General features: G+C 38.2%; 3 protein-coding genes across 3 annotated transcripts; 1 reads left to right on the plus strand and 2 right to left on the minus strand.

Annotated features, from left to right (window-relative positions):
* Positions 1 to 1414: 1414 nt before the first annotated feature.
* Positions 1415 to 6932, minus strand: LOC137172018 (probable phosphatase phospho1). The gene is made up of 2 exons (XM_067576270.1): positions 6801 to 6932; positions 1415 to 5043 (listed from the first exon to the last, which is right to left on the minus strand). The coding sequence occupies exons 1-2, from the start codon at positions 6918 to 6920 to the stop codon at positions 4228 to 4230; spliced, it is 936 nt and encodes a 311-aa protein (XP_067432371.1). The 5' UTR covers positions 6921 to 6932; the 3' UTR covers positions 1415 to 4227.
* Positions 6933 to 11828: 4896 nt separating this feature from the next.
* Positions 11829 to 30140, minus strand: LOC137171607 (synaptic vesicle membrane protein VAT-1 homolog). The gene is made up of 6 exons (XM_067575626.1): positions 29529 to 30140; positions 22674 to 22881; positions 18481 to 18651; positions 18196 to 18285; positions 16906 to 17144; positions 11829 to 14580 (listed from the first exon to the last, which is right to left on the minus strand). The coding sequence occupies exons 1-6, from the start codon at positions 29904 to 29906 to the stop codon at positions 14389 to 14391; spliced, it is 1278 nt and encodes a 425-aa protein (XP_067431727.1). The 5' UTR covers positions 29907 to 30140; the 3' UTR covers positions 11829 to 14388.
* Positions 30141 to 34376: 4236 nt separating this feature from the next.
* Positions 34377 to 63375, plus strand: LOC137171608 (rho-related GTP-binding protein RhoN-like). Its single transcript, XM_067575627.1, has 5 exons — positions 34377 to 34727; positions 36068 to 36155; positions 54714 to 54823; positions 59438 to 59572; positions 62313 to 63375. Exons 1-5 carry the CDS (start codon positions 34623 to 34625, stop codon positions 62565 to 62567), a joined length of 693 nt encoding a protein of 230 aa, XP_067431728.1. The 5' UTR covers positions 34377 to 34622; the 3' UTR covers positions 62568 to 63375.
* Positions 63376 to 72089: the final 8714 nt, after the last annotated feature.

Genomic DNA, 72089 nt, shown 5'->3' on the forward strand with positions numbered 1-72089 from the left:
TTATCTATAAATTTGCACAGCACTTGTTGGCTTTTAGTTATATATTTGTTAAAACTGATAAGATTTTGTGTACATATAGGGTATGCAAGTTATATCAGGGGTTGAGTGGAGACATTAAAACATAACATATCAGCTTGGCCAAAACTTGCCTCAGATTTGTGAGAAATATAGCTTTTCTATGTTATCTTTCATAGATCTCTTCTGAAATATCAACTGACATATCCATCACTATTTTAAAGATGACATTGACCCTCTTTCATGACACAGTTTTAATATTAAAACAAAAGTGTTTTCTTCTTGTTCCTTCAGTTGGATGTTTGAGCTTCACTGTGCACAGTGATGTATGTGCAGAGTTTTACTGTTTCCGCATTCATCTGCTGAAGGAGGAAAGTTTCTCCATGTTCACCGAAAATCTGAATTGAAGGTGTGTACCTACCTACAGTCATGATTTGTGACATCATAACTCGCTCTGAGGATGGACTTTTCAGTGAAGTAGGAGGCATCTTGTATCCAAGTGAACCATATTGGTATATCTTTGTGGAAAAAAACATGTCAGACACAATTTATTATTCCAAGCAGAGGATTTTTATACATCTTAAAACATGCCTGGAGGGGATCTCTAAGTTTTAAAATTCATTATTTGACTTGGAAACAGCAGCTGAAAAAACAAACAAACAAAAAAAAACAACCTCTCACCTCAAGGTCCATTTAGTGCTGTTTTGTTTTTTTCAATCATACAACATAATACTCATCAGCAGATGGAGTTTGCCAAGTTGTCATGGAGATTGTTTATTTTAATTTGGATAATTCTATATATTTTTTTTAACATTTAGGGTTGCAACTAACGATTATTTTCATTACTGATTAATTTGATGATTAATTGATTAGTTGTTTGGTCCATAAAATGCCAGACAATGGTGAAAAATGTCACTGTTTGACAAACCCCAAGATGCAAATTAAAGTGTCTTGTTTTGTCCCAACCAACAGTCCACAACCCAAAGACATTCAGTTTACTATGATAGAGGACTAAAGATACCAGAAAATATTCACATTTAAGAAGCTGGAAACAGAGAATTTTAGCACTTTTTCCTTAAAAAATGACTTAAAACAATTATCATAATACTTGTTGATTAATTTACTGTCAATCGACTAATAGATTCATTGTTGCAGCTCAATGTATTCTTATATATACCTATAAGTGCTCATAATGGAAATTGGGCCAAATCAATCACCAAACAATATGATCAAAAGTTCCAGAACAGCGATTAAATGGACCTTTTTTTTTGGTCAACAATCCCAAAATGATTCTGCAACACCATCTGATAAGTTATGATGTGTCTAATTAATTGTTAAGGAGAAATCATAAGTGGTATTAGTTTAGGATCATGGCTATGAAACACTCAAAAGAAACAGATTAATCAGATAATGGCTTTATATTCCTGTTACAGTGATGCCTTACACACATAAATGGATTTCTGATTAAAAACACATACATCCAATATACAGCAAACCACAAAAAATGAAAAAAGGTAGCATATTAGTCGAGCAAAGACCTAATACCGTTTAAAAGTTGAATTATAAAACACCACAATTTGTTGATCTGGGGTCATTTCACATCCCTGAATCAAAGCAGGAAGCGGAAAATGTCAAGTTTTTCTCCCTGTTTAACTTCATACCTCTTGTACATCATATCAAGTATACAGCGTTGAATTATTGCACAAAACTCCATGGAAGTCTTACAGGTACACGCACACAGTTAAATTAAAAACACCCCTGTTACATACATCGTAATAATTCTACCATCACATGGAGTAAAGCTAGCAGAACTTTAGTCTCCTAATCACAAAGCATTAGTGGATTAGGTTTTGATCTCAAGAGAATTTCAGGATCAAACTCCAGCTGCGTTGATTACATCTCATAAACATGTATACGTTTTTTTTTTTTAAATAACAAAGGAACATTTTGTTCTTAGAACAGCAAATCTGAAAGTGCAGATAAACATATTGTTTTTATAAACATCTTATTATTATGTTTGCTTCTTAACACTTTCTTCTCTACTCCCTGAGAAACTAAAACACTGGTTAAACGACATTTCCAGCACTTATACAGCATTTTTTTTAAAGCCAGAAGTAATTAATCAATTAACAAACATATTAACTGCTTCCTTTCATGTTATCAGCACCCAGACTTTCTTATCGTCACCAGTAATGAATTGATCAACATGTATGTACGTGGATTTATATTGTTAGAAATATTTAAAATACAAAATGAATGCTAGTAACACTCAGTAATTCATAAGTTACTATCCAGGACCAATGATTGTTTACTTATGTGCATATGTACAGTATACATGGCCCATTAGTGTGGGAATTTATACAGACTATTGTAAACAAGATGAGAACAGGATGAGAGCTGCAACTCTAAGACATAATATTCCACTATTTCCTGAATTTGAACAGAAGACTGATGTGCTGGTAAACAGACGATGAGGGTGAATATAAGTGCTCCTTCTTTATAATTTTAAATGTATTTTACAGTCCCTGTCATGAGCTTGGTGAGGCAATATGAGGTTACATGTTAAGTTAATTAATGCAAATGTAAAACGTAGACTGAAACGTTCATCACTTACAACACTGTGTTTCAACTGGGAATACATTCAAACATTAAGAAGGTGTTGCACTATTCAGATAATATAAATGCTCCCCTTCCTAAATAGAAAGCCTTTAAACAATGATAATATTCACTGGGAATTGTAGTAGGGTACAAGCAGAGCTAATAAGAGATTTTAAAATCTTAAATTGGTGTTAACACTTTTGTTTGAGTCACAGGGGATAACATTAGGCCAAAGTGCAGACGTATGGCTACAGTGTTCCCTTTGGATCTCATGCTGGTGTAGATTACCGTTGTATAATCAAGTCCTAGATTAGGTATCAGTAGTGAGTGGTGGAAAAGTGCACAGGTAGTGTGCAGGAGTCTCTGTCACTTTATCCCTGTTATATGCTGCTCTTGTCCCTGCCTGACGCGACATGTGTGGTCTTTTGTCTCAGGTAGTGCTATAACACCTGATCCTACTTATGTGTCTATCGTCGAGGCCTTAGCTTTAAGCTGTTGGTCTGGTTGTCTGACGCAAAATTTCAAATCTTGCTCAAAAATGTCAGATTCTGTGAAACGTTCAAATGTAAACTAAATTACATTTAATATGAGGGTGTATTAAATGAACTGTCTGCATTGGATTAAGTTCACTCCAGAGCACACTAGGCACAACTTTGGTTAAAAATATCTTCAGCATTTTGTGTATCATCAATACTGCATATCTCCGTTATTGATTCTGAGCATCTTGACTGTTGAGCTTATTGATTTGCATCCCAATCTGAGTCCAGGTCTAAATACTGCATTCACACTTTATGTCATTAAGGTGGCAAAAGGAATAGTTTGACATTTTGGGAAATGCCTTTACTTGGAGACCGATACCACTCTCACATTTGAATGGTAAATATACTGCCAGTTAGCTTAGCTTAGCACAAAGACTGAAAACAGGGGGGAAACAGCTAGCCTGGCTCTGCCCAAAGTTGAAAAAAATCAGCCTACCAGCACTCCTAAAATACACCAATTACAGTATATCACTTTATATTGAGTTTATTTACTTTGTACGAAAAAAGGTAAATGGTAAAAAGTGTAAAAATGACAAGATGCTGGAGTCCCTGCTGGTTGCCCGGCAACTGGTCCCAGCCAAGAACTAATCAAAACATAACCTTCCATAAAACCACAATTTGCATTTTATGTATCTTGGTTTAGACAAATGAGATATAACAACACTGTTAAATTGTGAGTTTTGGAGTGTTCATAGGTGGATTTTGTTACCTTTGGACGGAGCCAGCCTAGCTGTTTCGCCTTGTTTCCAGTTCTTGTGCTAAGCTAAGCTAACCGGCTGCTGGTTCCACCAACATATTTACCATGCAAACATCAAAGTGGCACCGATCTTCTCATTTAATTCAACAAGAAAGTGAATAAGCGTAATTCCCTAAATGTCAAACTATTCCTTTAAAATATACACTGTTTGGCTACATCTTTATAAGTTGTACCAAGTGCGGCTGGGGTAAAATCATGAATATCCTGACTGGGGTCGGTGCATCTTTGCTATATTTGCCCCTTTATCTTGTTCTCTCCTACTCTTACACAAACATACACACACACACATACACACACACACACAGACACACACAAATCTCATCTCTCCTCCATTACTTTCTTCAGGCAGTCTACTATGTCCTCGCCACTGGCCCAAGGAACTACATTTGCTTTGAACTTGGTCTCCTGGGACTGCTGCATCTCCACCAGCAGCTTATGCATGGGGAAGTCCCTCCTGGGAAAAGTTGTGTCCCGGGGCCCCAGAGCCAGAGAGGGACAGATATCATTGGCCCCATCTCCGATATAGAATACCCTCTGGAAGGGTGCACCACCACGCTCCTTTTGCCGGTCAGCCAGATACTCTCGAAGGATCACCTGCTTGCACATGTTGTCAGGACAACGGGAGCACGAGTGGGAGTGGAAGGGGAGCAGCACAAGCCGACCGGTTGCATCAAAAGTGGCTGGGTTTGTGAAAATCTTCCGGAAAAGCTGACGCACCCCAGCGCGCTCCAGCCACGTCTCGATGAAGTACATGTTTGCGTCAGAGACCACCGCCAACTCAAAGTCCTGCTGGTGGCTCTGCAGATACTGGAGGAGGTTCAGGAGGCCAGGCGTGGGCGGGATGTTCACCACCGCTGAATGGATGGAGTTCTTAGACACACCTTGCTCCGCCATATAAGCCAAGATCCGCTGCATGTGCTCATTGTAGTGCCCCTCCCTGTAGCTGTTTTTCAGCCAATCAGGGAGCTGCTGGCCCGGCAGAGCATATAACACAGCGTCATCGCTGTTTTCATTGATGATGGTCTCATCAAAGTCGAACAACACCAAAAAGCGTTGTTCCTGTGGTGCAGCATGGGTCAGGTTCGACGGAGCTGTCATCTTCGGTGAGTGGAGGTATTGACAGATGGTCCCTCTCTAGAAAAAAGAGGTTGGAGGAATAAAACAGTCAGTACATTGCTTTTTTTTTCTTTGTCAAGGACAACAAATTATAAGGAGCACAGTATTGTTTTATTGCAGCCTTCCCCTAAAAATAAAATGCTAGTGGACAGAGTCCAACATCACGCTGTGTCCAGGGTTCAATTAAACTGCAACTCTGAACCATACGGGGCTGAGGGAACATCAAAATATATAAATACTCTTAACTATAGGCAATTAGCTGTAGGGGAAACAGATGTTTACAGGAGGAAAGGAAGGGAGGAGAGTTTAAATGAAACAAAAAGACGACATAAACAGGATATTCATTACAGTCAATGAAAGAAAACAACTTTGAAGAAGCCCAAACTATTTAAAACATTGCAGTAGCTTCTGATCTCCAACACATAGTCATATCCTAATCCCAGTTCTCCATACAGACATTCTTTCATTCCGTTAGGTTCAAGGGGGCAAAAAAAAAAACCCACTCAGGTATTCATTTATACATGCCAGCTCACGGAAATATGCCAATTCAATATTTACATAGATACAGAGATATATTTGTAGCACAGTGCTTTCACTGTTGCAGGCATGTTGTAACACGAGTTACGAGAGAAAGCTGTTACAACAAACCACTACCATATGTGGAAAAACTGGGAGTGCAGATAACAGACCAGCAGTGGTGGAGAGTAGCAAATGTAAAGTACAATTTTAAGGGATTTATTGTGAGGTATTCCTATTTTATGATACTTTCAATATATCTCTTTTTACTCCACTACATTGATATGACAGCAATATTACTAGTATTACATGAATACAGTAAGCTTGATGCATAGTCATAGTTCCAAGAACTTAACAGTCTTATTGCTCCATTTCCTGTAAACCAGTCATACAGGAAAGACAGAGTTATATCTCTTTCAAATACATTACAAAATGGCGTGAATTTACAGAAATATAGATATGTTAGTAACAAAATGTAATGTAATGATAGATGAGAAGGAACATGCGCTGCATGCCCTGACAAGATTGTGATTTAAGAAGGTCATGTGTGAAAATAGCCATGCCCAGAGTTTGACAGAGACCTTACACAACCTGTGCATGCAAAGCTGTGTAAATGTGCATACCATTATAGCAGAGTTTACACCCTATTAATAGCATAACAGAAAGTATAACATAGTGACAAATAATGAAACAGACCAATCTGGCACGAAATAATATGCCATTTTTAACTCTCCTATTTAAATATATACATCTAAATGCTATTAAAGGTTTATTTTTAAAACCAACAGAGTGAATTGTTTGCAGAGGGAATATGCTTTTAAACTAATTTTCTGCCTTTGCGGGGAAGCTAAGCCTGGCTGGACATGATGAAATGTATGCATGCCCTTTTTTCTTACAATGTCAGCTCGTTGACAAGAGTGTAATAACAGAGACCAGCTGGTTCAGACTGCTTGGTGGTCTTGTAACCTGCAGCTTCGGGCTGCACCGACGAATTGTGCCCAGTCGCTTTCCCAGAGCAGCTACATTATTAATAGGGCATATTTACACACTACTAAGCTAATCTAATTTTAACCCCAGGCGCGCTATTTGTGCACCAGAGGTTACCACTCAAAGTCATTAGCGCGGCTCGGTCACCAGTCATTATTAAGCTGACTGCTTGAGACCGAAGATTAAAAGGCAGATTGAAATAATGAAATCACACACAGAGGAGGACAGAGCAGGAAAACATGTAAGGAATAAACAGAAAAAAACAGGCCTACCAGTGTTGAGCATATGAGAGGGGATGGTAGGCTAAGTGCCCGGCTCCAGCAACCGCATCCCAGTGACGCGGCAAGATTTTTTAAAGGAGACTCCCACAGCAGCACAGAGGGTATTCCCATTTAAAGCCGCTGTGTCGAGTCAGCCAGTGTAAACCCGCCACTTCCGTCAATACCTTTCAAAATAAACGCGCAATCACGGTTGTATTGTAAAAAAATAGACTTTTCATATATATAGTTATTTTTTAATAGCGCTGTTACAATTCAAAGTCAATTTCTTCGATTAGTTAATTAGTTATTAAATTAATCGCCAACTATTTTGATAATCAACTAATCAGTTTAAGTCATTTTTTTTTTTTTTAAAATGTCTTTGATTCCAGCTTTTCAAAGGTGGATATTTCCTTCTATGACAGTGAACTGAATATCTTTGAGGACTCTTTCTTTGGCTTAGGGAAACTGTAATTGACTCTTTTCGATTCAAATTTATTTGTATAGCATGATCTGATACAAAAGAAGCGCTTTACAGAAAGAAACAGCAAAATTGTGCAAATAAATAGAAACATCCACACATGAATACACATACAAACACATGCATAAACACATACAAACAAGCATGCCATCTCACCAGACTTTGAAAGTGGACATGGAGGAGATCTGCTGGGGTTATAAACTGACTGCATGTCTGAGAAGTGCTGTGGAGCCAGACCAGCAAGTGCTTTGTAAACCAATAGAAGGATTTTTAATCGTATTCTGAAAACAGCAGGTAGCCAGTTGAAGGTTCCAGATGACTGGAATTATATGGTCTGATCTTTTTGGTTACCATAACAACTAATTGATTCATTGACTACTAATGAGCTGATATCTCAAATATTTTGTATATCTCATTTTGTGTATTTTATATGTCAAACAGCTTGTTTTTATACTTCAGGAGCATGTTGAGTACTATTGTAAGGTTATGATTTGATATCCTACTGTGTCCAGGGAACAAATTTATATGAAAATGTTAGATGGAGCAGAGTGTTGAGGAAGTGGACCCAAACGCAGGCAGCAGCAGGAACTGAAGAATACTCTTGATGGAGGTTATTTGCAGGCAGAGCAAACTATACAGGACAGAACAAAACTGAGCTTCACTGAACAAAGCAGAACAAACTGAGCAGAGGATACAACAAATACTGAACTGAAAACCAAGACTTCAATACAAACTAAACTAATGAGGGAATGGAGAACAGGTGACCAAACTGAGAACAGGCAGGGAGCTGATAGGCTGAGGGAAACACTGGGAGCAGGGCAAGACTAACGAGACTGAATGAAACACAAAAAACAAAAAAGTAAAAAGGCAATAGCTGCTCTGCGCTGAGGACACATCAAAACAGAACTTCATCCATAAGCCAAAGTCCACAATATAACCACGCACAGTCCTCTTAATATCTGAACCACAATTTATTAAACTGTCTTGGAATTACATAAATATAACTCAAATAAGTGCAGGTCACACTGAGCAACACAGAAAATAACTTGAGCCAATAAACTTCAGTTAATATTGCCAACTTAGGAACCTTTACCAGAAAGACTAGAAACATAAATTGCTGCTGACAAACAAGAACCAAACAATCTGTCTGTATGTAACATAAATTGGACTGCCAGATAACTGTTGCTCTGAGTTTCAGTTCATTTTTGCACTTTGATCCAATGAGAGTCAATGTAGAAAGCAACAGTTTCTCAAGTGGTCCTTGAATATAATCTACAACCACTTATCTGTCCTTCTTCCCACTCAGTCCAGTCTTAGGCAGAAAAGCCTGAAAGCATCTGGTGGACTGGTGGACAGAACCATAACAGAAAATGTATTCAGAGTGCGTATACAACATACTTTAGGTACTTACATGTATTCCATTTTATGTACATTAAATATATTAACATTGGCTTTGAATTGAGTCTAGGAATTGATGGCAGGTCATACGTAATGTTGCTTCAAAATAACACTTTTAGTATGTAATGAGTATAGTATAAACACTATGTGACATTTGGAATAAAAAGTATAACTTAAGTACATTTCTTTATCACCTGTGATTTGTTAGCATTGAAAAGGATTTTAAGAGTAAGTCTAGTTTTGCAAACATTGTTTTCCATAGTCAACAGATTGAATATTTCTGCTACAGTATGCCCAGAATGTAATACTAGACAAATAAAGTTGGGATCACTTGCTTGAAAAAAGGTACAAATTATTATTTAGGAGGCAGCATTGGGAGACACTGAAATATGTTGCCTATATTTGCAAGTTACATTACAACCAGTTACTGTAAAGTTCAATATTTATCTTCTGCTCTGTACTGTACATGCTTTTATCAACTTGTAATAATAATAATAATAACAATACATTTTATGCATAGAGTGCTTTTCAAGGTACTCAAAGACGCTTTACACAGAAAATACACCAAAAGCAAGAAAACACTATAAAAGTACATTAAGTTGTACAACTTGTGTACCTAAAAAGCTTCAATAAACATTCGATTATTTTGCAAACCAGATGCTTCCAGCTGTCATTATGTTGTTTCTCATTATGCCTTTTTGAAGCTTGGCCTTTCCCTCCACTATATTTGGACACCATACAGTAATTCAGCACCAATCGTGTAACTACACCATAAAGTACAGTGCTGTATATTGCCAGCATTTCTTTTCATAATTAGGCCACATTCCAGACTGAGACCATAGCAGCAATATTAACAGCCTACTAATAACTCACATGATTGACCATCAAACAGCTGCCACACTGTAGAAGAGACACGTGTTGAAGTTCTGAAAAACACAAGTTGTCACTTTGCCTTGTGCTGGAAATGTCCACCTAAAAATAAACAGAGGAATATCTGCTGGCCCGAGCCAGCAGCCACAACAAGTACGAGACTGTCATCCACTGCAGACAGCTGTGGGTTAAACAAAGACAATCATCTAATTTCCCAAGTCTGTGTAAAGAATATGCTGTACAAGGGGCTTGGACTATTTCTTTGTGAGGCAAAAACAAAGTTAAACCACCAGAGTTACATTCTTGGCTGATAGAGAAAAGGGGATAATAAGCAGAATTTTATCACTAAATCAGAACATCACAGCCTCTCCTCTACACCTTCTATAAACATGCTGTAATGTAGTCGATATGACGGGTTCATCTTCCCTCCTTCACCCTTTTTCATGATTCTTTAACAGTATTCTGTGATCATTTCCACAGACAGTTATTTAAATATAAAATTTAAACGTAAAAGTGTGTTTCCAAGATTTTGATCGGACTGCAGAGAGCCTTTGTGTGAAAGTCCAGCCCTAACTTTCTTATACAGTAGCTTTTTGTGTGCATCTTAGTTTTTATGGTAGAGGGATCCCAACATGTAGCCTACGACACTTTATCAAGGGTGGAGGGTGCAATTTTTCAAGTGATATATGTCTAAAGCTACATTTGAGTCATCTGTACTTAACACCTGCACTTAGCTGTACAAACGGTGTTAAAATGTCATGACACCTGTACTTTTGACCTTTGGAGGTAACATTTTGCTTAGGAAAACTTGACACTTTCTGACACTTTCAGTAGGTGTAGATTTGTCTACCTTCATTTTTGGAAAAACATAATTTCTGCCTTAAATTCAACATCTATAACACCTTAGTTGTCTTTTTAAAAAAAGACATTTAATGTCAAATTAGACTGACATGTTTTCTAGTTTGATTTGTTCACCCAACTCATCTGGAATAAGTAAAGTCTTCCTATATTCCACATTGGCCTATACATCCATTATACTGCACTTCAAATGAGTAAATTCCTATCTTTTTTGTTAATCTTTCCAAATGAGAGAAAATCAAGTTTCGTGTATACCACAGGAGAATTTCAGTGTGATCTGATGCCCAGAGAATTATTGATTTGAACAAAAAGGTTTTTGTTCTGTTTTGAAAATACTTAGAATAAAACCTAATTAAAAAAAGAACGCTGAACAGCTGGATTTGTTAAGTGCCTTTGGCATTTAAACATTCAAACAAGATGGTTCACACTGGCATGTTCAGACTAGCAGGACTGAAAATCTAACAGTTACAGGCATGATTATATTTGGTAATTAGCACGACACAAAGTACATGGGCTAAACATGAAATTTTGACCCAATGGTGGCACTAAAGGAAGACAGGGGACTGCTGTATGGCGCAAAATATCAGGATTAGTCATCAAAATCTCTCATCTACGATCATGAGACGGTCATGGGAACTTACTCACAAGTTTTAGCTTAATGGGCAGAACAGGAAACTGTCTTCTTCTTTCTGGGACAGAAACATACTGTTTTAGAGAAGCCAAAATTACTATTACTCATTCTTCTCATGCTAAGATATAGCTCAAATAATCTGTAGTTTTGGTCTTCTAAAATAGTTCAGAAGATAATGTTGATAATTAGATGTATGTTTTAGAAAATTATATAAATATGATACATTTTGTAGTAAATTAGTCATAACTTGCAGATAAATATTGATATGATCCTTTTAGTATTAGTTTGTTGAGCAGAATCCAGCAGTTTTCAGTGCTTCAGATCCCTGCTCTCACATACATGACCAGCTGAGGACCCCTGCTGGTGTCCATGTATGTCAGGATATCAGTCAGTAAATACAAACTGTTTGCGGGTCCAATACTGATATTTCTCAGACAACTAGTGGTGAGTTTAAATTACATTTTATCAAGGCTATGATCTCACTTGTGGTTTCTTTTCTTGGCTGCAAGAAAATTTGAATTTGGTTCAAGTAGGTTGACTGTAAATAATCTATGATTACAGCTATTACTCACTAATGATTAGTAATCATTAGTGAAGCTAAAAGGAACTTGAATTAACAAACATCCGTTCTGTGTATGAAACATAGTTTTGTTAACCGTCATTCAGTGTGGTTTCAGTTACAGAAAATCTTATGATTTACCATTACCTGACAGTGTTGTTATGACTACTGGTAAAGGTCAGTAAAAATAATTAAACACTCAATGTCCCTTGAAGCATCATGGAATCAATTCAGTGACTCACAAGCTTGGAGGAAGATGTGCGATAACACTTTAATAACACAAACAGGTTAGTGCGACATAAACACAGATAATCCTAGAAGACCTATGCAGGTGCACATTAAGTGTGTATAAAAATGACCAAAAAAAAAACCACATCATTTTTCTATGACCACCAGTAACACCTCTAATCTTTTGGCAATACCACTTATGAGACATTAAAAGACTTTGGAGCATAACATCCTGCAGAACAACATACTTTTAGTGGGTACTACATTCAGCACACAAAATGGTTATACTTTTATCTGTTATATTGTAATTAAATGCAACGATTACTGTTTATTAACAGTGGATGTCTGACAAAGCCTGCCTGAATCTTCAAACAGGTCAACCATCATTACAAATATATTCAAATACCTATAATAATGTTTTAGACTTTTCTAAGTAAATGAGTATGTAGTTTGTGATAGTCTTGAATAGATATACATGGTTAAATATTTTCTTTTTATTTGCAGGATTTTTACTCTTTAAGGCTGTCATTAAACAAATGCAATGTCTGATTCTGATTAGGAGGATTGCTGGAAACCAGTTTATTTCATGATGTAATCACATTTGACAAGGCAAGCTACAGCATATTTTGTTCATAGGCAACCTTGTGGAAAGTATTTATGACTAATTAAAAGGCACAATTTTTCATTGACCACCAGATGTCCCTCCTTGCATGAGCGGACAATATACCACTTACACTGGTGTCAAATTATCATTGGAAACATGACACTTTTCCAAGTTTAGACAACTGCTTGGGTTTCTACATTCCCAGATGTTTACAGCCACTGCAATCAGACATGTTGAATCTTTAAGCGTTACAGGTATATTTGCAAAACGGAGTTGGTAGGCTGCAATGTCTTCAGCAAATGTTTCTCTACTGCATGCTCATAATGCTCATATATTTTCATTAGTGAACCTCGTCCGCCCTTCGGTTAATTCAGTAGTAGGTTGGAAACATCAGGCAATCACAGGAATTGTGGGTTTAGTAATAAGCAGTGCTACAACCCAAAAGAATGCAATTACTCTTGAAATAATTAAAAAGACCTCCAGATAAATCACACTGGGTTTTTTTGCAGTAAAATTTACTTCGCACAAACACAATGAGAATCCAGTTCCCACTCAAACTCCACATCAGATCTTACTGCATACTAGGAGAAGGAAACCTGGCCAAGCTTAACAATACTTGTCCAAGTGGCAAAGAAAAAAAATGTCACAAGTGTAAATAACAAAAGCATTATCTGTGAAATTTCGTTACAAGTACGTTTTTAGATATCAAAACAAAGTAAGCTGGAGGGAGAGAGAGTCCAGCTCCGGATACTGACAGAAAGCAGGACTGAGAGGGTGGGGAGAGGAATGTGAGGAGCTGATGTGGTGTGGATGGAGGGAAAAAGTCTTTCTCTTGTGTCTCAGTGGCGTCTTCTGCGTCACAGCATTGAATTACACCCACAGATGGACAAAACATCTGAATAACTGAGCCTAAACTCTGCTATTTGAGGTCATCCATCCGAAGAAACATATATGCAAGAAATGAAAATCAATATGCTTACTAATGAATACGTAATGGACATTTAAAATACAAAGTTTAAGTGCATAATAATAGAAGCATGATTAGAAAAAAGGCTGACACGAAAGCAAAGCATCGTCCCAGTTTTTCTTCAAAAATGTTGAACACATACTGCGAGTTCTGTAAACTTGGCACTCCTCATTTTGATTTTGATGAGGCAGTAAAAAGAATTAAGAAGCAGCTAAATCACAGGACAATGCTGAAGTGAGAAAACCTGCCTTTACATGGTGTGCCAAAAAGTTTTAGCTGAAGTTCAGCATGACATTGTTTTGGAAGAAAACCCAAGAGTGATTGCCAAGGCAGGGGAAGTCCCGCTAATTGTTATTCACAGTTGGCTTGATGGCTGTGGTGAAAGCTTGCTTTAAATTTGGCACAAATGTGAGGAAAACACAACAATTAAACTACAGTAAGATACTGACCTGGGTTTTCCACAGAGAGATAAAGTAATGTTACAACTACAACAGATTTTCTGAGTAGTGCATCACAATCTTGACTTGAAACTTGACTAATAATCACTATTATTTCTAACAAGTCTTACACTGATAAAACAGGCCTGGGTGGGTAAATTACAGTACAAAAACTGCAGTTACTAATTACTCAATCAGATTTATAATCTGCAATAGCTCAGTAATGTATTCTGATTACATCCCAATTATTTTGCCAGATTTCAGGAATGATTCTTTTTCTGTGACACGTTTAATAAACAAGTTGAGCTTTTGTCAGGTCTGTGATCAGAATATATCATTCTTTAGCTGATGTAACAGATTACATTTTACTTAAAACACAGGTGTTCCCAACATAGACACTATACTATAGACATATTGCACAACAAATTTTCATAGACATTTGAAATCATGACAAAATCCAAGAATTCATAGCATCTTGCTTTTCTTCTCTTTTCTTTTTTTTGACAATTGAATAATGGAGAACCTCAATGAGGAATTGGTTGCAAATACCATCCAAATAAACTCTCTTACTCAATCCTTCTCTGCTTTAACTTCCTCTGTGGTGTCTTCTTTCTTCTCATCGACGGCAGCTTCAGTTTTTTCCACATTTTCCTCTGGCTCGGGGTTGGACTTTGGCTTCTCTTCCTCTTTCTTGGGTTCAGGAAGAAGGATGACTTTCCCAATATTTTGGCGTTCGTGCATGCGCTTCATGGCATCAGCCACCTGAGAAAAGACAGGAGCAAAACGGATGTGTACAGAAGATCATTTTCTGACAAAAACAGAGTGTGTCTCCTTTTAAAATCCCTGTTATGTCAAAAAAAATCAGCTCTAAAATCAGTCAGGAAACCCTGAAAAAAACCTGTAGCTGCTGTAAAGCTGCTTTGAGGGCCACAACAGAAACATTCCTATTTTAGTGGTCAGGTCAAAGGTATTGGACTGAACACAAACAGCTGCTTATTTACACATCCAACAGACATGGAGCAGCATTAGCATTCATTTTGGAGTCATATTTGTGTCCATTTGACAAATGTCAGTCCAATATTCAGTCTCCTATAAGTTTTGTTTTTGGTCTCTACTCATTCCTGAGGCAAATATCTGGCTCTTTCACTACTAAATGCTCCACTTTGTACACCAGCTGGTCGCTAACTTTGTCTGTCTGCCACGCTGGAGCCTTGTTTATACTCTCAACAAGGAAGAATTTATCTTCTTATGGCTATTAAAACTACAAAGGCGATGCAAGAGGAGATGGTCTGTTTGTCCCTTACATGCAGAGAGACGTCTCAATGAGGAATATAGCCGTATTGTGAAGCTGATGCGTGCTATCGACGAGGAAATGCACTTCAGCCACTTCTGCAGCAAAAGGGGTCTGTCTGCAGTCTTGAAGACCGACACAACATGCCTACTTTACCACACGACACGTGATGTTGTCACCATGAGGGCATGCTACAGGAGAGCCCCCCTGACCCCTAACCCTAACCCTAACCATCTCACTGCTCATGCCTAAACCTAACCAAGTGGGTGTGCCATGTAGTAAAGTGGGTGTGTAGATACTGTGAGGTAGATCTACTTGCGCACAGCATGTGCCTAGTTACAAAAATTCAGAAGTGCACAACCAAGTGCTGCGTCAATTTGTGGACTCTTCGCGCTTGGCGCAAAAGACGTGATAACATAATTTCTGGTGTGCACACCTTTGCGCCAGGGACCCTGCGTCGAGCATAAAACTAGCTTTAGTTTATGAAAACGTTTTAGCTTAAAACTGTTGCCTGCTGCAGCTAAAAACTAGGTTGGTGAGAGTAAACTGAAACAGGTGTTGTAAAACCAAAACAGTGAGCTGAAAGACACTAAAACACTCCGTAGCGCTGAGGGGAACAGGAGGGTCTGCTGGTAATTCTCTGTAGGTTTGTCACTTAGAGCGACCCCTTTAACATTAAACATAAACGTTTGATGCATTCATGTATTAAATGATGCATTAATAATGTAATAATGTCAATTAGAGCAGGTTCCTTGATCATCATCATCATCATCAATTACATACTTTTTTATTGTTGTATTTTAGCATTTTGGTGTGGATATCTATTTTTGGGTTAGTGTGTACTGATGTAACTTGTGCTTTAAAGATTTTTATTGTTTACTTTTATGTTTCATGTTTTGTGTGTCTTGCTTTTTATCTTCTTAAGATCACGTTGGAAACAAAATCAAATCCAAATCAGCAGCATGTCCAGGTCATGTTTCCTTGGTAAAAAACAAAATACATAATTAATTGGGCTTGTTTTGCAGTGACTACATGAGCACACACTAATGACTGATCTGTAAGGACTAGGAGGAAGATGAATGAGACAATGGGTATCCATGCCCCAAGTCACCTGTGCTTCCTTTGATTTCCTGCCTCAGCTATTGTCAGTTTCCTGCTGTTTCATACATACAGCCAGGGTGAATCCAACTCCTGTCTGTCCTTGAAGCCAGGCAGAAAAACTGAAAACACAGATATCCATAGTAGTGGATGCCACGGCAACAATTTAGACTGTCACCTAGCAACGGCCATTAAGTACCATCTCATCTGATGGGGGGACAGAGGCTTGTTCATCCACCACAGCACATGAGCAATGGAAAGGAGGAAAACACCAGGGTTTTTTTTAGGTTGTGACGCAGAAGAAGCCTCAGTGGACCTCCTGTCTTTACTCCCACAGTTGATACACAGCCATGCTTTTGTGCAGCTGAAAAAAACCATTATGTACTTAAAACCAAAAAGAAATAGTTTGACATTTGACATTGGTATGTACAGACATGAGAGTGCATCTTTTTTATCTAATTCTCAGCAGAAAAAGAAACTAAAAAAAGAGTTGTGTGTTGCAAATCAGCAAGACATCAACTACAATTTTCCTTTTTTTTCCTCTTTAAAGACATTTCTTTGCAGTTTGGCCTTTAATTGATGAGAACAGTAGAAGTAGAGGTTGATGCCATTTCACCTCAGTCCAAACTGTGCTATTATGCATGCCAAGTAAGTCGTAGCTATTTCACACTTTAGATATGAAACATGTTCAAACTAACCTCCTCAAAGTGGTAGCGTGAGTCAATGCGGGGCTTGATCTTTCCCTGACTGTAGAGCTCCAGCAGTGTGGACATAGTCCTGCTGATGAGCTGCTCATCAGAGATGTAGCCCAGGTGGAAGCCGCAGACCGCCTTGTTGGACTGCATCAGTTTCAGGGTTGTGAGAGACAGCTGGTTGTACCAGGTCTTCGCCATGGCCAACAAGTTCTTCTTCTGGCCCGTCACACAATTGGCTGCGCCTGGAGTGACGAACAGTAGAATAGACCATGATGAAAATGTCTTAAATTATGCTGCGTCCCAATTCTATACTGTATACTAATAGTATTTTCATAGTCACTTAGTATACAAGATATCACTGTACTCGTCCATTTTGTGATACAAGACCAACCAAAATTAGTTTTTCCAGCTGTGAAGAGCTCATCCTCTTTCTTTGTTTATTTCATCGTGGGACAAATAACGGACATTATAACAACTACCAATAATCTGAACATCATATTTGTGCATATTACATAGCTCACGAAGGAGGAATAAAATAATTCTGTTCCCTTTTCAATTTTGAGTGAGATTCCCTTTGCAGGTCTGAGAGTTACTATGTCAAACACACTGAGTATCTGATGTAGAGCTGCAACGATTAGTCCATAGATCGTTTGGCTGATTGACAGAAAGTTAATTGCAAACTTTTTTGATACTTGATTAATAATTCATTTTTTTAAGAGAAAACGCCTATATTTTCTGATTCCAACCTTTCAAATGAATATAATATAATACAAATGAATATTTTCTGACTGTAGGATGTCACCTTGGACTTTAGGAAACAGTGATTAATTGTACAGACCAGAGGACCAATAAATTGAGAAAATAATCGCCAGACTAATCGTTAGTTGCAGCCCTAACCTGATCCTAAGCTGTCATTTAAGTTCATTTATTTTTGATAAAATGATACAGAAAATCATTATTCTAATTACAATTACTTACAATTAGTTTAGTTTAGTTTATTACATTATTTGTCAGAGACGATGTACAAAATACATTAATCTCATACAAAGAGAAGAGATGTATTAAACCAGATTTAGCTACTAACTAATTTCCAACTGCAGTCCCTGGGCAGGTAAACACAAACACTAATACATTTGCTACAAATAGGTAATAAAGCTCCAAATTCAATCAATATTTAATTCAATTATAGATCCAAACATACAAAAAAATAAAGTAATTCAAGTAAAATAAAGCTACACATACAGTATGTTATGATAAAGTGAATGAATGGTTGAAATATATGGTGTGTCTTACCAAATACTATAAGCATTCCCAAAGGTTTCAACAAACTAAAGCCTTTTTGAGTGTCTGAGCCACCAAGTGGGTCGAGGACTATGTCCACTCCTGCAGAGACAGAATAAAATAATAGAATAGATGTAACAAAATAATCACATTTTATGTCTCCATATCAACTTGATATTCAAGAAAAAAGACATAGAAATCTTGCTAATATGAAATATGAGAATATAAAATTTCCTGGCCAGTCAAGAAAGCCAGGAATTTCAGTATTATGTGGCACATGAAGATGTCTTTTCTCACCTTTTGGGCTGATTTTGCGGATTTCCTCCACGTAATCTTTGGTGCGGTAGTCAATGGGGTGAGTTACTCCGCCTTGGGCAATGGTCTCATGTTTAGAGGCGGATGATGTGCCAAAAACAGTCACATCCTGCACAGTCTGGCACAGCTGGGTAGCAGCAATACCCACACCACCTACAGATGTGCAGACAGCAGCACAAACAAGAGTGAGAACAGTAGCAACTGCAGGTGTTTCACTTGCCACAACAGAGCTTTTCACCCTCTGTCTAATCCCACTCTGTAAAACACCTACCTATTAACACTTAAGTGCTGTGGCAGCACAGTGTTGTTCTAATAGAGATAATCACTAAATAAGCTACTAGCTGTGCCGCACAACAAACTACAGCTTACTCATGACCGTTTCAGTGATCACCTAGGAAATAGTAGAATATTGCACATACTGTATCACTCATAATACATTGTACCTAAGAAGTTAAGAATTTACCAAAACTCAGCAGAGACAAATTGAATACAATCTTACGTTATTTTATTATTTCATATTTAAATAATAAGCCTGCAGGGTAAAGAAATGTGACCATCGATTCAAGGCTGGTTGGCTAAGGGAGTTTTTCATGTCCTTTTGTAGAAAATCATATTTTTCCAGACTGAAATATCTCAACAAATTCAAATCATTCAGTAAAGGAGTGTAGATTTATACATGCAAGGCTATTAACAATCAATGTTTGACAAAAGTACAACCTGCACACCAACTCAACTGAATCTGTTCATTTTATTTCACTAGAAGCAATGTTTTGATCCATTTTGAACTCATAAATAAAGATTGGAATGACTGATATTTGTGGATTCTAGCTGGTGTTTACCACATTTACCTTGTAGTTGAGTGTATTATGCTGAACCATGAAGTACAGCTGAAGCTAATGGGAACCATATTAGGTTTGCATGTATTTGGTTGTAAACCAAAATATTGGACAAACTGACTTGACGGTGGCCCTAAAGGAAAAGTCAGGGGATCAGCAGTGTCATTAGGGATCATCGTCCAGGCACCATGGATATATGTACTATATGTCATGGCAACTCATCCACAATTTGTTAAGGTATTTCAGTCTGGAACAAAATGGTGGACTGACAGATGCCGGACTGACATTGCTATCCATAGAGCCGTTAGCCCGCTAGCATAGCTAAAAATGATGCAATGGTGCAACCATAATAAACATGGTTGCTGATTTGATTTTAGGGTGGCTGGAACTTTGGAAGGAAGAAACTGCTGCAACAGCAAACAGTGCCTTCTGGTTTTTATCGTCTTGCACTGTGGGAAAGGATATTTTCAAAATGACGGCTGCCTGGATATGCAGGCTCACCAGTAATCCTTCCTGCCCTCCTCTTCACCCTGACCTCATGTGGCTGATTCATTCAGGTCAGCTGACAGCCACCCACTCAACACTGAATATACAAGAACTGCACTTTCTGTTGTCTGAAAGAGGTTTCGCTGCCTGTGTGAAAGGTTTTGTTATCTTCACACCCTCATGTGAGGAACATCTGAAGGTGTGACTCTCATACTTCAAGTTTAACTGTTGCTACAATAAAGCAGTAAAGGTAATGCTGGATCAATCGGGAATTTATTGAGAATATTAGCAAAAATAAGAACCTAAGGAGCCACTGTGTTTCTGAATGGGAGTGAAACATCAAATTGGCTAATGGGAGTGGTATCTAATTAAATTATAACATGATTGCTAATAGAGCACAAACTAAACAACTCAAATTAATAGTTATTACTTTTTAGCCATGCTAGCGGCATGATTGGTCAGTCCACCATTTTGGTTCAGACTGAAATATCTCAACAACTGTTGGATGGATTACCATGAAATTTACAGACATTCACATTGTCCAGAGGATGAATCCCAAAGACTGGTGATCCCTCGACTTTTCCTCTAGTGCTACCATGAGACATTTGTGGTTTTGAGGGAATTTGTCTCAAAAACGATTGTCATGAATTTTGGTACAAATATTTATGTCTATCACAGAATGATCCAGATGAAACAGCATTTCGAGAGTATCTAACTTCTGTATCATGATGTATTTCCGAGTAAAACAGGATAAACAGGTGGAACATAATGTTGGGAGGATTTTGATTTAAAGGTTGAAAAGTAGGCGTGTCACAATGGATCTTAACTCATTGATAGGTGCATGTCATGATATCATTGGTTGAAATTAGTTGGCTCAAGCCTACATGAGCACACTTCATATTTTGTTTTACAGGAAGAAAACATGATTGGATTTTGATATAAGAATACAAAGAAACTGATTTTTTTGTTTTTTGTTTTTGGCATATATTGTAAACTAGGTGTACAATATGATATGGATGTAGTCTAAAAGAGTTAAAAAGACATTTTTCATTTCATCTTGACTTAAATCACTTTGCTGCTCCCTTAACTTTTCATCTACCGCCATCATCAGGTCAAAATCAAAATTTTTCCAATATTTGATTACTTTGAAAACTAACAACATCCCTGTCAATGCTAATTAGCAACTGTTAGCATCCTAAAATGCTAAATCAAGATGACGAACATGGTAAACATTATACCTGCTAAACATCCACATGTAAGCATTGAATTGTGAGAATGTTGATGTTAGCATTTAGCTCAACGCCTCAGTAAAGCCTCACAGAGCTGCTGGCGTGGCTGCAGGCTAGAGTCTTGATACATATTAAGAGTTAATTCTTGACTAGACACAACTACAACTAAACTAGAGTGAATATGTATGATGCAGCGAGAGTCACAGCTAAGTCATTTTCATGGTATTGTGTGTACTATTGTATCTTACATCACTGACACTGCAGGATAATTTCCAGTAGAAATTTTAGGCAGTTAAAAACTGTTGTGCTCTCTCTAGTCTCATTATCTTTGTCCACAACAACCAAACTGTATATTCAGAGGAACCTTTAAGAAGATTTATCAGTTTATGTTTCTCATTTTACAGGCTCAGTAATTTTGAAGCATAACTTAACACTTCTGTGAGGAAATGTTGCTTGTCAGTGGCTAAAAATCCATCCAAAAATCAGTTATTTACATCTTCTTGATCAGAATAATACTAGGATGCTGATTATTTAAACACCTGGACAAACATGATCCTCCACAGTAAAGGGGACATATTTGTATTTCACAGTGTTGGAGCCCCTTTTTGAAATGTCAGGTGTTGCCAAAGCAACCATGCCTGATAATGATCCTGTTTGCCATTTTATGAATAAGCTGTTAAGAGACCGTGTCTGTGGTTACACACACATACCACATACACACACCCAACATATCCTAACCTCTGACCAATAGTCTCTCCGCTGATAATTTTTCGGAACAGAAATGTGGGTGCATTCAGAGAACTGATTAGTGACCCGGACTGAATGAGCAGTGTGACTCTTCACAGGTTACCCGGGAGACTAGGGGGAGGTGTTTGACGGGTTTGTTGTCCTTCACAGTGAAATCATGGCGCAGACTGCCTGTCCAACCATATAATATGTTGGAAACCACTAATCTAGTTTGAGGAGATTAAATCATAAGAAACGATTCATTTCTCAAAACAGAAGTATTTGTTTCTAAACCACAGTAGGGCTGTGACTTATTATTTAATTATTTTCAATATCAATTGATGTGTTGATATTTTTTGGATTAACAGAGATTAGAAGAGAGGGAAAACTTTGGAGAAATTAAAGTTTTTACAGGGAATTATGCATCTCATCATTATATTGTCATATTTTAAATAACATTGATCAACCGAGGAAAAGGTACTACATTATTTGCTTGCATATCAGTCACCACTGATTTAATGTATTTTGACTAAACTAGAGCTGCAACAATTAGTGGAATAAATTGATTAGTTGATCAGTCAATCAAAAATACTCAACATTGTCTGGTTCCAGCTGCTTCAATGGGGGGGATTTGCTGCTTTTCTTTGGTTTATATGATTGTAAACTGAATATGTTTGGGTTTTGGACAGCTGACATGAGGACACAAGGAAAATGTGATTGACATATTTCAATATTTTCTGACATTTTATCGACAAAATGATTGATACATTTAAAAGATAATTGTCAGATGAATCGATAATGAAAATAATTAGTTGCAGCTCACGACTAAACTGAGTGAAATAATATGCAGTCAAAATCACATCTCAAGTGTCATCAGTATGTACTGCATGTGTCTTACCTGCTGCCATGTGGACAAGAACGCTCTTGCCCGGCCTAACATTGGCCATCTCAAACAGCATCATGTAGGCGGTCAGATAGTTAATGGGGAGAGCAGCTCCCTCCTCAAAGCTCATCTGCTCAGGCATGAGGAAGGTGCGGTTAGCGGACACGACAACTATTTCCTGCCACATTCCACTGCGAGTTAATGCGATGACACGATCCCCCACCTGAGGGAGGAGAGATGGAGAGAAGAAGAGAGGGAGACATAAGTGTGTAGTTCACAGTGGCAGGAACTACACAGCAATGTAGCAGATTTAAAGGTTTTATTCACCAAAATTATTGACAAAATTAATGACAAAAACCATTTTCCTGACTTACTTCTAGTGGCATCTAGCCATGCAGGTAATTTTGTCTAGTTAGTCTAGCTTTTGCAATATCCTCCTTTGAGATTTCTCTCTCAACTCCAATACAATGGAGGTAATTTTTGTTTGTGGTGTTCACTATACTGAGAAATTACATTAGAGACTCAGAAATGTGTCCTTCCAGAGACAGAACAATCCACAGACATTGCTGTAAACATTTCTTGTAGGATTTATTTCTTCTGTAAAAAGTAGAAAACAAAAATTCAATGACCTCCATTATGTTGGGGTGGAGGCAGAAATCTCAGAGACAGAAATCAATACCTTGGCAAATAAAAACAAAGCTATCTCTATGGCTAGATCCCACTGAGGGTAAGTGAGAAACCATGATTTTTTTGGATGAACTAACACTTTAAACCTATAAAAAATACTGCCATATTATCCCCTTCTACTCAATTCACACATCCAGCAGATTATGGAGCACAATTATCATTCATTTGGAGTCGTATTTCTGACCACCTGAATGGAAGTCCCAAATTCAATGCATTTTAGCACTGTTTTGATCTCCACTAACTCTTGGGAGAAATATCTGCCCCTTTAGCAGTTAAATGCTCCATTATGTTCACCAGCGAGTTGCCAACTGTGTCTGTTTGCTGTTTGGAGCTGGGGAGGTAGCATACAATGGGTTTTTAAAGCTTTTGTGCAGCACTGAAATAGGTCCTACAAAACAGGGGATGCACACAAGGAGATTTTCTATAAAGGGTACAAAGTACTGTGCATTACTTATGCATTTTTGAAACTGCCCCCTATAAACACTGACTGCATGACGCCCCTAATTTCAATTACACTGATTATAGCCGCTTTAAGGTTATGAAGGAAAGAGTATAAGACAGGTGTGTGGACATAAGAGAGAGCAGCAACTGAATCTTTCATCAGACAGACACTTTTTTTCTACACAGTGCATCCGGTGGTATCAAACGGCAAATTGAGGTCAAGCAGGCAGGAAGTCATTTGATATATCTTTGATGTTGAATGACATGTGAGCCAGTCATTACATTTCAGCTCTGCTTTGTGTCAACATCCACATTCATCTTCAAAAAGCAGTGGTAGGTCATTTCACGGTCGCTATACTTTGTGATATTTGGCAAGTAACTGAACTTAGATTCAAATTCAACTACATTATCTTCATATATCATTATCTTCATTATCAATTAATCAGTCGAATATTTTTCTCAATTAAATATCTAAAAAGCAGTGAAAAATGCCCATCGCAATTTCTAAGAGCCCATGGTATCGATATCGTCTACAAAATGCTTGTTTTGTCCTACCTTACAACTTGTTTTAATGATGTTGGGAGTTCATCAGTTTCAACTGATTCTTGGAACATATCAAGCAGGAAAGGAGCTAGCTCTGCTTTATAAATCTCATATGTTTACCCATCATTGTCTAGTGATTTGTTATTTTTAAGGTTTCTTATACAATCAGTTATTTCAAGTGACTCATCATCACATCTCCATGAAATCCTTGTCAACTTTCTTGACATTGTGTTGTAATTTCTCTAAGAAATTATCTATATTAGGTTCTTTATTAGTTGATGAATACAGGTTTTGATAGAACTGGGCCACATAAGAGGATAACTATAATGGGTTGTCATTGGGAATGTTATTTATCATTAATGTACATGCTGTTTGCTGTTTTACTTTTCCAACTTAATGAATTACTTGGTATTTTTTCAATCCATTTACATCTGACCTAACAAATGCTCTCCTGACCTTTTCCTCACATAGTCTGGGCTTCAAACTGGCTCCAGTGCAAATCAATGAGTGATGTCATGCCTTGCTACTTCCATCTTTATATCTATGTTTAAAACCCAAATATATTTCATTTACTGCATAACAAAGAATATAAAATAACACTAATTGTATCACAATAGTTGCAGATTCATTTTCTTTCTATTGACTAATTGTTTCAGCTCTAACTGAAACACAATTTAACTGCTTAGTGTGAATTAATTACTTGTACAGACAGGCCTCTCTTGTGGACTTTCTTCAGTATACGACTAAATGTGTGACATGAGTGCAGAAACTTTATCCTGCGCCATGACTTCCACACAACCAGCTCAAAACATATTAAATGTATTTAGATTCATGAAACCTGCTGCATGTGCCTGAACATGTGACTCTTTAGGCACAGACAAGGGGGCTTCTGGGAAATGCTGTTCCTGCTTTATGTGCTTCGTATGCTGCTTTCTTCCATAGAGACAAGCTGCTGTCGAAGTATCATTGGTGTTGCGAAATCTGCCAAAAAAGTGAAGGGCACAGGAACGCTACGCCGCTTCCTGTTATAACAGCTTCAGCAGCACTGAGTCACACCTACTTCCTGCTGCACACAAACCCATGACAATAGACAGCTGGCACTCACACACACACACACACACACACAAATATCTGGACACAAACATGCACAACAAGTAAAAAAACCTCACACAAACACATTTTGTATAGTGGGACATGTCACTTTTTGCTGCCTCTTTTGTGCAAAGATTGTATGTATATATATATAATCTATGAATAAAAACACACTCAGCACATTAGGTTGATTAAAGAGCTTATTCACAGAGAACATGGTGCATTTCTTTCAAAGAGGCCAGTTGAAACAGTTAAACAAAAACGACTGCTCCCATCATTAATAATATCAATAAAGGTGTCAAGCATATAATGATAGACTGTCAATACATCTTATCCAGAAATTTCTGCGACAGGGTACCGCCTCTACACGCCATCCCATACGCCATCCTACACGCCATCCAACACGCCATCCTACACAGTCTTATGAAACAGCAACACCCTTTTGTTCCTCATCTGGTGAAGCCTCGCTGACCCAGTCCGGCTCGTTCTGGCCCCATTTAAACATGAGCGCACCACTCCCCCTATAGGATTCTTGCTCTCCGAAAATGGAGAGAAGGATGGAGGGAGGGATGAGACGAGGGTGAAATAAAAGATTGGTAAGCGGAGGAGGAAGAGGAGGGAAATTCCAAACTGACACAGAGGGACAGGAAGGAGCTTCAGTAATAAATACAAAAGACACATTTGTATAATACAGAAAAGACTGATCTGATGGAAAGGTCTGATGTCTGACCCCGAAATTCAGGCCTGCATCTATCTGCCTGTCAGTACATCTCCTTTAACTATTCAGATTCACAGATGAGTTATGTGCCTTGTTCACATTACAGCTAAATATGGTTGTTTCTTCTCGTGTTAGTGCCTAATATGGTCAAGTTCACACTAGATACGGTTACATATGGAATTGGAAGTAAAAAATCCTGCATGAAACAAGCACACAACTGACTGAAGTCCAATGAAAATTAGCCTTGTGGTGCATGTGTGGATGCATTTGTGCAAAGCTCCCTGGATTTATCATCTCTGTTGAAAACAGTTACTGGAAAGGATGAAAATTTTAGAGAAAAATAAGCAAAAAACATCCCGAAGTCCTGAATCATCTGTTTGTCGGATAAACTTAATGACGAGGCAGAAAAATATATGAGGGAGCCCTGTGATGCATCGATGTAAGCACACAGAGCATGAATGACTCCAGCTAATAGCTTTGGTTTCTAGAGACCAACAGTGAGAGCATAAAAAAAAATAAAAAATCAGCTGCTTTGGTTCTTTGTGCCAACAGTATGAGCATAAAAATCTAAACTTACAAGGAAACACTGGCTAGCATTCACAAAAATGTGACTTTATGTCACTTGCAATGAGTCACTGTGGTTTTATATGTGATATGTAGTAAAAATAAATACAATAGGCGGGGCCAGTACATTAAGCTTGGGGAGGCTATAAAATTAAGTGGTCAAGCATAATGTTTATTTATCTAAAAAGACAAATAAATCTGATTGATAGGAGCTCTGACACCGCTTACACTAAAGATTGTTAATTAGTTAATAATTACTAAGTAATTATATTCAGTTAATTAGTACAATGGTGATAAAGGTACCACTTTCTGATAAGGTACCCTTTATAAAGGGTTTATAAGCATTAATTAATGGTTAATAAATCATTTATAAGCAATTATTAAGTATCAATTTTGGGGTGCCATGTTGTGAAAAACCTAAACCACCATAACATTTACTTTATCTAATTCTTTAGGAAGACACTTCAACCACAACAGTTACAGATCTGATGACATATCAGAGAGTGTGAAACCGTTTTAACTCTTACACAACCTGGCAACCCAGAGACTATGCTTATTAATAGCTTATAAATGATTTATAAAGCATTAGTAAAATATTTATTAACCATCAATTAAGCCATTAATTAATGCTTATAAACCCAAATTAATCCGACGCCTCTTCACTCGTGATGCTCATGTCGTAAGCTGTCACATCACATTGCAAAATGTGACACAGCAGTGTTTACACCGTCATGCATTTCAAGAATAAAACATGAAACGCTGGAAATAATACAAAAAAGAAAAAAAAGTTGGAAAGGGAATCAAGATGAATGAGCTTCTCTAATCCCACGTCTCCTACATAACCAGCAGAATACTGAGTTATTTAAGAGTTAGTTAAGGGACTAGTCTGATGGATTTAGAAGTGTAAATGTGTGTGTGTGAGTGTGTGTGTGTGTGAGAGAGTGTGTGTGGTTATTTGTAGCAGCCTGGTGTCATCTGCAGCTGATTTAATGAAGACAAACACAGTGAGCAGCTTTGCATAATGGCACAACGCTAAGGCGCGGCACTCCTAAAATCAGAAGCTGCAGATTTCTCAACACATCTGCTCTGCTGCCTTCAGATGCTGCAAGAATTTCAAGAACTGGAGAAGAAGCTTCTCATAGAGTATAAAACAGCTGTGGACAGCAGATACTATAGTCAAATCTGTCTTAAAACAACAGTCAGATTCCCAAATGAACATTGAAACAGATTTTTCTTGCCATAATCATTCCTCCTGTTCATACTGACCATTAGAAAATCCCTTTTTAATGCACTTACAATATAAGTGATGGGGGCCAAAATCTACAAGCCTCCTTCTGTGCAAAAAAATGTATTGAAAAGTTTATCTAAAGCTAATATGAAACTTCAGTCGCCCAAATTGGTCAAAGCAAGTAGATATCTTTCAACATTACAGTCTTTTTAGTTCCAAAGTTCTTCTTTTTGTTACTATACTTCCACTGTATGTCAACAAGGAAACACTGTCCGAGGAAACACAAAGAGGGACTTTGATGCTAAGAAGATTGTAAATGTGGCAGATATCCACTTAATATGACTAACTCAGACTGCTGAAGCCTCATATAAGCTTCAGATAAACTTTAGCATTTTTTCACAAAATGACTGTGCAGACACTGTAGATTTTGGCCTCCATCATTTACACTGAAAGCACATTTGAAGGGGGATCTTTTAACAGCCAGTATGAACAGGAGGAACGATTACAGCAAGGAAAATCTCTTTCATTGTTCATATGGACACCCGACTGTTGTTATAAGACAGATTTAAAAATTGTGAACCCGTCCTGTAACCACATCAAATGTTAGTGAGAAATCTGGGCAGTTTTCACACCAAAATAACAAATTCAAACCACAAGCACTCACACCTGACAATACCAGCTGTTACTACCAGTCAATATCAACTCTGTCTGACCTCCCAAAAAAGCAGAAATGTCATAAAAACACTAACTAATGGCTCTTGAATTCTGGCAGATACTGGGGGGAAAAAAATGTTAATGAATTAAGAGGAGCTGGCAGGGAGTGAATGTTTTGAAAAAGCGCACAGACACATAAATATTCTGTACCTTTTCATCTCTCTTGATAAATTAAAACTTAATGAAACTTGACCTCTGGAACACTCTTTTCAAGCAGAGGGTAAATGTAGTCTTGTGCCGGGGGGGAAGAATGTAAAAACACTTTAAAGCACACACTGTAAATCAAACACTGTAGCTATTCATAACACCAGAATTTGCAGGAGAGAGAGACTCTTCCTGCAGTGTTTTTTTTTTTTCAAGCACAAAGACTAAATCACATTGATTGATTTGATTTGCACCTTATTAATGAAGAGTTTTAGCTTTTTAATGCATATAATATGGAGATATAGTCTGTTTTGAAAAGCTTTTCGTCACTCTGACTCAAGAGGGAAGTGAGACTAACTTATTAATAGACGTTCCTTCAAATTCACAATGAGTCTATGGTTTTCTGTGCTCAGCCATCAAATACCAAAGAATTACAGGTTTTCTTTATTTCCCTACTGAGAAGGGGAACACTATGGCAAGAGAAATAATCTGGTGTTGTGTTTGGAAAGGTTTACATGCATGTCTTGGGCAGGAATCAGAACCCATGTGCCACTCACTGAGGACCAGTAGGATGCAGATTTTCCACTCCATGCAAAAAGCACATTTACACAGAAACACTTAGCTGCTGTAAAGCTGGTTTTAAATCAAATCAGCATCTTTAGCAGCTCAAGAACACAAGATAAGACGGTTTATGGACATTTTATGGGTGTGACTGAGCACTCAGCAGGCCCATACTCACTTTTCTGTCAGTCACATCCTCCCCGACTGCCTCAATGACCCCGGAGCCCTCCATCCCCATCGTGACAGGCGGAGCAGGCAGCAGCTCATACAGCCCCTGTCTGCCCAGCAGCTCGCCGAAGTTCAGCCCGCACGCCTTGACGCGCACCAGCACCTCTCCCGCCTGCAGCTGCGGCTGGCTCTGCGCTTTCACCTGCAGCTTCACTTTGTCGTAGCCTCCGAAGCCCGTCAGGACCAGAGCGCGGCAGGAAAGGGGTTTCTCCTCGGCTGAGGGGCTGCTGCATGACTCCTGCGGTGCGTCTGAAGCAGCTGGCGGGGGTTCATCAGGCTTCTTCTCCTGCTCAGGTGGTTGCTGCTGAGTTGGAGCCTCTTCAGACATGATGTGCGCTCTGGAGGTTTTTCAGTCCGGATCTCTAGTTGAGCCTGTGGGGCGTTTTTTTTTTTAATAAAACACACACGGAAGAAAAAAAAGAAGAATCCTGTTCAGTGCAGATATTTCTGGTCAAAATTATTTATAGTCATTAAAAAATGTGTCCTAAAAAATGTGTCTTCCACTGAAGACAGTCGTGAGATAATACTGCCTGGTTTCCTGTGTGTGCGCTGCGCTCAACAAGTGACCAGAGACAAGACACACACATTTAAAACGTGGATTCCGGTTTGCATTTTCAAAATAAATACTTTTCTAACTCTTACAGCCTCAAGAAATAAGTAGATTTGTCAAAATGTGAATTTCAGTATGCACAAGTCACAAAGCCTACATTGAGTCAGGATGTACTATTATTATTAATGATAACAATAAGAGCGTTTATATAGCGTCTTAAATACATTAAATGCAGCTCAAGGATTTAAAAGAGGATGGCAGTAAAATAATGAAGTTTAAATTAAAATAACAGTAACAATAGAAATATTCATAACAGCAACAACACTTATCATCAGCATCATTTGACGTATAAAACATTTAAAGTCTAATAGAAGTGTGATTAGAGCTGCAACTAACAAGTATTTTCATTATTGATTAATCTGCTGCTTATTTTGTTGATTATTTGATTAATGGTTTTGTCCATAAAATGTTAAATTGTGAAATAAAACAGTTTCTCTTTGTCTGACTAACAGCCCAAAACCTGAAGATGTTTAATTTACTGTCACATTGGCAAATTAAAACAGCAAATCCCCACACTTGAGAAACTGAAACCAGAAAAATTTTTGGCGTTTTTGCTTAAAAAAAAATACAAAAATGATCATTTGATTATCAAAATACTGCCAATTAATCTTCTGTCGATTGACTAATTGACTAATCATTGCAGCTCATACTAATCCTTTACTTTTTGACCCTGTAGGTTAAACAAATGTCAGTTTATTGCTGGGACAAAACATGCTGCTAAAATGCAAACATTTCTATATTTCTCATAGTCCAGATCAAGCTGCTGAATATTTATTGTGGACATAATACCAGTAATGAATTTATCCTTTTTAACTCTAAAAGGCTTTTATTTCCTGTTCCAGATGTTGTGACTGCCGGTATTGTTCTAGCTGTTTGTGTCTGACTTGACACAGCTCAAAAAGTGACCCATCCGTTTTGTTGGCCAAAAGCTCAGAGATGTGAGTCAGAGAGCTGCGGAGAGCTTAAAAGCCCGGATACTGGAGTAATATTGGGAGGCAGAAACTGGATTATTTTAAGTGGGAGGAAACAGATTCAATTACAAATGAGGATAAATTATAATCTCCAGTAAGTATCCATTAAACAATATAAAGAAATCAGCCCTTTTTCCCATTTTATACAATTAAAACTTGTGTAAATATGTGTATTTAGTTGATTCTGCAAACATGGGAACCAATCTGAACATCCATGAGTTTATGAGAAATTATCTTCATGCCCCAAAGAGAAGAAATACAAGACTTTTAGAGAATGAGAGTCACACACTTCTATAAACTGGCACTTTAATATGTCATTCTAATAGAAAATTAAAGAAAATCCTGATGTATTTCAAGGCTTTACAGTCTGTAGGCTTGTATTTGAAACGCCTGGCACAGCTGGAAGCCATACTGGAGTGAAATATTTACAGCTAAGGAGGTAATTCCCCACATTATTACTTGTTCCTATCACCCAAATGTACCCACGCACAGTCTGTGCACACTCATAGATTCTCGTTGCTACTTTCTCTCATCTTGTCATGGGGGTTGAGTCTGCCAAACAGGAAGTGAAGCGATGGTGAGAGAGATATTTTTTATAAAGGACAGGAAATTCCTTTTTTTAATATTAAGACACATAAAAGGTCAGATGTTGCCTTTTTACACTTCTTTTTCAGTTCCGAGGGAACTGAGACACCAGAAAAGGCTTCTGTCTGTAAACAAACAACCACATGGCACCGACTTACATACACACACACACACACATTACATGAACACACATCTCACACTGCAAGTACTAACATGGTGTTAGTTGGGAAAACAAACAGTGGTGGTAAATAACTCTGGTCTGAGGGAAATGTGGTAAGTGTTATCAGATACTCTACATTTTCTAGCCACACACAAACACACACACACACATGCACACACACACACACACGCACATGCACACACGCACACACACGCACACACACACACACACACACCACGATAATCAGTTTTTCCACTGAAACTCATCTTTACTTACACATGCACAATGTGACCGCAGATTTTACATCTCATCACAGGCTAACAGCTGCTGTCAGTCATGATTGTTTATATATATATATATATATATATATATATATATATATATATATATATATATATATATATATATGTGTGTGTGTGTGTGTGTGTGTGTATTATATATGTGTATATATGTAAATATGTATATACAGATTACAGATTTTAATATGTTAAAGATCCCTCCGGTCATGTTTGAACTTATATAAAAATGCTCTGCTTTGAATAAGTTGTATCTAAAATGTTCAATTACCTCGTTAAAATCCTTAAAGTCCCCCTCCACTCAAAGATCTGTTTTGCTATTTTATATACATATATATATATATATATATATCTTACAAAATGTTTAGAAGGGATCTTTAAAATTTCATCTCCTGCTCCCTCATGCAAAACACCAGAATCTATGAACATGCAAATATTTTTTCATTTCAAAAGTTTAACCGCTGGACACAAGACGTCTCCTACTGAAACGTCCAATCTCAGCATATGTGCACTACAGCCATCAAGTTTCCACAACACACTTTAAGTTTAAGATGTAGGCTACTGTATATGTGTATATATACTGCTTATACTGTATGAACCATGGACTACAATTGGCTCTAAACTAGTTGTGATGTCACAAATTCTGATTGTAGGGACAGTGAACACAGAGAAACTTTCCCTCTGCAGCGGATAAATGTGAAAACATCCTTCTAGTGTCAAACTCTGTACAGTGAAGCTCAAAAATCCAACTGAAGGAACAATAAGTAAAACATATTTTTGAGTGGAGGGACACTTTAATGTCTCTAACTCTCTAATAATTGGAAAAAGTAAAAACGAAATAATAAGTTAAATATTTATTGATACATTTCTATTCAAATGTCTAGGTCTACACTTTAAAAAAGGTTGATTAGAGACAGTCAGACGAACACAGAAGCAAATGAAACTGATGACATGACAATTATCTTACTAAACTAAACATACAGTACTGCTGCAACGTTTAAATTGAATAGAAAAATGAATGATGAATGACTGAATGAATGAATGAATTAATTAATGAATGAGACCACTTTTCTTTGTAAGAATGATATTTCCCAAGTAAAATAAACAACTGAGTTGGCCTACACTTACAGTGAAGCCTTGGTGGAAAAAAATACTTGTTTTTGACCAGAAGATGGAGCTAAAACACTTGTGTAAAGTTATTGTGCAGCTCTAGTGAGCTCATTTTTTGTTATAACTGAGTTAATAATATAACTGATGCATGAACAAAGTGAGTCATAGGCTACCAAACTATCATGAGCCAATTTTATATGCAGGTTAATTAACCCAGCAACCCTAATTTAAAACAATTTAAAAAGCCTGACCATCTCTGTATACTAATTAACAAAGCTTGTAAATGAAGACAGATCTTTATTTATGTATGATACTTGTTTGCATTGACGAGTTGCTTATTAATCACTTCATTTAATCATTAATTATTCTGCTTGTGTGCGTGTGTTTGATAAGAGGAACTATTGTACTGGTTGACACTTTCGGGTGATAAAGCTCTCCAAACTGCACCGTGTATCACTATTTATTTTCTGTTACTCTCTGCTGTGTGAATTTGGATCATTCACATAAAAAATGTTGCTGAATGGAGTGACCATTAATAAACTGGGACTCGGACTTTACTATAAAATGATCCTCTCACATGCTGCTGAATGGAACAATATAATTCAGGCTCTTGACATGCAGAGATTGATCCTGTGACTTGTTAATAAAAAGTCAGTGGATGGGATGGAGACGCAAGGTTGCTGCGCCAAGCCAGCCAGAAAAGACGGGAAGTACAGTGTCTTTGCCTTCAAAGTAATAGTCGTTGTAGTGGTGGCAGTAGTCTACTACTACTTCTACAACTGGTAATACTAAAAAAGCTAATAACTTGAATGTGTTTCATTGTTTTGACCCAAATCTAAGGAGGTCAGAGGTCTAAAGGTCAGGGCCAACACTCACTGACACTTAAATATAAACTGATGCTTCAATCATGGCTGTGTGAGGTTAAAGTTTGATCATTATGAACAATCATGAAGTCCACCCTGACACCATTCTTGCTAAGTTTTGGTGCATCAGCCTCTATTTTTCCATTAGAAAGAGTTAGGTAGGGGTTTATTTTGAAACACCTAACAGGAAAACGCTTTTTAGTGACGCTCCATTGACAGGTGGCGTCAGTGTCCCCTCACTTCACCGGTGGAGCAGAGGAGCGCAGCATTGCGCAGAGCATGTAGCCGAAACTACATCAGACTGTGGATCTGAAGTTTTAGTGCGAAGTGTTTTCTTCTTCAGGAGAAACATTTACAACAGTTAGAGCTGCTCATCGACACTCAACTTGCTGGGAGCTAAATGACAAGTAGGCAGCGGTACAGATCCACTCAGTGATACACCGGGCACGATGGAGAGCAAGGGATTACTTCGCTGTAAGATTGTGGTTGTCGGTGATACGCAGTGTGGCAAGACGGCTCTCCTCCACGTTTTTGCCAAAGACTCGTACCCCGAGGTAAGACAGGATTTCATAAAGATAAACGCATAAGTGATGACTGCAGCACAGGTGCGTAAAACCCCTAAACCGTACGGCACGACAAAGTCTCCACCTAACCTGAAATTTCCAGTAAAACTTCAAAACCTGCTTATGTCATCTAAAATCTGGAAACTGACTGATGACTTTATTTATTTACATTTATTTATTTTAATGCGGTTTTGCTCCTTTCTCACCACGGACTAACGCACTGTAAATTGGAGCAGAATGACACCCAGAGGTGATATCTTTAGATAGGTTTATCTCTTTTTATTACACAATGATGCTTAAACTTTGTGCTCCATTATAATATAAACACCGACAAAGTTAACAATCCGTCTGGGCTTCAGATCCGTGCTTATAACGTGTGTCTCTGCCACAGCGCAATAAAAGCTGGTCGTCTGTGCGCTTTTGCGCATCGTGCGCATCAGCGTCTGGTACCGTCGGATAATGAACTGGAGCAGCCTGGTCTGTAAAGACTGGAAAGTCACAACAACTACCAGTGTCCCGAAATACTTCTGAGCAACACACTGAATCACCACCTGCATGTGTAGGTTGTGTGTTGCAGAGAGTGTGGCGACTCAAAACTCTGAATGTCCAATGAGCAATCAGGATAAAACAATTTACGCAATATAGAGTTTGTCTCTTAAAGACGTTAATTACTGGACAATATACTTTTAGTGACTGCATAAAAATAACTACATTTTAATCTCATTATTCTCATTATGCAGGAACATATACAGTTAAATTAACACTAGACAATTTGGAAGTGATCAATTGAGATTTTAAATGGATAAATACTATATATATATAATGTATATATAAAATTATATATTATATATTTATGTAATTTTCATCAAATCTTTCCTGTTGTTTTGTCAACACTGAATGCAGAACATGTACAATACATTAGCAACTACAAGGAATGACATTGATTTAAATATCTTATTCTGAACAGATGCAGAGGATATACTGTATTTTGTTCCAAAGAAGGAATAAAAAAGATGTCTCGGACTTGAGTTTTTTAGTTCAGTTGAAACTCCTGAACTGTTGAGGATAATCAAATCAAAGCTTGTTGACCCAAATTTCTGAATTTGAAAATAGGTCAAAGCTTAGAATTGGCCTCATCTACTTTCCACACACACGCACCATCTCGTGCCTCTGATGTTCTTCATTGCACCATCATCTGCACCACAGTTCATTTAATTAATTAATTTGTTTCTACCCTAAAACATCTTGTTAACCCTTCTAACAAATATGACAATGTACATTACACACCTCTCAGCTTTGATCTAACTGTAGCCACACACGTCTCATTTCAGAATTATGTTCCCACCGTGTTTGAGAATTACACAGCCAGCTTCGAGATCGACAAACAGCGGATCGAGCTCAACATGTGGGACACTTCAGGTAAGACACACTTGGGTTTGGTTCGAGCATCATCCATATCTGGTGTGGCAGGATTACAGTGGCATGCGATAAGAGGTGTGCCGCATCAACCCACGAAGAAGTTAACAGGCTCTCCAGATTGGCAGACAGCTGACTCCTCGGAGCGTTCAACAACATCCAGGCTGTGGGCCAAAAACATTAGCAGCCACAGCCTGAGTGTGTCACGATAATCTGTTGGGAGTTCTGAGACATAGATTTAAAATTATTTCAAACTAATTTGAGTCTGTTTCACATGTAGACGCAGCAGTGGCAGCCGCAGAACTAGTCAGTGTTTACGCAGTGTTTATGTAACTCCACTCCTGTCATCGCCTGTAGAGTTAATTTGACACTCGTAGTTAGTTTTAAACAGATGCTCCAGAGTTATAGCAGCTCTGTGAGAGGATAAACAACTTCTCATTCAACACTTATCTGTTCCAAGTAAAAAGCAACACTTATGATATGACTACAAGATTCAACTGCTCTTATGATTTGGCATTATGACCGGATACATGCGACAGTGTTATAGCAAGTTGATTTTGTTATTTTGAGTTAAAAAATGTTGACTGCAGAGTTGTTTGTCCACTCCAAGTGGTAATATAGCTTTGGGCAAGCTGTTCAAAACGGTAAAGTTAACTCTGATATGTGTGGATGTCACAATGTTGACGTTTTAGACTCACAAATTCAGTATTTTTCAGTGCAGAGTAAAAAAAAAAGCTGAGAGTTTGTGGAGCTCTAACAGTCAGTTTCTTTCAGCCTCCAGATGCGAGTTAACTTTCTCCCTATTTTAGCCTTTAGGCCCTTTTGCATTTCATTCCCTCTTATGTAACAACACCCTAAAACTTGTTCTCACAGTGCAGCTTTAATGCACAGCGTTCCATTTACCTCCACCCAGGCAGACAGACAGACCAGCTAGACAAGCTGGAGATTAAGAGCTGCAGCTGCTGAGGCCGGTGTTGCCTGTTGGTTTCGCAGTGGGTGAGGCCACACCGCTGTGTTTGAATAACACCCTGTGACATTGCTGGCTGTCCCACACACACCTTTCTCTCACCGAGTGGTGCGGTGGATAACAATTACACCGGTGCAACACTTAAACAGTAATTTACTCCATCACACACACACACACACACCGAAAACATTCAATTCATCCCTTTGTGTGAAGCTTTTGCCATTCAGGACTTCATTGTTATATTACTGGAATACAATAGAGGCTGAACAGGTGGGAATGTGTGTACCTTTATGAATAAGATGTGAGGTGCTTCTGGAAAAGAGTCTGCATGCTCAGTAGAGTTTTGCCAAACCTTCTCCATAAATAAATTTAACCAAAATCTGTTTCTATCTGAGCATCTGTGAAACCAGGAGAAAAAAGTAATATTATTTTTTAATAAAGAATACTTTCAAATAGTTTATGAGAGGATATACACCAGCCAAAAGGGATTTTTACAACCTGGCAACCCAAATGTTGACTTAATTAATGGATTTTAAGTGATTTATAAAACAGTAGTAACCAACTTGTTTGCCTTTTTCTAATATGACTTATTAGAAAGTGAAAGCTGTAGAGGTAAAAGTAAAGAAAGGACCTTGATTACACGAGGGTTTAAAGAGATAGACATTTTAGAAAATAAGTTTATTAATTTTCTTGCTGACAGTTAGATGAGAAGATTGATACCCATCTTATATGTGTCCGTTAAACGTGAAGCTGGAGCCTACAGCTGTGTAGCTTAGCTTAGCATAAACAGTAGAAACGGGGTGAAACAGCTAACGAAATCCGCCTACCAGCACATAGGCTACAAAGCTCATTAATTAACATGTTATATCTTGTTTGTTTAAACTGCACAAAAACTGAAGCGTAAAAATGACAATTTGTGGAAGTTATTGTGCCTGGTCAAATATCCTAATCACAAGTTGTAGTGTTAAATTTGTGAGTTTTAGAGGTACTGGTGGCCAGATACTTTCAACCGTACAGAGCCAGACTAGCTGCTTTTCCCATGTTTCCTGTGCTAACAAGCTAACTTCTGCTAATGTTAGCATGATATTTGGTGTAGGGAGAAATGAGAGTGGTATCTTCTCATCTACAGTCAAAATGATTAAAATTATAATTAAATTGTATTTAAAGGACGAGTCAAAATGTTGAATTTGCCCTTTAAATATAATTAATTGGATTCTTGACAAAATCTAGCTCATGGCTAGTGATCCATGTCTGACCTTCGCTGGCTTCCTCCGGATCCCCATAATCTGTTGAGAGGAGAGGTGTGTGTTTTGCCTCGCGGCGTCCCTGTGAGCTATTCTGAGTTTTTCTCAGGAGACAGGTGAATCTGCACCTACATCAGTATTACGACAGCTCCCCCCGGTACCTGCTTCTCCCTACTAATGACTGAAAAGGGGGATTATAGACACCTGGTGAGCATAGAAAGATGATTTTGTATGTGTCTGTGTAATACCCATGAGTTTTTAACTTCTGGTTTTACTTACATTCACAATTGCTTATGCAATCACAGTTTTGTTGGAATATGTCCATACCTCAGCTGGTGTGTGTTTGTGTGTTCACAGGCATGTGCAGGCATGCGTAAGAGACAGCCGGGAAAATGTTTGTTAGCATTCAGTTTCTCTGTGTGTGTGGTTTTGTGTTGCTGTATGGCATGCCAGTGTGAGCAGTTTGCACAATAGCATGTGAACCAGACTAGTGGGAGTGAGGGCATGACTACACTTTATAGAGAAATCTGTTATGTTTTCATCATAATTCCAAAACCCCAATAGTTTGAAAAACTTCCCATTGGACTGAAAGCCAAATTCAGCATCATCAACATGAACAGTGTGTGTTTTCAGAGCAATGGGCCTTTGAACCAATGGGCAGTCCCCTAATATTGAGTGATTGAAACAACAGAAGGATATGAAGCCACAATAACAGTCTACTTTCAGGATAAAATATCAGACTTTAATTGAGAATGTTGGATTTGCACTGCGAGTAAAGTGGTACTAATTGAATCATATCAAATGTCGAATTCATTCAGAAAACTCCTTTAACAAAACAGATCTGTGATACGTGTCTTCAGAGCACCAAAGGATGAAAACTCATCACAGATTTGAAGATATAAGGCCAGAGCTCCTGCGTGGATAACAGCGGAGAAGATGAGATTAGAAGAAGGGAAGATAAGAAACGGAGCAGGCTGAGTGTTGTTGAGTCTCAGAGAGACGAGAGAACGTTAGGCAAGGTGCCAGAACGAGCCTCTGAGCCGCCTGCTCTTTGTGCAGAAACAAACAGTGGATTTAATTAATCGGGCACTTGCTGTGTGACCAAACACTTGCCCCCTGTCTCCTTCATTCTTCATCTTGCTGCACTCCCCTCTGACTCGTCAACCTCCCGCCTTCCTCCTTTACAGCCTTGTTTTCAGACTCCCTGCCTCGTAGGTTAAACTCTATTTCTCTTTTTTTCGTTCTTGCTGCCAAACTGAATTCCTCCTTCAGTCTTTTCTGTGCACATCTGTGTTAGCCTTCAGTCTTCTCCTATGTTAATCTTTCTCTTTCCCTTTCTTGCACTGCTGAAGACGAAGATCGATGGTGACTTCAGTTCAAGACCATTAATGCAACTTTGCCAGTATGCCACCGTAACGAGGAGTTAAAGTGAAACAGGGACGGCTTTTTCTCACTCTCTGTGCGTGAGAGTCGCTCAGTAATTAGTTTGTGGTAATATGATTCAGCACAAAGTTATTTATGAATATGCATCATGAAAGCACAGTATAAACAAATAAAAAAAACTAGATTTTAATTTGGAATACTAAGATGTTGCCTGAAGATTACTGTAGGTAATAATGCTTGTGTCCCCTTTAGGCCCTTATTATTCAAGCTTAACAAAAAACTAATTAGTAAATAATGAAATTATCACAATCTAATTGGCATATGGTGAACATGGACCCTTCTGGCTCCAAAACTGTGGGTCTGGGACCCCTGGGCAGTTGCTGCTATTGTTGTTAATCCAGCCTTCAAGTGATACACTCCAGGGGTTGTTATTTTGTCCTAAACTACAGTACCAGTAGTGAGTGGGTTTGGAAGGAACAGTTAGCTCAATGTTTTTCATGTCAATCAAAGAAATCAAACCTTTTCTGTGACATTTTTTCTTCTATTTCCATTTTTCCTGGCTGTGGCACATGCCGTCAAAAAATTGAGGAAAGTCTCTGCACACCTAAATATGTGACAGGTGCGTCAGATGAAAGCACAACTTGAATAAAACTCGTCATAAACGAATAAATACTCCGGCAGTAAGAGTCACAGTGTGTGGGAGGTTTTTTTTATAATTTTTATTCAAGCCAAGATGTTCTTAATCCCGCCTGCAGAGTTCTGATTGGCTTGGTTGTTTGGCTTGGTTTCTGTAACCAAAATCTATCAAACTCTCACGCTTTTCAGTCTGTTTTGTATCTGCATACAAGTTTTCTACGATACTGGGGTCGAAAATAATTAAGTCTGTTGGGAAACACTTAAAACACTTCTGCAATATTTTAATGTGCGATGGACCTTGTGGGGTCATTAAAAAGTGATTATTAGATCAATGCACCATAAAACACAAAACAGTCTCATAACCTGTAAGAATTATTGATTATAAATACACAAAGTTGTGTATTGAGCGTTTTTTTACCCTCCAAATAAAAAATACAAGACCGAGAACCTGCAATCTGATCCCAGGTGACCTCACATGCTATAACACAGTTTTTGTGTCTGGATTTGCCCTTCTCTGCACTTCTGCTTCATCTCTTTAAATTCATTCTTTCTTTTTAATATCCACTCTGGCTGCTGCTGGCCTCTCACCGGTCTTTCTGTCTCTGTTTCCAACAAGTCAAGGTCAGGAGTTGCACTGTACCGGGGCAGTGCCCTCTCAGCACTCTTGAGCTTGATTAGCTTTCCTTGCGTTTTCTTTGTCTGTCTCTCTATCGGTCTCTTCGTCTTTCTCGCTCAATCTTTTTCTCATTTCCTCTGAAAAAACCCTGCACTGCCTCCATCCTTTCCTCTGTGCATCCTGGCATTACAGATACCACATATGGCTCACTCTAATCTGTCTTTATGTGCTGTGACGAAGAAGAAAAGACTCTGTGCTGAGTGCAATTTTGCAGCTGATTGATCTGTTTCTAGCTGACCATCTTGCAACCGGTATCAAACATAGCAACAAATGATCTTTATCCAGCATGTGTGTATGAGGTGATTTGTGAACGTCAGCGTGTTACTGGTTCTCTTTTCTCCCGGTGTGATTTTATTTTATTTTCCCAGCGACCTTTCTTGACTGTGTGCTCGCTCAAAGGAACTCACTTTTCATAAGCATCTGTTCTGGTTTATCGTCAACTAATTTGCCAATGCAAGACTTAAAAAGGTCATAAATTAGATTATGTAGTCACAGACGGAACAATTATGCAGAAAAATTAGCGACTTCTCAACAACGTGACATGTTTTGTTTATTCTGTAATAACGTGCATAACAGGCTCTGAAATTAGGGTTTGAAGTTTTGTGGTGGTTGGCAGGCAGGCAGGCAAGGCTTTCGGTCGTCTTTGCTGGTTTTCAGTGTATTTTACATTTGCTGCAAAAGTAGTTATTGGTGTAAATCTAAGTTTAGTATCCTCTGTGGCTGGTTGGTGACAACCAGTTTAATGCCTGCAGGATACCATAAAAACATAAACATGCAGGCATCTCAGCTGATTACTGATTATGTGAAAGCGTGAGTCATGAAAACAACCGGCCCAACCGGTAGCGTCACACCTTGAAACAGTGAGCAGTGAAAGAACGCATTGAAGTTTGCCGCCTTGAACTCTGTCCTCCAGGCAGCTTCCTGTTCAGAGGTTTTTCTGGGACACTTCCTTTAAGGCCTGATGAGTCAATAAAAACATGTCCTAACATATTCTTGAACACATGAGAGCATTTGCTTGCACGTACTCTCACTTTAAACATGCTGATCCTGATATTGCTGGCACTATATATCCTGTAAAGACCCTGTTGCATCCATTCCTGTATCCATCTCAGGTCGACGGAGTCAGCGGCTGAGATTGCCTTAACAATCCATCATTCATTCATGAGCAGCTTTTATGACCCCAATTACACGTTCACTCCTTGAAAGAACTACCCAGATGTGCTCTGGGTGAGCATCTGCGTGTGTGAGTGGCACCTGGCTCCATGTCAGAAACGAGCATGGAAAATAGCTTGGTGTGTTGAAGCGTTTCAGAGGCTTTTTGGATAGAAGCACAGATAGCGGGGGAGAAGCGAAGGGAACTGGGTTTTTAGTCCAAGTGCTGTTGTGTTTTTTTTTTCTCCACAAAACATGTGCAGGGGTGTGTATGTTTGTGCTGTATGAGTGTATGAGTAAGTGCCCTAAAAGATTAGAGGAGTGGGAAAATATATAAATAGAGACAGTGAAGAGACAGAAAGATATAGTGTCAAAGAGTGAGTGCTCAGTTTTAAGTGCCCATAGGAGAAAGCATGCTGAGTGAGAACTAAATGAGTGTCAGTAGGTTTTCATGGTGCGAGCCTGTGCTCCAGTCATCCTGGTCTGATTCTCTGCGGCTCATGCAGCCCATTAGAAGAGTGAGGGTACATTGAAAATCAATGGCCTAGATGCGTCTCCATTCTCATTCCCAGGAGACTCCTGGTCTGTCTTTCAGCCAGTGGTGCATGTGTAACTGAGAGGTCTGTCCAAGAAAGACACTGAGTCTGGATGAAGATGCACACGGTAACACTAACTTTTACATGTGACTTTTGCATGACTCTTTCTACAAACTGGTTCTTCTTCTTCCTCAAACTTCTTTCCAACTATTTCAGTTATTCACTCCTACTCCACCAGGCAGTATGAACACGTTCATCTTCCATTACATTAAAAAAATGTGGTTTATCATTTCATTTAGATCAGTGTAGATTAGCTGGAGGGAATAAGATGCTTCCTCTGTTGATGTTAAGTCCAAATTCTGTACACTTTGAGCCAGTTATCAATACAGTAAAGGTCCTTTTTCTACATTTTCCAATTCATTAAGACTGTCTTTCTTACTGACAGAGCTGCAGATTTAATAAGATACTGTGTTTGCTTGGCTTTACATTCTTATGTTGTTTTCCAAGTACATTTTTTTTTTAGTTTTTTTGTTTTGAAAAGCATGTCTTGTCCAAACATTTGTTCACATCATCAAAGTTCTACTTTACATTAAATGATGCAGAATAACCCAAATAACTTACTAAAACAAATATTTTCAATGCAGCTCAGTAAGAATTTGGACATTTTTAGAGTAGAGGTGGAATCCCTCAATGAGAAAAATTTAGATTGCAACCAATAGAGAAAGCCCCACAAAAATGGATGAAAAGTGAATATTATTGACATCAGGTAATCCAAGTATAGGCTAGACTGTAAAGAAATCATCATTTTCCAAAGCACTTGCACTAAACATAAATTTCAAGATAGAAAAAGATATTTTGGAGGACTTCCACCTACGAGTATGACAGCTTAGGAAACCTCCTCTCATGGCAGCTAGATCAAAAGTCCTTGAAATCAATAGAAGAAAACAGAAAGTTCACCAGTATACGAGTGAAAAAATGTTTTTCCAATGAAATGTCAGTAACAAAATGCAATGTGTCTCTAAATATTAATTTCATGTCAACTATCAATAAATGTAGGCATTTATGTATGTTGACAAGAGTATTTCAGGCTCTCACGTGAGTTGCTCTGGCAAAAATACACCTGGCCTGTAAAGATGGTGGAGGAGCAGAGAAACAAGTTGCGAGTAAGATGCTCCACTCATGTGCCTCATGTGGAGATGAGGGGTAACATGAAAAGAGAGACACAAGCTCTAGGTATTGTAATCAAGAATCTCATATGTGGAGCTGCACCTCAGGTTGTCAATATATCTAGTAACAGTTGGGAGAGATCGCTAAAAACTGGCTAAAAACTGGAAACACTGTTTCCTGCCTTCATGGCAACTAGATCAAAAGCCCTTGAAATCAATAGAGGTAAACAGAAAGTTGTTCTAAAAGAAATAGAAAGAGTTAAAAAAAAAAACTTGAAAAGAAAAAAAAAACACAGGAAACCCAAACTAAACTCTTCAACCTTTCACATTAGCTGCAATGCTCTTCCGGCTAACGATTGCTCCCCAGCTAACACTAACATTTTGCAACAAAGAGGAGGATGAAACGATCATCAGTGTGATGAACATACTCATGAAAAGAAACATTTTTGACAGGACAACAAGAACAGGGATTTCAAAATGTTATCAGACCATGTGGGTACACAGAGGATTAGATTTCCATCTTTTAGACAGTGGGTCAAAACCATAAGGGCTCAGTTGTTACATTACATGGCTGTAAAAAAGTAATTAGATTTTGTAGTGCACTTTGTTTAGTCACAAAAACACACACTGAGGGCACTCAAGGGGTCTATCCATCCACTTTAGACCCTCTCTATCCTTTATCTATAATTCAAGACGTAGCAATGACCACTCCATTCAACCCCCAACACCTCAGCCATTACTGAGAGGTGGGAGGAGTGATGCTGACCTTGTTTCTACTACGTTGTCATATATGGAAATAAAGCGTTTCCTGGTTTCATGTTTCTAGTTTTTTGTACAGTACATACAGCTTGTAATATGTTATTCCTCTACTATTTTTTAGTAGATTTTGTCTCTGTTATTTCTTTTCTTTCCTTTTCCATAGTCCGTATGGCTTTATAAAGTCAAGGTGAGGTTTAGAAGCAGCAGGACAAAGTGTTTGCTTCCACTAACTGAGATATATGGATCAGAGGTTCATATATATATTCTCAGAGTTTGATCTCAGAGTCATGGCTGCAGCCAGGAATATAAGATTCTGTGCTGAACTTGACAGCATATAAAATCACAACAGGAGCTGGGAGGTTTAATGTGACGGGGAGATGCCCAGATGCCAGTCTGCTCGCTCTGTCATTAATTTTAGGTATTCCTGTAGGATTACTGCTGATTTCAGGCAAAACTGCACTCACTGGCAGCGCTCTCCCTCTGTGCCTACTGAGTTAGAAATATGCCAGAACATCACGTAGAATTTATCACTGAAATACAGCCCGGTGTTCAGTCACTCGTCCCACTTTTAATAAAAAACTTTCAGTCAGAATGGAGTAATGCGATTAGATGGAGCTTGAGTGAATTTAGCCCGATCGCGCTTTGTAAGTGGCTGATAAACATCTGACATCCTCATGCATCATTTTTTATCCACACACCAGTTTTAAATGCTTAAAGAAAACCTGAAGACTCTCCCCATAAAGACCTGTTCAGCTGTCTCTTTATTACAGGACACATGGGCCTCTCTGACTGAAATATGTAGCAAATACATAAATGCATGTATGTATGTATATATGCATGTGTGTGTGTGGTACAGAAAATATAAATCTGTTCTCACATTTTTGACATGCACATCCTCCTCTCTCTCTGCCTCTTGATGTGATTGGCAGGATCAGCATCACTCGTTCCTCCATGCTGCTTTCAGGGCTATTGTCTTGTACTCCGGCAGAGGAGTATGCATGACAACCAGCAGTTTCTGCTCCACTTACATGAATTCATGTTATATGAAGACTAAAAATGGATTATGCTCAACATGGAAAAGAACATCGTATAGTGTAAATTCACCATAAATTTAAAATAAACTTTGAATAGTAGTAGGTAGTTTAACCTCTCATAAGCACATTGTTAAATATACAACTAGCATAATGCACAAATAAATGTAACAGTTCTCTAAAATTTAGTGCAGTACATGAAAAGTTTTAGGTGTTTAATGGAATGAATACTTACTAACAAAGATAAATAATAATCTCCTTTATCATCATATTGTTTTTCTGATAAGATTATAACATAAATAATACATTTATATATTTATAATGCACTATGGGCTGTTTTATCTTCCAATTCCACGATTAAAATAGAAGGTAAATCAAATAAAGTGAAACCAGGCAGTCAAACTCTTACTCCTCTTACTCAAGGTCCACTTACAGGCTTTTTCCTGGAGCTTTCAACCATAGCTCACAGTCTTCATACATGACCAAAATATGAGACCATACGAGACCAAAACTTCCAAACTTCCAAACGTCACCTGATTAAAACCGTGTAATCTTCGTGACAAGTCAGCAAACTCCATCTTTGATGAAGACCATGAGAGGAGGCACAAGAAAGAGCTAATAAGAAGATTTGAGAAGAAATTAACTTTCAAGGTCAAAAGATGCAGAACGTTTGATCAGTACGTCATTTTTCTACTATTAACCTTAAAGTTTTAGTTCCATTGAGACGTCACGTCTGAGAAAAATCATCAAAAATCTGTAAGAAACCCATTTAATGACCTTCTTTTTACAGTTAAATGGATAATTTGTTTTAATCAAATGCAAAACAAACAGACACAAATGGAGAAAAAGACAAACTATATCAGACTGAATATTGATGTAATTCTTGACAGGGAGAGAGAGCACATTGTCTCTGCAGGGCGTCTTAAAGTGTTCATGCGTATACGCTGAGTGATTAGCCACGCTGAGCAGGTGTGTGTGTGTGTGTGTGTGTGTGTATGTGTGTCTACTGAGTGGACTCTATGACTGTATGATAATCATCTGAACGCACAGGCTGATTTCCCTCTTCTGTTATTTAGTAGACAGTCGTATCGTCCCTACATTTCACACAGCGTGAGTGTGTAGCAGTAATGGCTAATCTCTGTGGGTGGCATTATTTTTATGTTCAGGTGGTGGAAGAAAAATTCAATGTGATGGCATTGAATTTTACTGCCACTTCCCCTCTGTAGCTCAGGATTTCAGACCTGGATGAAACATTAAAAAGGCATTATTTCATTAGAAGGGCATGGCTGTGACAAACAGGATTTTAATATTAATGAGCATGACTGTGCTGCGATAGAAGTTGTCATAAGAGAGGATTAATAATGATTTTCTCCACAAACATCTCAAGGTGTGTGTGTGTGTGTGTGTTCCTTCTGAATGACGCAGAGCCATGAATACTGAAAGATATGACATGCAAGTCTGATTGTCTCTTATCAGTCACTTTACAGCTTTGAGCTTCACTAACGAAAGAAATTTCCGAAAATACAACAGCAGATGTTTAATAATGAGTTCAGTCAAAATGAAAAAAAAGGAGATATCTCTGGAGCATTGAAAATCATTAACAAGATTTACCATATTTAACATAGAATAGATAATATGCCTCCCTTCATTTCATAATTAGGAAACCTGCCTAGTGGGGCTCATTAAAGGTTGCTCATCAAGAAATTCATAAAAAGCTTATATTCCTCTAAGCTGAATTTACATTACAGGGATACACATGAGTGACAAATTAAAGGAAAAATCTGGATAAATAAGTGGAGAAACATATAGAACGCAGATGATCATAACTCGTAACCCGACTGAAAACTTACGGGAGAATTCGGAGTGACACAAGGGAATATCCTTTGCCAAGGAGCATTCACGCTGGTCTGGAGGTTCATGGTGGACCTACACCTTACTAAGACTCTTTATGTTACTTTGTTGCCCTCTAAAACCACAAATTGTTTTTTTCTCTCTGTTCAGATTACAGAGAGTATTAATTAATGAGCTTTAGAGGTGCTGGTAGTCGTATTTCTAGCCAGAGTAGGGAAACTGTTTCACCTGTTTCCCCTTGTCATTATGCTAAGCTAAGCTAATCGCCTCCTTGCCCTAGCTCCATACTTTACGTACGGACATTTTTCTCATTTAACTCTCAGAAAATGTATTTCCCAAAATGTAATGGGGGTTTATTATTTAGGGGTACACTCTCTGACTCTATATCTTGGTGTTTTTCCAAGAATTATTAGAGTGTCACCTCTGAGTATTTTGTTCAAACTCAGAATGAGTACTCGCCTGTGTCCAGTCAGGGATGGACAATATGATCTAAAATCTATGCAACACCATACTGTCACATTTATCTTATAAATGTAGTGATGAGTATTAAGTAATATGTCAGTATGTGATGTTTCTTTTCTCATGCTAGTTCACTTTTTATATGCTTGATTTGCTTATAGTTTGAACTGATTCTGGACTGGTTAGATGTCATTGGTTATTGTAGATATTCTCAGTTTTATATCAGATTCAGATTATTTATTTGTTAAAACTGTGATGAGAGTAAATTTGTTGCTAATTGTAAGTTATAAGAAGATAATTATGTTTGGTTTGTCGTCCAGCGCTAAAGGACAACACATATATGTGGGTATGACGTGCGTCAAAACTCACATCTACTGTTTTCTTTGAAGGAAAATGTGGGCATGTTAAACTGTGAGCGTGTGCCGCCTTCGTCAACCCACAAGGACTCACGCTAACCCGTTAAACCACTGTTCTATCTAACAGCGGCACTCTTACGCTTTTTTCACATTTGCTCCCTTGATCGGCTACTTCTTTGATATGAATGATGCATTTGGAAAACTTTGTGATACACCCAGTGTGTGCTGCACTCAGGTCCACTTGTGTTTTTGAGTGCTCACACTCAAGGAATTATATGTTTGGAAAACAGGACACACAAGCAAAGCCTCTCCTGTAATGTATCATGTACGTTGAGGTCGCCTACATACCAGCCTCTCTGTGTTTAAATCTTCAAAGTATGTAGTTAATTTAGGGTTTTATATCCAGCCTCACGTGTCACATGAAAAAATGTGCTGTATTTCTCTTAAAAGAAAAAAACAACAACAAAATCTTTCGGGGAGGACAAACCTCTCTTAGCAGCCACTAAATGCAAAGGACCTGTTTAAAGCCTTACACAAGTGGATTACATAAAATTACAAGGGGGCAAGGACAGTTCATACTTACAAGTGTGTAACTGCGAGCTACCAAACAGACAAGAGAACAAAGGAAACGCAGCTTTCATAAGCATCAAACATCAAAAGCATGGCAAAATCATGTAGAGTCACAGCATGGTGTTGCTCTTTTTCAGACTGTTGTGCGTCACTGTGCCATGCAGCAGCTACACATCAAACACAGGCTTGACGTTTCGTTGGCTGTTTTTCAGTGAAAGTAAAATATGAACCTGTATGTTATTTGCTTCATCTTAAAGTTCTTGTTTGTAGAAACTTTATCAGGCAGGATATTTCAATTTCAAACTAGCTTTGACATTCTGTACTAACTGGATTTTGGTGTAAACATGTCAAAAAATAATGCCAAACATAAGTTAAGTTGTGTATGATGCCTCTAAATGCTCTAATAATGTCCTTTGAGAGTGTTTTTTTATGAGTTTAATCTTGATCTGAAGGTTTTAGACAGAGACAGATGGGCTGAAGTTTCTAACAGCAGGAATCTTCCCATGAGGGGCATCATACTACAGGTCCCAGAGAGGGTCAGAAAAGCTCACAGATCAATACACATTAGCTGCTGCTCCAATGCTGAACAAGGATTAGTTGACATCATGGAGCCTTGAGGCTAGAGCTTGGATTGCTGTCGGAAGTGTGTGTGTGTGTGCGTGTGTGTGTGTGTGCGTGCGTGTGTGAATTTGTTCTTATTACGAAGAGTCAAGTAAGCACTTCCATTGTCCAAGATTATGCTAATACCAGTTTTTATGAGGAATAGTGCAGCTGAATTCACTTATAAGCATGAATGATTTCTTGGTTTCCTATATTTGAAGTATTTGATATAAAAAACATAATAACATGATAATAATGAAAGAGAAAAGACATAATTGCTGCAACTTCAGACCCTCCAAAAAATGATCAAAATGAGGATCACTAGTTATAGTCACATGCACATGATACTGAAATCATTCGACATTTGCTATGTTTGAAGCAAGAAAGGAAGAGTTTATTTTGGGAAAAATGCGTTTATGCGCTTATTTCATTACCTCTCTCATGTGTGTAAAGTGTTGAGCTAAAGCCTGGAGGCGATTAGCATAAATTTGCTTAACATAAAGACTGACAACAGGGGGAAACAGCTGGCCTGCCTCTGTCCAAAGTTAAAAAAATATGCCTACCAGCATTTCTAAAGCCCACTTAAACATGTTAAATCCAGTTTGTTTAATCAGTATGAAGAGAAGGAATGATTACAGCGAGGAAAACCTCTTTCAGTGCTCATTTGGGCACCTGACTGTTGTTTTAAGACAGACCTGAAAACTTAACAAGGAAACTATCCTTTAATGTAAAAATGACGATTGTCATGGCGACAACAAAGACAACTCCAGGCAATCATTGCACATGACTGTTGTTCCTAACTCATAAAGCCACAAATTGTCATTTTTACTTTATTGTTTGTGTATGCATTGAACAAACAAGCATCAAGAATCTCCTGATGTGTAAAATAGATAGCTTTAGAGGTGCTTGTAGGCATATTTTCTAAATTTGGACAGTGCCAGGCTAGCTGTTTCCCCATTTCCAGTCTTTACACTAAGCTAAATACTCAACCTATAGCTCCAACTCCATATTACTAGACAATCAATCTCAATCTTTCCATCTAATTCTCAGAAAAAAAGCAAATAAGTGGATTTCCCAAAATGTACTATAAAACATGTATGTAAGCACAGCTGTAAGAAACATTTAGAACATCTGTACAACCTCCTGTATGTTGTTGGGATGGTTGATGGCACGATTCAAAAGCCTTTGACAGTTCAATTAAATGAGATGTTTTTTTTTATTTCAAATCTGGCTTCGGCAGGTATCTGTTTTTGGAGCCTCTGATGAGAAGAGGAGGATTCAAGTGCATAGAGACTTTAATCTCAGGAGATTCTTGATGCTTGTTTATTCTGGACGGTGCAGGGGGACTGAATGGACTTGGCAGAACAATAAACAACCATATTATTGTTGAGGGGGCTACAAGCTAACTGAATACACCAGAGAAAAGCAATCACCGAAACCCGATAGACAGGCTGCTAAATACACAGCTCACGTTGTCTTAATGGGTGGCCAATTCTAAGAATAAATGATTTGAAGTGAGGATACCGCACAGGTGCATTAAATAACACTGTAGATGTTTCTGTTGATTGGTTAGACTATCTGGTGACAGCTGGAGATTTGGTTCCCTGCATTGACAGTTACAGAATGTACCACCTAATCAGCACCCTGGATAGCTCTTTTTAAAGTTTGATTTTGAAAAATCTGGGCGCGAATTTTCCAGACATGTTATTGTCTGCAACTGTTACATGTCCTAACTTTTATAATGGAGAATAGCTTTCTGACTCCATTATTTCCGCTTGAAAAAATGCAGACATGGACCAGAAAGTTAAATTCCTTTTTAAAATAATATTAAAGCACAATGGAGCTTCATTATGTTATTATTCAGCATTCTGCTCCGTTTTACTCCCCCCTGCCTTGGGGGAGAGTTTAGGAGAAACTTCATTGTTTGGATGTGAAGTTTTATACAGTGGAGAGAAGAAAAAGCACAAGGGATGGCAAACCAGGTAATGTGGCTATTATTTTTCAGCCTTTCCGCATATAAAAAACTTGACTTTCATTCCCTCCAAAAAAACAAACAAAAACAAAACAATCTTAACTCAAGATCCACTCACTAGTTTTTTGAGAGCTCTTGTCCACTTTTTGCCTTCCTCAGCGGATGGAGTTGCTCGGTTGTCATGGAGATAGCTCTATTGTTATGAGCAGTGGTCGAATATGTTGGGACTCTGTGACACTTGATCAAATTCTATCTACTGAGGAAGACTGTAGAATGTGGTTGATAGCTGTGGTAAATTGTAGTAAGTGGACCTTGAGTTAATATTTTATTGTTAAGTGGCTGTTTCCAAGGTCAAGATTGAACTTGTAATTTCACAAACATGAGCAAAAAATGATTTATATATGACTTAAACTTAACACATTGTAATACACTGTTGATTTAAGCATTTATTGTAATTGTTATAATAATTAATAGCATTTATTTTTCTTCATTTTTGTGATGATTTACATACAACTTAGTTGTTGAATCTTTTATAATCAGCCAAAGGCAGAAAAAGAAAAGATGTGGACATTGAAAACAATAACTTATAACTGATATTGTTTGTCTCTGTACATGTAATAATTTTAGGTGTGTGTGATCAAAATACATCATTTGTTATTTTGCAATAGTCGGCACGACTTCTAATGATAGCAGCTGACCAAAAGACATTACTCTGCATAGCTGTAACCTATATAGACCTGGTGTACTTGCAGAAGTGCTTACTAAGCAGCTCTGCAAATGACTTCTTTTACTGCATCCCATCGTATTGCTCAGATTTGGCCGGCAGTACTTCATAAATACAGTTTGCATTGCATGACTTCAGGTTGCTTGCAAAACAAAGACCCCTTATTGTTTCATACAAATGCAGAAAACACACTAAAAGATATTAGATACATTTGATTTCACACTCTTTACTTTTCTGTTTGACCAATATGTCTGGCACTGGTACAAAATTAATAAATATTTTGCAATTATGTTTAAAAAAAAGAGTAATATTAAAAAAGGAAAAGTCTGAACTTTCTAACTTTATGGATATAATATGAAAGACTGAAGCTTTTCAACACTGCAGTTGATCACAGCGGCTGTGTGATGCAGAGGTGGAGCTACAGTTGTCGGAGTCGGTTCATTGCTGCCAGTGAGTGTGTGTGGAGGCTATGGAGACCACGGGTGGTTTATGGGTACGTCAGATGCGCTTCCACTCTCCCTTGCTGCCTTTGCCGCTTGTTGAATGTGTATTTTAAGACATAATCTGAACCCACAAAATGCTAGAAAACAAAAGGGAAAGTGAGATAATGTGTTTGTGTGTATGTTCGCATGTGTGAAACCCAGGAGCAAGAATTAATCAAAGGGACAGAAATAAATGATTATGGCCTTTACTTTGAGATGTTTGACCACAGCAACACACGTGCACAAAACACGTGTTTTGCTTTAGGGACAGATTTTGACAGCGCAATACAAATTAGGGTTAATGTGACAGCTTCCACATATACTCTACCTGTATGTTGGCTTGCAAGCGTGTTGACGTTGTGTAATCAAAATTCAAAACGACTTGTGAGGTTTTTTTTTCCATAGTTTTGGCCATCCATTATTATCATTGAGACAATATTTTACTCCCATAAAATCAACAACAACAACACAAGACAGGTTGCGAACAAACCCCCATTTTTACTATTTTATCGGTCAAATATATTGTGATTGCTGTTATGTCATGAACTTCATTTTAACTTCCAAATTTATACAGACAATATAGTTTAACTGGGGATTTGTTTACAACCTTGACTCTTTACTAAAGTTGTGACAGAGCGGCAGTTACATTGGTGAATAAAATACCACAACTGATAAAAGATGGTCAAAACTACAAAAACTGGGTTGTAAAATAACAGATTTTATATTTTAAAGTCACAGTGAAGTTGGCATCTAGCTTCCTTAATGTGAACTATTTCCGAGTGAAATGTAATATGCAGACAGGTTATAACCTTGAGGGGGATTTGATGAAACTGTTCAGGGATTTTGATTTGATTGCTCAAGGTGGGAGTAACTTTGCAAGTGTCTGGAAAACAGTGATTTGGAACTGTAGATTTGTTCGCCTCCACTCACATGTCCCTTATTATTAAAAATAATAGATAAGTCCACAACCACAGTTTGGACACACTTTTCCATTCAGTACCGTACGTTTGGAAATGTAGTTAAATCTATTGCCGACTGATATCCGAACACACTGCAACTATTGCTGTGCTAAGTACAAACAAGCAGATTAAATATGATGTGAGGAATTATCTGGAAACCCGAAATCACATTACACTGGATGAATTCATGTATATGCCCCTGAGTACAGGATGAATCATCAAAAAATATTTTACATTTTACAGGAAAAGAGAGATTTTGCTGTATAAATACTGAAAAAAAAAGTCTTATTTAAATTCTTATTTTTATACATATATTTGATTCATATCAACAAATAATACAACAATTAATGTTAGGACACAGAATAAGGATTTCAAACATGTATTTTTTATTTCATTTGATCTTTAAGAGTCTACTACTAACATAAAAGTTGGGTTGTTTTTAAAATAACGTCTCTGTTTAAAATAATTTGAATGTTATGTATTGTGTTTTCATGTAGCGGCTGAGAGACAGTCAGGTTCTATGGGAATTTTCTCTCGAATGTTTTTTTGTGAAGTTGCCAAAGCCCTGTGTATTGATACAAAAGCACATAGTGGTGGAGACAATGAAATGGAGAGGGAATGTTGTCCCCTCTGCATAGGAATGTGTCCCTTTGCCCAGGTCACAATGCTCGAATTCAGCCTGGGCCCCCACAAAAAAATGCCATTCTGAAATACCAGGTGACACTTTGTGTGAGCCATTCATTATACCACTGTCACTTGTCTGTCTGTTGGCTTATTCAAGACTGTCAGACAAACAGACCAGGGGTTGTGGACGAGGCCCCTCTGTTCGTTTCGAAAGCCATGAATCACGCCCACTCATTGTCATCTGCCGAGTGGGTTAGTTTATGGTAATTACATGTAATCATAGTTATTTCTGCCAGAGGTGCTTCGTAATGACTCACCTTATGACAAAAAATTCAACTCTTGAGCCAAGTAACTAAATTACATGCAATCGACCTGGAAATGTTGGTCACATCTGTGTGTATTTTTCACCCACAGGTTCAGCCTACTATGACAACGTACGGCCGTTAGCCTATCCTGATTCAGACGCTGTGCTCATCTGCTTTGACATCAGCCGTCCGGAGACGATGGACAGTGTGCTGAAAAAGGTCAGTGTCACATTAACAGAAGTGTGAATGTGTCCTGATTAATTTTGTGCCTTTTTTTTAACATAGCCGAAACTATTTTAAGGTACATTTTGTCTCTGAAACAGGGCACCCTTAATGGATAGGCTGATGATAATCTATATTTGATTATTGCCAAGAAATCCCATTAAAACACCACAGCTAATGATGAATTAATGCTACTGACAAGTATTGTCTGTATAGGCAAAGCCCAGCGTAGCTTATTCCACTGTGCCACAAACCTCCGTTGTTGTCCAAAAACACGCTCGTTTACGAAATCTGCAGCTGAAAATAGTCCCCAACAAATGCACTAATTACTCCTGTTTGAGAGATGATGCAAAATGCTAGCGTGCCCAGCTGTTTTAGGAAATTATTTGTTTGTTTTGGTCTTTTCATTGGGTTTGTTGACAATAAGAAAAATATAGAATAAAGCCAGATTTATCCTTTAAAACTGTTATTGTCCTAAAACAAGTGGACAAAACCTTCCAAGCATGAGGCAATTTATCTTATCTTCTTGGAAAAAGAATGATTTCTTTTGAAGAACTGTTGAAAAGTTTCACAGCTAACTAACACACATCAGTATTAAACATCAAGTGCATTGGAGCGTTTGATGGGATGTCCTTTCACTTGGTAGACATTCCTGCATCACTCTATTCAATCAATCAATGACATCATCAGTGCAAGACAAAACACTTATCTTTTATGGTGGACGAATTGTCACATCTACAGGGGGTCCACTTGAGAACTAACTTGAACTTTGACCCTATTAGATGACCTCAGTAACAGCGGTGAATATACTTATCTCACAATGCATGCACAGGATGCCAAAGTGACATGTTGAGAGATCACTATTCAAGTTTAGAGGCAAAACAAAGGAGAAGTTATTGTCAAGCACTCAGATAAAACTTCTTGGGTATCTAATTTAAGTGCTCAATATGGCAATGTGCCATCATGTCTTGTTTCCATTTACTTTGACATGTTTTTTTTATTTTCCTTCAGCAAGCTTCCTTTCTCAAATAACACCCTTGCAGTACAAAGCACTTTTTCTTCTGCCATTTCTGACAGCCTAACCAATTCGTGCACCCTCCAATTTTCCTTATAGAAAGGCTATTCTTTCTCAGCATTGCTAAGCTAGAAAAATACCCCTTGACTCCTTATCACTTCCCTTTTTCCTTTTCGTTTCCTTTGTTCTTTTCAGTCCGATCTCTCTTCAAACGCTCATTCAAATCTCCCATGTTTTGCTGTCTGCATCTCTCATCTAGTATTACCCAAGCTAAGATGTTATCCTCGTCTCTATCAATTTTTTTTAAACACTTCAACTCTTTCTCTGCAGCTGGAAACATTTTCTCACCCTTTCTTTTTTCATAACTCTCTCACTAGGACCCTAACAGCATTCCTGCACCTCCTCCTGTCTATATCCTTTCTATCTTTATTTCTGCTTTCTGAGTGGGTTGAAGTATTGGGTTATTTGTGAATGAAATGCTGAAGATTATGAAAGCTGTGATGAGACAGCCACTTCATCCAACCCTCAAGGATGCTACACAAACTTGAAGGCAGAGGATGACAGAGGCACACTCAAACAAACAGCCCTGGCTGATGATGTAAGGGTCATAGTATCATCACGGTTCTTACGACTGTCTCGGTATAGCTAAATAAAACACCTCAGGATCAGTCAGTTATACACAAGAGTAACAATAACATAACATACAGTATGACTGACACACACTCATACACACTGGTTACTAGTTTTTTATGAGCTGGAGAACCTGGTAGCAGGGTCATATTTAGAAAAACTGAGTCCACATTTTTCCCATTGCCACCTACCTTAAAGTAATTTTGACCAGCCACCTCCAACCAATTTTAGGTTAATTTAGAAAAATCACAAATTTCACAATATATTAATTGTTTTAACTTTTCAATTATGTTTTTTGTTTTGTACATTTTCATCTTCTAACATTTTGGTCTAAATGTCACGTACAGTATGTAATTGTGGTGGAGAATATTATTTTTATTTTTTATTTTATATTTGCTTAAAAGCAATAAAATTTTAAATCTACACTACCCACACCCACGGCTTTGTGAGGCTGTACATAGGCACAATGGTGCATTGAGCTATGTCATCTGATGCTGATGTAATCACAATGGCCTAACATGCTGATATCAAGCATTAGTGTGTTAGCATGCTAACATTTACTGATGGGTATGTAAATAGTTTTGTAGGTATTTCCTCATAAACCAAAGTATATGACAAATTTGACCTAATGCTAGATGAAAAGTTAAGTGATCACCAAAGTGATTCATCCTGAAGGAAAGATGAATGTCTGTACCAAATTACATGGCAATCCATCTAATACTTGTCAAGACATTTCAATAAAAAAAAAACAAACACAAATTTCAGCCTCATGGTGACGTGTGAAGAAAAGTCAAGAAATTAATGACCAAAGTCATTAGGAGTCATCCTCTGGGGACCATGAATGTCAGTACAAAATGTCATGGCAATCAAATCCAACAGATGTGTGAAAAGTGGTGGATGGACTGCCTTAAAAACCCAATATGTGTACCATATGTGTAATCATATAATGTGAACTCCTCCTCGGGTCACCCCAAATTTCATGAAATATTACTGAGGACATGACCTCAGTGTCCTTAAGCGTAACTGGAGCCCTGCCTGGTGGTTCTCATGTGTGTATTTTGAAAGTACAGTTACCTGGGTAGCGCAGTTATTGTTGGATGGAACATGAATACATGAATATAAGCTAAAGTAAAATGTTTCCACTTACTCTTAGACAGTAATTCTTATCACGGACATAAACTGCATTGTCAACTGAAGTTACTGAAAAACCCAAGCTCCATTTTCATCCTTTGATACAACAGACTCTCGGCTCCAACAGCTCGCATTTTGCTCTTTATCCAGGACAAAACTCTCAGCAATTCTTAACATTAACGCAAACAATAAGCTGCTCTTCCCATGGGTCCTTTGTGACTCATCAAAATTGCTGCTATTCACCAGTTGCACAGTATTCTACAGAGAGGCCTATTGAAAGGCAACAGCACACTCTGCACAACAGCACAACAAAATGGAGCCCGTAACAGCCACGGCACAGACATCTGGGAGAAAAGGTCTCCTTGTAAGCGAGGAACAAATGGAGCAACAGCGCTCAAAGTGGTTGTCTGTGCCATGATGTGAGCAGATAATGAAAGGACACTCAGAGAGAAGGAGGTTAATAGTTGAAAACACGTCTGTGGTCTGTAATGAGTATTGTCTGACTCTGTCTTCCCCCAGCATCGTACTGTTGTGAGCTCACTGTGCAGCTAACAAAGCAGCCATATTGTACTGTTAGTATGTCTCTTTTATCCAAAGTGGTCTGCTGAGGCCAGTTTTCATGTCTCATGATTGTCACATAAAGTGAACATTTAAAGCAGTTAGTGCAGCAAATCTTGGGCTAAGGGTTTTAAAGGACCACACTGTGCCAGCATGTTCAAACCAGCGACATCACCTAGTCAAAAAATACACAGGGCTGCACTAGTATGAGTGTCACTACAGGTTACTAATGAAAAACAACAAATATGAACCAGGATGTTGAACTTACAAGACACAGCAACTTATACTTAAGCCAGAATTTTACAAGTCTGAAAAGTTATCATGGCAGCAAGAATATGCAAGAACAATGTAATGGTCCTTTAAGGTGTGCACATGTTGTGTTGTTTGAAAATGTGCAGATACGCAGCATTTTCCTGTAAAACGTCAGTGGCACACTAACAGAAAGCATTTTCTTTCAAATCCAAATCAGTATGAAAGTTTGAATAGAAAAAGTTGTGTTTTTGTGTTGTAAAATAATCGTTGTTAATGGCTATAGGTTATGCTGTTATTAGGAAAGCTGGGTGTTGTTTAAATTATTTAAATGTGGTGTCAATATGATAACTGAAGTTGTTGTTTTTTTAAGCAAAACAAGACTGATTTATTAAACATAATAACTGATATCGATCAAAGTGTACGCAAGCTTGAAAAGCTTTTGGCACTTGACAGTTTGGGATAGTTGATGACACATTTTAGACGCTATTCCAAAAGCACTGAGGTTCAATACTCAGCAAGGTTAATAATGGAAGATATTAGTGATAACAGCTTCAAGCAGGTAAGCAGAAAATGTGACCTGACAGCACTGTGAAAGAAACCCTCTCCAGCTTTAAGTCATCTCAGATCCGCACTCCTCATATGAGAAGTTAAATAAATAAACTTTGACTGCTACACAATATGGCCAAAACTATATGAGCGACCCTGTTTACATACCTGGGCTGTTTAGGTTCCAATCAAGAGTAATTGTGATGCTACAACATAAAATCATATTTTAAGAAAACAGTCAGCTTCCAACTTTGTGGCTACACTTTGAGCACTTTCTTGTTTCAACACGACAATGCCCTTATGTAAAAAGCAAAATCCAAAAGAAATGCCTTTCCCAGTTTGGTGTGGAAGAGTTGACCAGCCTACACAGAGCACTGACCTCAACCCACATGGTCTCATGGTGTATTATCCTCTGTTCGACTCATATTTAATGTATAAGAGCCCTGTGCACTGATATGTATTTGTCTATTGATATACAGTGGCAAGGTGAGACGCAGGAGTTCTGTCCCAATGCCAAAGTGGTGCTGGTCGGCTGCAAGTTGGACATGAGGACGGACCTCAACGTCTTGAGGGAGCTTTCCAAACACAGACTCATTCCCATCACCCACGAACAGGTGAGGAGCGCAGAGAAAACGTTACTCATCACAAAATATCTGTGACCTTCAACATCATCTAGCTTGAAGTTAACTTCTGCTCCTGCAACCATTAGTAAGAAATAGCCTACACACAACAATGTAACCGCAATTCTGCATGCGTGAAGTACTGAACAGTATCTATGTAATTTATTTAACATATTAATATTTGGAACATGCATGACATACGGTTCTCAATGTACACTCCTTTGTAATTTTCTGCTGCAGCGATTTTCATTTGCCTATAATAACAGTGATTTACGCACAAATTTCACAGTATAATCCCTGTAAAATGACACCCATTACTTCGCTCCCCAGTGCACATAAACAAAACTTCTGAAAATGAATTCGAAGAATGACATTTGCTTCAGATCATAACTTCAACAAATATGGAAACACAAGGGGCCAGATGCATAAAACTCTGCGTAGATTCATGAACAAAGGAGACAAACAGCAGGATGTGCGATAATGCAATTGTTTTGTTTGTGTCTTGGAGCAATGAACAGTGGCATGAATGAATTTTAATAGCCTATTTTCATGTAAATGTGAATTCCCACTTCTTGGCAGCCTTTTGTCAACAAATTAATAATTTCTCACACCTCCAACAAAGCAAAGGTAACAACCTTCATTGTCCTGTCAGTAATGGCGTCAAAATTGGTCCATGGCGATCGTAGATTAATTTCTCTGCGTAAAGTGATTTGAATCCAAATCCAGATAAACCTTCGATTGCTCCAAAACATCCTTTCCTTTAAATGTAACTGCAGCCATTTTAACTTTGAAACCATTTTCTGTGTTTCCCATTCATTTTGATCAAAATCATCACTGAAAGCAACTTTGACATTGTTTGGCTAGAGCTACAGCTTTCCAGTGCAGCCTTAATTGAAAAAAATGCAAAATAATCTACCCCAAAATTTTAAAAAAAGCTGTTTAGTTTATTCTCACATATTTTCACTTTAGCCGCGTTAAAATTGTATGAACTTAGCTTTGATTTATTTACCTGTTTTGCCAAATCTGTCATTGCAGAGTGGGCAATCCAAAAAAAAAAAACAAAGCTTTGGGTGCATTTGAGGCTGAATAATGAGCATCCACTGGCTTTGTAGTAGCCCTTAATCCTGGCAACAAAGACATAAGCACAGTACGTCTGTGGTCAAACAACTGATGCAACTGCGGTCAGACTCAATCAATATCACAGAAAACAACGGGCTGAAAATGGTTGAATGGTGTAGTGTGAACCAAAGAGCTTTTCTTAATGAGCCCCATTCAAAGGGCTGCACAGCAAACGGCCACAAACTGGGACCTTTACATTTCAGCCACTTGACCAAGTGATGCGATCCCCAGGGGAAGTGCATTCACCAGAATGAACCGCACATGAACTGCGTGTCTACCGCTGTTATCGGGCTTAAGGGCGTCAAAATAGAGGCTTGAAGTGTTGGAACATTTCCATTAATGCAAAAGTAATGCAGCCTCCCTGGTAACACGGCTGAAGCCTTTAATACTTTTTCATAGAGAAGAAATAATATTGCCCCATCTGCCAGCTTGATACTCCTTCAATATGGCATATCTCTGACACTGATGACTCAACACCTATGCTGTCACGCAGTGTAGCTGTTTCATTGCCAAACTGAATCGAACTGATGACACGCTCTGAAAAGAATGAAATAAAGTGAGAAACTGGCAGAAGACGACAGAGGAGAAGTGTTATTTGGGACCAGAAGAAGGATAGGCTGAATTAATAGGAAGTCTAGGTTTTCTTATTATCAGATACACCCAAACACACAGAACCAGTGTTGTTGGAAAACCAGGACGAGAAAACACCAGCCACACCAGATTTAAGATGATGCTAACCACTGCTGGGAATAATCTGAGCTTTTACGCTCGAGTTTTACAGTCGGACAGATAAGCCTTGAATATTTCATAGCTGTGTGGGGAATCTTAGATTTTTCTATGCTCCATCTAGCTTCTGAGAGTTTAGGCTCTTATTAAGTGGGGAGTTTTTACTGTACATGAGCAAGCACAGCGGTCTGATATCCACAAAAGCAAGGCAATGATAATCTAACAGCCCATAACAAATAATAATGATGAACATCTAGAGAATGTTTTAAAAGACTGTTGCAAAAAGTCTGCTGTGTATGCTGTACTAAATGGCCAGATTCGATAAATACCATGCTTTATGTTGTGTAAATGTTTTATTTGCCTCCACTGAATTACATGATATTTCACTAAGTAGTCAAGTATTTCCTGGATTCAACATGATTTAAGGACACAGGATGCAAAAAGCATCATTTCCACCACACAACCCCTCTCTCAAACACTCACACAGTTTGTTTGTCATGGCTCTAAGTACTGGCTCTCAGCAGCTCTCTTGGTGAGTCACCTGCTTTTGAACTACAAACACAAACTGAGTCACACAAATGGATAAATGTTTGAATTTTACGGCTGCACTAATAAACTTCCTGCTCCAAAAACTATTTGTGCGCCAGCTGCTCAGCAGCAAAACAGCAGACAGGCAGTTTACAGCTAGCTGGAGCATATAGCAACTTAAGAGCCAGATATTTCCCCAGGATTCATCAGGTTGCCAGAAACACCCTAATATAATATGTGTTGTTTACAGCTTGTTTGATGCCTCCAAGTGGCCAAAAAAATCAGTTAATTTAGCTTTAAGTGTTCAGTCTTTATTCGTCCTCTTAAAAGACCTGTTTTCTGTGTTTTTCTGTTTTTCTAGGGCACTCATTTGGCGAGGCAGATTGGTGCCGTGGCCTACGCAGAGTGCACCTCAAAGTATTCGGAGAACAGCGTCCGTGATGTTTTCCACGTCACCACCCTGGCATCTGTGTCCCGCGTCCACCGGCCTCAGCTCAAACGTGCTGGCTCACGTCGCGGCCTCAAGCGGGTCTCCCAGCAGCCGCCCCGGACTGAGATTCACGAGCACCCGCCTGCCATTAGAAAGGACCGGGCCAAAAGCTGTGTGCTCATGTAGAGCCGGACCAGCAGCCTGACCTGTGTGTGCTGATGGACACTAACCATACTGCACATGGACTTAATTTATTGGTGAATTCTTGTCAGATCTTATCACTGCATAAAAGACAATGTGATGAAAACAAGAACGAATGCTATCCTGTGGAGTTCTTTGAGGAATTGTTTGTCCATCTTTAGCAAAACTCTCCTTGTTATTTTTTTTTTCTGTGGCTGTATTCACATCAGGGGAGGCCATAGTGGTGGCAAAAGCTGTTTTTTCTTTAACGCTTTTACTTGAACAAGTGGACAAAAATGATCATGGACGCAAACAAGCTGGTTAGCAAATAAAACAGAAGGACAGAAAAAAAAGTGAGAATGAGGAAAAAGAACAAAGAAATATCAATTTTTAAGGTCACCTTAAAGGAACCAGCAGTAACAGTGCTGATCTTGACCTCCATTATGTTGTTTTTCTGTTTTGAAACGCTATTCTCTCTTTAAGTGTTTAAGTAAATGAAGCACAATATGATGCACGCAAACTGTTCAGAGTTATCCGTAAATGTCAGGGAATGAGAAGTTCATATGATAAGTTGTAAAGACAAAAATATGGGCAGGTAAAAAAAACTCGTGGGCTGAGATGACACAAATTTTCTTAAACCACAAGTGCTTTTAATATTGAAAACTAAATAATCACTCACCACATAATACTGAAGTGTTGTGAAATTAATATTGTTCTAATAATCCACACTGGGAAAGAAAGTCACAGATGGAGTAAAGTGGGTGGCTATTATATTGTACATGTGATAATGAAATAAAAAAACTTGCTCTGCTGAGTGTTTGAACATCTTTAATATGTAACATATTCATTTAGCCTTTATTTTGCCTTGATCCTGAATTTTCATGGTTTCATGCTGAAGTTGAACGTATAAATGAGAAATTTTTTTTATTCATTATAATGTTATCTTGGCCAGTTTTTTTTTTTTTTTTCTAACTGCATTTCTGTTCATTGGAGCGGGGAGCAAAGTAGTTTCCAGCTCTGAATATTTTGTCTGAGAAAGAACATGTCTCTTTGAAAAAGCTTCCTCTGTTGAGGGAGATAACATTTCACTTAAAGAAATGTTTCCAAACGGAATAAATATCACAGAAAGTGTCGTTTCAAACAGTAACTTTGCTTGAAAAATACATAAAATCACAAATATTCCTGTCTATAGAAACTCAAGATAAAATGAGACATTTTTATAAATTAATTAAATGGTAAGTAGCAGATGATATGGTTAAAAAAAAGTAACACAATAGTTCACATCCAGAATTGCTAATTTGAGAGTGTTAAAGCAAAATGGAACTTATTGACCTCTTTAAAAAGGTAACAGCTGGCTAGACAGATAAAGACAAAGAATTTCAGATTTATCACCAGACACAACAGGTTAGTTATGAATTCAAAGCACTCGACTGCTCTGTGCTCATACTAAACAATGCTGTAGCAGGAAATGTTTGTGCCAATGAGTCCCTCGGCTCTCTGATGAGTAAATACATTCCTGAGGCACTTACTATACGAGATAAATCAGTTGGACTACACCTGCATTGTTTGTCATTTAAAATAAGTTGAAGTGTGAATCAAAAATTCAAGTTTGAAAAAAAAAAAGTTTTATAACAGCCTATAACGGCTTTTTATAACAGCCTTTGAAGCAAGACTGTATTTTTAACTTTTAAAAGAAAAAAAACATCACCCTCCTCTTCTTACAAATGGAAAACTTGAGTTCAAAAGTAATAAAACATACCTTCTCTAAATTCAATACATTCAGAAATTTTGCTACTACAGCCTTTCTTTGCTAGGACTAGTAGCTTATGGTGGCTAATGTATGCTAATGTTAGCAAACTGAAGATAGATATTTCTATGTAACTGACATCACTGGGTCCGTTTGCTGACTCTTCTTTTCTTATTCTAGTGCTGCACTAATTTGTTGTGTAGTAAGTACTTTTATCCCATAATTGTCACTTGTAGCCACAGTGGCTGCTAACTTTAAGCTAAAGTTACATAGTCTGGTTTTAAAATACAACTGTTGCTGAAGAAAGCGTAAGTGTTTAGCATTTAGGAGCTGCATAATGAATGGTCGCAGTCGATGTGCACCAACTAAAATAACAACTGTCCAACCTTTAATGGTCACAGTAGCTACTTAACAGCTGTAATAGGTAGAGAAACTTTATTTTATTTTATTACAAGAATTTAAGAGAGCTGTAATTCACTTCAAACAAGGAAAGCTGTGTAGAGAAGAAGTGTGGAGCAAGAAAAGCAGTAAAAAAAGATTAAATTTGGACTTAGGCTTACCAGAGTAGATACAACCACAGTAACACCTTTAAAATGACCTATTTATAAGGTGCAGTAGAATTATCAAGCTGTTAAGTCTTTTATCTTCATGAGCTGATAATACAATACAAAGCTGTAGCTGGCAGCGTATTCCATCTTTTCCTGACCTCTCCTCCTTTACAGTTGAGGGGATCATTGGAGTGATTGCTCCTGAAAGGCAGCCAGCTCTAATACACAGTATATGTTCTGTTGGATGGGAATAAATTGCCATATTTTCTTTATTGAAATGGCAGTGTGACAATGCATACACACACATTTTTTTAATGTTTGGTTTGAGCTGGAAATCTTTGATGCCAAAACCAGCCAACATTTGTCAGTATTGTCATCAAAAATACATTAAAAATACTTTTAGAAATACTTTGAACCTATTCATCAACATTATATATAATATGAATATTATCTCCTCACATTTAAAATGAATACAGCTGTTCTGGACAATATTTATGAACCTCGTAGTCTGACCTTTAATTGTGACTGTTGTTCCATTTGTTTCCCACCACCATGGATGAAGCCCCGCAGCCACTCGCTGCCTCTGTGAGCAACTGCAAAGTGACATTTCACAGCATCGCTGCCATGTTGCCGTGCAGGGAGCGCGAGGTCGCACCACATGCCCGAGGCAAGACCAGAGCAGACCTCCAGTCAAGGGGGGAGAGGACATCCACACAGATGGAATAGCAACGATCCAGCATTTTTACAGTATAAGACAGTGTCTGCATAATAATTTAATCTCTAGTGCTGGTGGCTGTTTATAAAAAACACACAAACAAATTGTGTCTGAACAGCTGACACAATTTGTCTGATTGTGTCAGCTGGTCAAATTTATGAATATGGATTCTCAATAGGGTGGTCTAATTCTGAATATAGTGCTTAAATACTAGTTTATGATCCATGAACAAAGTCATGTTCTCAATTATCATTATCATAGAAAGAATAAGCCTGCTGGCCAGCTGCACTGTCAATGTAATAGGACCTAATTTGCATTGAATTTTCAATTTAAACTCTGATACTGTGCACTTTAGGTCTGCATGCCAACTGCAGTCCTTTGAGAATCCAGTTAAATCAAGTGATGGGATAAACTTTAAAGCGACCTCAGGCACTGGGTCAGTCTCTGCTTTGGTCAAAGGAGTGTTTGTTGATGCTACAGAGAACGTGAAAGATGTCACTTTGCAGTCTTTCTAGCCTCCGGCTGAAGTGAGCAAACATATTTAGCAAACAGTCGTCCCTCTTGTTTTTGCAGCCTCACCTGGCTCAATGACATTCCACTCAATGGAAAAGTAACACTGCAGAGCGACTGCAGAGTATACTGTAGCAAAGGCTTTCTAGAGTATTAATGGAAACAATTTTTCAGCTATTGTCAGATGCTTCCCACTAAGTCGAGAGGGTTTGTGTGAGAAAAACTATTAAAATAGGTAGGCATGTGGGGAAAATTAACTCAGGAAATACAAGAAGCAAGACCCCAAAGAGAAGACCATTAGACACCTGCATGGACAATGTTTGAAGAGCTTTTCCATTGTTAGAAACCACAGAGTATCTAAAGCTTTACATTTCATCTTTAGGTAATGTGTATAGACATTATAACCACATTACAGCCCAGTGTGTTTACATGTACAGCAGTCAGTGTACAGAGGATGAAATGGGGAAATGGTTAATGATTTTCACTTTAGGTATTTAGCTAACACTCTTTTCCAGAAGCACTTACATTGCATAGAATATAATGCAGTTCCTGGAATAAAAGCAACCAGGGATGACTGTATAAGAGACAAGTATAAAGGAAGTGAACAAACATAAGCTAAGTGGAGAGGTAGAATGGTTTCTGTACAAGAGCAAGTGGAGGAAGAAGGTGAAAGAGAACAAGATACAGTTGCAACTCATGAGAAGTCGATCTGATCTGAGTAACTCTGGTGCTCCTTGAACTTGTCATTTCATGCCATCATCAAATGCCCACATGGCTGACAACAGAGCCTACTGTAAGTCTTCAAATCTTACCAACGGAGCAATAATTTCCAAAATGACCACAGCACACTTAATATTTCTAGAGAAGTTGACTCTTTTCAAATGAGAGTCTATTGGAGCCAGGGATTTTTTTGGAGCCAGCATCTAGCGGCCGTTGTTGGCATTGCACTTTAAGGTACTTATGCATTGGCTTTAGTCTCAAGCTGTGGTAGTTGTCACTTGATGCAGACATATGACTGAAATTATCAGTCAGGCAAGTAGATATGGACGCCTCAATTTGCATGCAAGGGGGGCAAAACAGAAAATGTAGAGTTGAGTCTCATCATGCATGGCAATACTAATGGAATTGGTGTGACGTGTTGCTAAATCAAAGCGATCAAAGAACTGAATATAAGACCTGAAGGTACTCATTGGAGACGTGGCTTGGAGAAGAGAGAATACACAGAGAAGAATGCAATCAAGTGGTTGACATACATTAGAGAGGGAGAAATCAAAAAGATTTATTGAGTGACTGAGGATTATTTTTGCTGCACACCCAACAACATAATGTCCCAGGCTAATACAAAAGTTCTGTAACAGGTTGTGTTCATGCAGCAAATGCCAAAACCCTTCTAACTCATGCATGAAATTTGCAGAATCATCTGTAAATTGAAGCTACTTGAATGTAATTAATTTATGTCTCATCCCACCAGGGGCGAAATTCTCCTTTTTCCTCTGGTTGGGACAAAGGCTCAGCTGGTAAGTAAAGCTGTCTCATTGCAGAGAGGAGTTACGCATCTTTTGCAAGGATACTTGAGCAGTTACAGTTTCTTACAACTGTTCCTCAGGATTCAGAGCCCCACTGCTTTTCGATCTAACTATCTAATCACAGAGTTATTTAGCTGAAATGTGAAGTGATGCACAGAGATACAGAGAAGCAACAGTCAACTCCAACAACAACATTCAGGTTTCAAATCCAGTCTATGACCTGCATTATGAGTCTCTTGTGAGACGAGCCAGCCACATGTAAAATAATGTCAAGTCATGCGCAGGTCATGTGAATAGGTTACATGTAAATATGGTAATAGTGACATGTAAAATTCATTGTGGTTTTTCTGCAAAGGAGGGAAGTTTGTTTATGCACTTTTGAGTGAAGCAGGAATTTATCTAGATGTATTTCTTTGCCCGCCTTATTATTATATGCACCATTATCTTGGCACAAACACACTTTGCAGGGCGTCCATTTTTCATTTTAATTTCACTATAAAGTAGCACTGATCAGTGACCACTGAGGTTCAACCCGCCTGCATCTTTAATGCTTTTCCTGCTTGCACAGTGTCAGTAGCAATAAAACTACACTCTAATGCTGTGAGGGTAGAGGATGGATGACAGCACTGCTCTATTATCAGTTCAGTTTTTCTCGAATCCTCGCTTTTACCATCACAAAGAAAGGGAATTAAGTCAAATGAGGCTGGCAACAAGCATCAACCACCCAATACAAGCAACACAATAGCAATGCCAGGATAATGGTTGCCGTGTCAGTGGGAGAGAGTGAGTCATTAAAAATGCAAGACCCATTTAAATAGTATGTAAAATTGAGCAGATTAAAAATATATGTGCCCTGTGTCCACAAGGGCCAAGGCTTCTCCTTCTGTTCTCTCTGTGCAACAATGAAGGCGGCAAATTTGTGGAGTCAAGACCGGGGAGAGCACATATACAAAACAAAATGCAGCTGGCCATACAAGCGTGCATATGGCGCGCACACACACATAAAAAAGGGTGATGTTTCTGAAATTGGATTTTCACTACAGTGGAACTCCTGCAAATTTAACTTGGAGTAAACAAAGCTCATACTGGAGAGCCTGACTTGTTAAAAAAAACCCACTTTGCTCCAACTATGTAAATCCACTGTCCTTTATATGAGGGAGAAAGTTTTGGGGTGGTATGGATTTGCTTGCCAGGAAACCAAACCAGATAATTCCCCTGTTCATGACCCGGCTTTAAGGACTTTTTGAAAAGACACTTGCATGACAGTGTTCGGGTCGTGGCCAAGGGGTGTTACACTGTTAAAATACTCTGAGAGGCTTCAGGCCAGCAACTAATGAAGATCACAGCAGAGAAGTGTGAGAGCAGGCAGTGTCATCATGGACACGTGCACACGTTATTCAGAATTTAGAATAAAAACTGTCATGTGGTCAATTTTGTTATTCACACCATTCTGTGCAATACTGACCCAAGATGATGCTTACACATAAATAAACCATAGGGTTGTGATACACATTACAACGAAGAGAACATACTTGAGTTGAGAGTTGAAATGTTCAAAGGTATCAGTTTTCATAGAAAATAAGGAAAAGCAGCAAATCTTCACATTTGAGAAGCTGATGAATTTTTGCCATTTTTGCTTGAACAATTATCAAAATTATTGCTGATAAACTTTGTTGATGGACTGACTGTTTCATCGACCAGCTCTACTGGAATGACAAAGCTAAGAAAAGAAATGTGAACAGTAAGAGTCACAAAGACATTTCGTCTTTTACATTTCTTCTGGCCTTGTAGTTTAACTCGTCGCACAGTTTGACTATTGTTGTAGCTCTGGTAGGAGGGACTGAAAATCCAAGACAACACATGTTCTTGTGTCACTGTTAAAAACAGGAACGATCACTCTGCTTATGCTGAATTTAGCTGGGGGGTAAATTACTGCCCTCAGGTGTTTGAAGCAAATGCCAATCTGCTTGTGCATATTTGCATACACGCACACAGATGCGCAGTTTCACAAACAAACAAACGCACTGAAACATTCCAGATGGCCAAGCAGATTGTTTTTTTGCTAATTTCCCCTGTGAAACGTTTGAACAGAAATATCATCCACGGTGGGATACCCCGGTCCATGCTGAGGCTTCAAGACTCAACAACTGCACACATCTAACAAGCAACCTACTTTTTACACAAAGACCTACTCACACATGCAGCCATAACCGAGTTAGTGTTTAAGAGCCTCTAAGATAGAGAGGTCCTTACGCAGAAAAACTGCACCTTGTGACCAATTATGTCTAAATTGGTTATTTCCTGTACTGTGAATAACCTCAGAGTACTGGAAAACTCAACCACCCAGTTCTGACAATAATTTTACAACCACATCAAGTGACTATAACGTGTCACTAAAAGGTTGTAAGGTATACTTTTAGTGGGGGTGGTAATGTCAGTCTGTCGGTTGATCTGTCTGATGGTTGGTCGGTCCACCACTTTGATCAACAACCATTGGATGGATTGGCATGGACTTTTGTACAGACATTCGAGGTTCCCAGAGGATAAGGCCTAATGACTTTGGTGATTGCCTGACTTAACATCTAGCACCACCAGCAGGTTGACATTTCTGCCTTTTAGTTAAATATTTTGACAAGTATTGAATGGGTTGCCATGAAATTTTGGTATGAGACTGCCCAGAGGATGAATTCTACTGACTTTTCCATTAGTGCCATCAGAGGGTCAACATTTTTCAACTATCCAGTGAAATATCTCAACATTATATCATGGATTGGTACAAAATTTTGAACAGACTCTCATTATATCCAGATGATGAATCCTAATGACTCTGGAGATCCTCAGACTTTTCCTCTAACGCCACAATTAGGGTGACATTCATAGTTCTGAGTCAAATGTCTCAACAACTCCAGGATAGATTACCATGAAATTTGGTAGGAACATTCACATCCCCATCAGGATGAAGTGTAATAACTTTGGTGACCCCTTGACTTTTCATCTAATGTCAAAACTTCCATTTGTCCAGTACTTTGGTTTGTCAAATACCTGCAAAACGAATGACATCCCCATCAGCTTAGTCTTTCTTTCTCTTATATGACATTACTTAAATACAGTGAAATGAAATACATATTATTGTATATTTATTGCTAATCATCTGTTATGGTTAATAATGTCAATGTAAATATTTAACATTGTTTACATTGTTTATGTTACTGACATTTTCAATTGAATATCAACTTTTTGTCGCTTAGCAGTTGAGAATCAGGATTGGCGTCTCCAAGTGTCTCAAGTGTTTCTTTATTAAACTAACAAAGCAATCAGGAAACAATTCAGTGAATTGTGCACTAAGAGAAAGCAACACAGTGTTGCATTGAGTGAGAGTCTACTCAGCTATCACGCTGTAACCTCAGCCTCCATTCAGAGTAAGTGAGCTGAACGTATGCTCTGCTGCCGCTCTGCACTGAAAAATCAGCTGACTGGAGGAAAGCAGCGCCCTGGCACTTTGGCGTCTGGCACCGCACATCTGGCATTTAAAAGGCCTCGGAGCAAACGTGCTGACATGACTGTTTCGTGTGGGCTCTTTCTCTATTCTCAGCCACCTGGTTTTTGATATCTGTTGTCATAGCGATGAATGACACTAACTGGAGCGTTTGTATTCGTCTCGCTCATAGATGTCACTGACATAATTTACAAAACAGTTATTAATATTTAATTAAGGAAAAATCATAAATGGTCTCTTTCCCTTCTTTCAACATGCTGGTTGAGTTTATCAGAAAAAGTTCCTGTGCTAGAGTCTTGAAAATGTGTATTAATGTGTCAGATTTTTGGAAAATGACCCCTTCTTTAACAGATGTAGCTAAATAAAACATCTCCGCATTAAAACACTCTTTATTAACAAAATATAGGAAGTTACAATCACCACTTCGGCCTTCAAGCCAACATCCATATGGGTTAGATATAGGGTGCAGTCATTCAAGTAGATTCGTGTCCTAAAGGCATAATTGTCCAAAGCTCATTCTGCTTAGACAATTTGAGAATGGCCTGCAGGAGCAAATGTTTTTTTTCTGCTTTGTCTTTTACATTCAAACACTCGCTCACTCACTCATTGCCATTCTTGTTTCGACGGGTTATCGTTCTGCAAATATGATTTCCCCACAACATCAGTTCTGCTTATTGCATAATTACAATCACAACTGTGCAGACCACCGTCGCATCCTTAGGGATCTCGTGCTGTAAGCAGAAACATACATTATTAAGGTGGAATGTTTTTTCATATGTGAGGAAACATTGTCTAAATATCATCCAGGTTTGATGAGCCTCTGCCTCCCTGTGAGTGAATTAACAGTAGTCTACATTTTTCATGAAGTCCTTAAGTTATGAATGGATCACAGTGAATTGCAGTCTCTAGAAAGTAGAGAATGCTATACTGGCCAATAATAATTTGCTTTTATTAACATCTGCACATTTAAATGGGCTATTTACATT

The sequence above is a fragment of the Thunnus thynnus genome, chromosome 20 (assembly GCF_963924715.1).
Source record: "Thunnus thynnus chromosome 20, fThuThy2.1, whole genome shotgun sequence".
NCBI classification, from domain to species: domain Eukaryota; kingdom Metazoa; phylum Chordata; class Actinopteri; order Scombriformes; family Scombridae; genus Thunnus; species Thunnus thynnus.

Coding starts and splice junctions, on each gene's coding strand:
- LOC137171607 (XM_067575626.1), bottom strand. CDS start 29,906: ATGTCTGAAGAGGCTCCAACTCAGCAGCAACCACCTGAGCAGGAGAAG. Junction 18,652..22,673: donor TCTTGTCCACATGGCAGCAG/GTAAGACACATG, acceptor GCACATCTGTAG/GTGGTGTGGGTATTGCTGCT. Junction 14,581..16,905: donor CACGCTACCACTTTGAGGAG/GTTAGTTTGAAC, acceptor GTCTTTTCTCAG/GTGGCTGATGCCATGAAGCG.
- LOC137171608 (XM_067575627.1), top strand. CDS start 34,623: ATGGAGAGCAAGGGATTACTTCGCTGTAAGATTGTGGTTGTCGGTGAT. Junction 34,728..36,067: donor CCAAAGACTCGTACCCCGAG/GTAAGACAGGAT, acceptor GTCTCATTTCAG/AATTATGTTCCCACCGTGTT. Junction 59,573..62,312: donor TTCCCATCACCCACGAACAG/GTGAGGAGCGCA, acceptor CTGTTTTTCTAG/GGCACTCATTTGGCGAGGCA.
- LOC137172018 (XM_067576270.1), bottom strand. CDS start 6,920: ATGGGAATACCCTCTGTGCTGCTGTGGGAGTCTCCTTTAAAAAATCTT. Junction 5,044..6,800: donor CTCTCATATGCTCAACACTG/GTAGGCCTGTTT, acceptor TCTTTTTTCTAG/AGAGGGACCATCTGTCAATA.